The sequence below is a fragment of the Aplidium turbinatum genome, chromosome 3, assembly GCF_918807975.1.
Source record: "Aplidium turbinatum chromosome 3, kaAplTurb1.1, whole genome shotgun sequence".
In the NCBI taxonomy this organism is placed as follows: Eukaryota; Metazoa; Chordata; class Ascidiacea; order Aplousobranchia; family Polyclinidae; genus Aplidium; species Aplidium turbinatum.
Genome location: NC_137474.1, coordinates 46,296,544 through 46,366,127, shown reverse-complemented (window position 1 = coordinate 46,366,127; position 69,584 = coordinate 46,296,544). Strand labels below are relative to the sequence as shown.

Genomic DNA, 69,584 nt, shown 5'->3' with positions numbered 1-69,584 from the left:
GAAAGTTTGGGGGGGCCATGGCCCCGTTCGCCCCCCCTGGCTACGCCTATGCGTAGGTTGGATATATTCATAGCCTATAAGTAGCAAGTATAAGAGTGTTCATACTGTTAGAAAGTTGTAGGTAAATTGGTTAAATTAATATTTATTAAGTTATAGTTTTGCTTGAACTATTTATTAGCCCATATTTCATCATTCGCAGAGACTACATGGCATTGCATCGAAGGCGGTTGCCAATAGAGGCTCCTAAACTTAGTTGTGCCTCGGGCCCCCATGAGCCTTAATCAGGCCCTGATTACTATTAAATATGATAGATTTTTTTGTAATTTGGCGAAAATTTGGGGTTCAACGAAAGCTTGCAAATTTGCGTAAGGGTTCGGCAGGTTAGTAAAGGTTAAGAACCACTGGTTTAGAGAGTAATAACTATATTGGATGTAGCCTAATGACTTGACTATAGGCTATTCAGAATGTGAACTTCATTTTCATTCCAACATGGTTGAGTGAATTCACTATAGCGACTTCAAAAGCAACGGTTTCTTGAACATTCTAAGTTTTCTCTGTGGGGTCATGTGTTTCTATGGGATTCAATGAGCTCTCAAATCTGATTTGATCAATCGTTTAGTTTGCAAACACTGAGGAGGCATAGTAACAGATTGTTCACTGAAGATGTGGTAGTTAGTTTGTAAATTGAGAGATATTTAAATTCAGAGAGAAACATTGCGTTTCCAGATGTTGCAATTCGTTATGTATATGCGGTGTTTTGTCGATTTCCAATGAAATAAAAATGGAAGTGGCTATTTTTACACACTCATTGCCATAGTTAAAATCAGGTGTTGCCAGAGTTAGGATTAAAGTTACCAAGGGTTAGAGTTAGGAATAAGGTTAGAGTTTTGATCTTTGCCCAGGATTAAAACAATTTCCAAAATATTACCTATACCGTACAAGTTTTTGTTTTCAACAGCTCTAAACTTTTCTCAAATTAGGACAGAATTCCTTATCTATTTTTACACTATATAGTGTAAATATAGCCACAACCAATAAACATATTCTACAACCTGTAACGTTAATACAACTAAAATTAATGTCTGGCTATATTTCTGTAAAAGTGTTTAAGTTATGCAGTTTTTCCAGTAAGAATGAGCAATTTGCAGTACATACCGTCAACTGGGGTAACTACGACAATGGGGGTAACAATGACTGCATAACAATGACTGCAATAAAATAGGTCTAGGGCTACTACTGCTGCTGTGATTAATATTAATATTGAACATTCTGTAAATATCCTATGTTGAATTTGTACAGCACTGCGTTCTTTTAAATGGGTGCAAAATAGCATATTTGCATATTCAATACTATGATATTGCAAGGTGCTTGTTTGATTTTCTAATTTCTTGCTTTTAGATACAATTTCTTTTTTAAAAATTCGTTTTGTTGTCATTGAAGCCCCAGTGAGAGGATTTAATGATAAGCTGTTGCAAAATATTCACATCTCATAGTTACCCTAACATTAAGGTAACTATGATAATTTTTTGAAGTTTTAAAAAAATACAAAGAAATTTAAAAAAAATAAAATATTTTATTTTAGCTGAGAGGCAAGACCCTAAATGTCATATATTCAGAAGTTTATGGATTTCCAATCGCTATTTAAATTTTTACATCATAAAACATTGAAAATATTATCGTAGTTACCCCATTTGACGGTACAGATTCAAAATCAACTAACTGTTGGAAGAATTCAAATCTTCAGTAGTGGGATTCGATGTATAGCTACCGTACCTTTCACACTCAATTCAATTGTTTTGTTCGCTGATACGCAGTGCACTATAGGGTTCATGTAGGATGCAACCTAGTTCGTACCCTGAACAGTTCGGACCCTCAGTTCGTACCCTGAAAAGATCGAGAGAAAAAATTAAAAAAAGCGGAAGTCGCTGATTGCAGTTTCCGCTAACCCTAACTCTAACCATAGACTAATCTATGCTCTAACCCTAACCCACGCTGATCGCAGTTTCCGCAAACATTTATCCGTAGTTTCCGCTAACCGCAGTTTGCGCTAACCTATAAAGTAATCTATGCTTTAACTGTGGCCTAACCCTCGCTGATCGAAGTTTCCGCCAAACATTTTTCCGCAGTTTCCGCTAACCTTTACCCTAACTATAGAGCAATCTATGCTCTAACCCTCGCTGATCGCAGTTTCCGCAAACATTTTTTCGCAGTTTTTGCTAATTGCAGTTTCGGCTTACCCTAACCCTAATTCTAACCATCGAGTAATCTATGCTCTCGCTGATCGCAGTTTCTGCAAATATTTTTTCCGCGGTTTCCGCTAACCGCGTTTTCCGTTAACCCTAACCCTCGAGTTTGTTTGTGGAAACTCCGATCAGCGACTTCGGCTTTGTGCTATTAAACTGCGATCAGCGACTTCGGCTTTTTTTAATTTTTTCTCTCGATCTTTTCAGGGTACGAACTGAGGGTCCGAAGTGTTCAGGGTACGAACTAGGTTGCACCCGTTCATGTATACATTTGCAACTATCAATGTAAATATGTCCACTTCACAAACCTGTAAATTTTTTGCAATTGAAACTAATTTTCAGACAGGAATAATTTTAACAATTTATTCATCAATGATGTTATCACAACTTGTATAAGTTTTATTTTTTTACATCAACTACAAGACTTTTTTTGGAACTTCTGAAATCTGGGTTTTTTTTCGGTTATTTATCGGTCATTGACCAACTTTTTAGCAAAATGTCCAAAAAAAATATAGTCAATTCATTCAAAATGTCCGAAAAACACATTTAGTCAATTCGGTCAAAATGTTTGTCATTATTATACTGTTTTTTCGTTATGATGGTCAGAACTAAAAACAAACTAAACTGAACGACCACAAAAATACGTAGCTTAACGATTGAGTCACTTCCGGTTAGAATTGAGTTAAAAAAAAATTGGCAGTGGCTATTTGACCGGCTCCGGTCTTTGAATCTGAAACACTATTTGACCGGTCATGACGTCACTATACGTCACTATTTTTTTTTTCTCTTTCAGAGCAAAAGACGAGAAGCGCCTATATAAGTTCTAAATTTGACAAATTTGTTCAACACTTTCTGTGGCGCGTGCGATACGTTTCCTGCTCCCACTCTAGAGGGAATGAGTTCGATACTACGCGGAAGCGTTCTTTTTCTTTTTTTTTTTTTTAACTAAATTTTGACTCGAAGTGCATTTTTTTAGTCAATTTTTAATTTGAGTTGCCTACAGCCCAATTTTTTATGTCTTTTCAAATGTGAGTAATAAAGTTAGAGTTTTTTTAATTTGCTGAAATTTGAGAATTTCTCTGGGTTTTTTTCCGTTCGTCATAAGATGATGTGACCGTGTTTGCCGAACGACGCATTACATTCACATACCATTACCATTATTAACATCGATACCGATATATCGGTATCGATGTTATCGGCCGTTTTTTGAGTATCGGTATCGGCAAAATTTGGCCGATACTGTGGCCGATACTAAACACAGGCCTCGAAATTCGTTTTTGTTGACGGCGGACGAACGTGTCCGGTCTGAGCAGCTATCTCGGCGGATAAATTAAGTCTCACGGCGGACACACCAGTTTTAGCGTCGATCGTCATGCTTAATCACTTTATCTTGATAATTCTTCACCATTTGAGAACTATAGCTACGGTTTAGAAGGCTTGTTAAAATTGCAGTGAAGTCACTCTGAAAGGCTTTTATCAGACCAACGACCTGCGCTTGAAGAGCCCAAAGCGCCCTAAAGCGTTGTGTGGCTTCTTGCGTCACAATGCTCTGGGCACGAATCGGAAAACTTCTACACTAACGCTACTATTTTCTGCTGTGCAAAGTTTCACTAGGCTTTTTATTTAAGTTTATTTTTGCGTGTCATGTGAGCGAAAGTGAATTTTCCCTAGGCCTTTTCTTTCTTACTGTAATATCAAAGCTTAAAAAATTTTGTAACCAACCTTGCCTTGTCAATATTACTCTACTCGGAGATCAAAGCCCGAGATTGTGACGTAAGACGTGAACTAAGTTGCGCGTGAATAGTGTAGAAGTACCGTACTCCCATCGATTCTTAGCGAAGAATTCACCTTTGTTACGCTGATTCAATGTCATCAATCGTTGAAGCAACGTAAAAATCGAAAGTTTTCCTGATTGAATGGAAACTAAGGGTTACGATACAATATTCACATTTTCTAGATGCACGCTAGAATGCGAGGGAAATTATATTCTCGCAACAATTGTTCGTGGTATGCAATGACAATTTGTATCGCTAGCTCCTGTGTTCTTTCTCGGCGGACAAATATGACCGATCTAGATGGTATCATACTTCCCGCGGACATCACATGCTGTGACTGCGGACATGTCCGCCGTGAATTTCGAGGCCTGTAAACATGTATAAAAAAGGCTTTTGCTGCGGATTTTCTGCAGAAGCAAAGATATAGATTTTTAAAGTAGTAACTAACGTCACATTAAAGTAGAAAAATAACAACCTGAGGTTCAAATTTTTGATACCTCACTCCCATGACTTCAGGCATTGTTTGCTTACAGTGATTTTTTTACTCAAACAAAACGTTTTGTTTCAGTGTCCTTCCCTGCTGTCGGCACGGGGCTGGGCGCTCACTGGTGCGGCGGGCTGTTGCGATTCACTGGTCATAACGGTGTAGCTTCCACGCTAGCCATTTAGACCATCCGATCAACTATATATGTTTCTCGGCAGCCGTTTTGTAGCAAGAATTGACATCGACAAGTATTGAAATGGCTAGTGTGGAAGGTACACCGTCATGGTTGGCGGGTCGCGGCCACTCGCTGTGCTGGTGAGTGCTTGATATAATTCCTTGCAAATACCAAAATTGCTTCTTTTTGTAACACCAAAGTATCGGCCAAAATATCAGTATCGGTATCGGCCTAAAAACGTGGTATCGGTATCGGCCAAAATATTGGTATCGGTACATCTCTAGCTCTAACCCTCGCTGATCGCAGTTTCCGCTAACCCTAACCCTCAAGTTTGTTTCAAATTGTTTGGGGAAACTCCGATCAGCGACTTCGGCTTTTTTTAATTTTTTTTCTCGATCTTTTCAGAGTACGAACTGACTGTACGAATGGTTCAAGGTATGAACTAGGTTGCACCCAACTATATGTATATATGTTTTGTACAATGTACATTGTACAGTTGCACACATTGACATACAACCTACCAGTTATGGATTTTTTTCTCATGCTGAATTGGGGTCCATGTACTAATCCATGACCATTGACATAACGACATCTACTTAATAAACTTGCAAATATTTTGCAGTTGAAAGTATTTAGAAAAAAGGCCCAGGCTACATTTACAATACATATTGTGAATATAGCCTCAGAGGCTACATTATATGAGTGCAACCTAGTTCGTACCCTCAGTTCGTAGTCGTACCCTGAAAAGATCAAGAGAAAAATTTAAAAAAAGGCCGAAGTTGCTGATCGGAGTTTCCGCAAACAAACTCGAGGGTTAGGGCATGGTTAGGGTTAGCGAAAACTGCGAAAAAATATTTGCGGATACTGCGATCAACGCGGGTTAGGGTTAGAGCATAGATTACTCTATGGTTAGGGTAAAGGTTAGCGGAAACTGCACAACTGCGGAAAAATGTTTGCGGAAACTACAATCAGCGAGGGTTAGAGCATAGATTACTCTATGGTTAGGGTAAAGGTTAGCGGAAACTGCGGAAAAATGTTTGCGGAAACTGCGATCAGCGAGGGTTAGAGAGCATAGATTACTCGATTGTTAAGAGTTACGGCCGAGTTAGGGTTAGCGGAAACTGCGGAAAAATGTTTGCGGAAACTGCAATCAGCGACTTCCGCTTTTTTTAATTTTTTCTCTCGATCTTTTCAGGGTACGAACTAGGTTGCATCCACATTATATTCCTCTGTTTACTCAAACAAGATGATGATCTCAAATCATACACTCGAGTGTGTTGTTACGTAGGCTCCATATCTTTTTGGGCAACTATAGCGCCAAGTGCAAAATGTAAATTTGTGCATGCTTTAATATAGGTGGCAGCATTAAAAAAATGGCAAAAGTAAAAGGCAGTGGCTATTTGACCGGTCATGACGTCACTATATGTGCACTTTTTTCTTTTTCTCTTTCAAAGCAAAAGACGAGAAGAGAAGAAAAAAGTCCCTATTTAAGTTCTAAATTTGACAATCATATTCAACTCTGTCAGTGGCGCGTACGATAGTCCTCGGGCTGGTGTTCCAGAGGGAATAAGTTCGATACTACCCAGAAGCATTCTTTTTTTTTAAGGCAGTGGCTATTTGACCGGCGCCGGTCTTTGAATCTGAAACACTATTTGACCGGTCATGACGTCACTATATAGGCATTTTTTCTTTTTCTCTTTCAAAGCAAAAGACGAGAAGAGTGCGTATATAAGTTCTAAATTCAATGTTTATGTTCAACTGATTCTGTTGCGCGTAGGATACGTATCTGGCTGGTGCTCCAAAGGGAATGAGTTCGATACTGCGCGGAAGCGTTTTTTTTTTTAATTTTTAACTAAATTTTGACACGAAGTGACTCAATCGTTAGGCTTCTGCATTTTTGTAGTCAATTTTTAATTTGAGTAGCCTACAGCCCAATGTTTTATGTCTTTTCAAATATGAGTAATAAAGTTAGAGTTTTTTAATTTTCTTGCATTTAAGAATTTCTCTGGATAATTTTCCGTTCGTCATAAGAGGATGTGACCGTGTTTGCTGTACGACGGAAAAATGTAATGTGTCGTTCGGCAAACACAGTCACATTCCCCAAGAACGGAAAATTATCCAGAGAAACTCTTAAATGCAAGAAAATTAAAAAACTCTAACTTTATTACTCATATTTGAAAAGACATAAAACATTGGGCTGTAGGCTACTCAAATTAAAAATTGACCACAAGAATGCAGAAGCCTAACGTTTGAGTTACTTCGTGTCAAAATTTAGTTAAAAATTAAAAAAAAAACACTTCCGCGAAGTATCGAACTCATTCCCTCTGGAACATCAGCCCGATACGTATTCCACGCGCCACAGAATCGGTTGAACATAAGTGTTGAATTTAGAACTTATATAGGCACTCTTCTCGTCTTTTGCTTTGAAAGAGAAAAAGAAAAAATGCCTATATAGTGACGTCATGACCGGTCAAATAGTGTTTCGGATTCAAAGACCGGCGCCGGTCAAATAGCCACTGCCTTTTTTAAACTAAATTTTGACCCGAAGTGACTCAACCGTTAGGCTGCTGCATTTTTGTGGTCAAGTTTTAATTTGAGTAGCCTACAGCCTAATTTTTTATGTCTTTTCAAATATGAGTAATAAAGTTAGAGTTTTTTTAATTTGTTTGAATTCGAGAATTTCTCTGGGTAATTTTCGTTCGTTATAAGAGGATGTGACCATGTTTGCCGAACGAAACAACGCATTACATTTTGCTCTCAACAAGTTTGAAAATGAATAGCTTTATTCAACTGAATCAGCGGCGCGTACGATGTTTCTCGGGCTGATATCCCCAAGGGTATGACTTAGATACTACCCAGAAGCATATATTTTACCCAACTTCAAACCAAACTGCCTGCTAAAAAACACTGCCTAAAAGTAAACTTGACATTGATGAAATCATTTTTCTTAAAGAAGTATAATATATAACTTTTTACAGCCACCAAACTAACTTGTTGAGAGCAAAAATGTAATGCGTCGTTCGGCAAACACGGTCACATCCTCTTATGACAAACGAAAATTACCCAAATTCCAACAAATTAAAAAAACTCTAACTTTATTACTCATATTATATTTAAAAAGACATAAAAAATTGGGCTGTAGGCTACTGAAATTCAAAATTGACCACAAAAATGCAGCAGCCTAACGATTGAGTCACTTTGGGTCAAAATTTAGTTTAAAAAAAGGAAAGTTCTGGGTAGTATCGAACTCATTCCCTCTGGAACACCAGCCCGAGGACTATCGTACGCGCCACTGACCGAGATGAATATGATTGTCGAATTTAGAACTTATATAGGAAGTATTTTCTTTTCTTAACTTTTGCTTTAAAAGAGAAAAAGAAAAAAGTGCATGTATAATGACGTCATGACCGGTCAAATAGTGTTTCAGATTCAAAGACCGGAGCCGGTGAAATAGCCACTGCCAAACTAAAACTCTTAACTAACACAAGTGATTAACTATTTTTTTTTAAGTAAGTAGCCTATTGTTAATTTTTGCAGCCACCAAACTTACTCACTGACTGTACAAATAGAATGCATAAAATCAGTCATTTTCATAGATTTAGCTAAGAAATAACATGAAAAGAAATTTGACTCAGTGACCATGAGCAAACAGTTGTACAGCAAAGATGGCATGCAAGTGCGTTTGGCAAACGTGGTTAACTCTTTTTGGTGAACGAAAAGTAACCAAGAAAAAGTCTCCAATTCCACCAAAATTAAAAAACATTCTAACAAAACCTAATTATTCATATTGCCTGGTGCAGCCGGAAGCAGAAAAAAGCACTATTATTGATAAACTTTAAAAAAAACAAAAAATGCTCCTAGGTAGTATTAAATCGACGCTTTTTTAATCTTAGACCGATGCAGTTGTTGAGAGCCACTAGCGTTCACACTAAAATTTGTCGAGTTTAGAGGTTATTACTTTTCTTCTTGTTGAGAGAATAGATGGAAAGAAAAAAATTGTTATGCTTGAGTGAGCAGGTGCATGTAGCCTCTGAGGCTATGTTCACAAGATTTGGAAAGAATAGCCACTGCGTAAAAAAAAAATTGACAGTTTTTTTAATTATATATAATATGTTACTATTTGTTCTTTTTATGCCAATTGCCAACTATGTGACTTGTCTGATATGAGTTGCAACAATGATTTATGGTACCATAGCTACTTCAGCCGGTTTTGCTTTTTTTTCAGGTGAGCATAGATGCGAACTAGATGCTCAAAAATAGAGCAGTGCCTAATAATCAAAGCTTTTGCAAAAAGTTTTGACAGTGCTGAATAAAGTTTTCACAGATTGTTTCAATTTTGACGGGAGAATAGTTAGTTAAGTTTTTTATTTATGAAATTGGGTTAAGGTGTGTTTACATATTTTTGGTGCAAACAGTTAGATGCCTGCCAAATAGGTGGCTTCAGGATATTTAGGTGCGGCCCTGGTCATTTAGATGCTATTTGATGTTTCAAATTACACTCAGTCATTTATCAGAAATACTTGATTATGCTACAGTTTATTATTTGACTTAACTAGAAGTGAACTCAGTCATGTCTGATAACTTGTTGATAAAGCTTATGCCGAATCAAACATGGTCTAACACCAAATGAATGCCAAACACACTCATTTAAAAACTTATATGTTTTGCTGGTTCACTATAGCATTGTGTGAAAGCATTGCCCTACCTGCCAAGCTGATAATAATCTGTAAATCAAGCACCTAATGAAATGAACTTGATACTGGAAATAGCACTTAACCCTTTACACGCCAACGTTCCCAAAATGGGAACATGGGGTTGAAGTCGCGCACAGCTTTACACAGACCCCAATTAAAAAATTTCTGTTTTGGATATTATTGTTGAATGATTGTTGTTTCAGATGCATTTGTTGAAAAAAGAGTATTTGTAAAATTTTTCCTTTATGAAAGCGATGGATTTAGTCAAAAATCACATTTTTCATCCTTCGAAAAAAAGTGCTTCTCGAAAACAGAAATTAAACTTTTTTTTGAAATATTTGCGTTTTTTATGTGAGATTACCACTAATAACTTGTTTCCCCTACCATTTGTTTCGAAATATTTAACATTTTTCTTTACATAATTAAATTTATACGTTGTTCCCAAAATGGGAACGTTGGCAACATTTGATACACAAATAACGGAGTTTATCTTCTTTATTTCCGTAGAGCAAACAAACTTATATACAAGGAGAGACAAGAATAGGATAAACTTCAAAGTTTATGAGGTTGATATGAGAAAACTTATTGGCTTACTGTCAGTGTTGTACGAGTCAATGAAATAAATTGACGGCGTCAGCGTTAGCGCGAATTGCCTAAAAACTTCACGGCGTAATGTACTGCGTAAGCTCTCAAAAAATTGAAGGCGTCAACGTCAGCGCTAATTTCAAGCGCTATTTTAGCCAATTGCCATCAAGAAGTGCCATCTTAGATTATATCGGAGAGCTATACATGCCATTATCAAAAGAGTCATAGGTTCGCGACCTCTGGGATAGACTATCAACTACTGGCATAGACAAAGGTTCTTTATCGTTAGTGCACCATTCTTGTGTATTCGACTTGTAACGAGATTGGTTTTTGAGACTGTTTCGAACTGAGAAAGACGATTTTGTCTTTTCTCGACTCAGGTTAACCCAGGATACGATAAACAAACTTGGAACTGCATGATTGGATAGACGAACAGCCGCCACAGAAAAAGATTGTTCATTTCTTTCAGTCTGAAAGTCAAAACGTCCTACAAAATTTAACTATCATTGTGAAACGAGATTTTTCATGAAACCAGAAATGGCGCATAGCGCGTGACGCTAAATATCAGTAAAATTGCTGACGGCGCTATCACTTCCGCAAACTAAAAAATAAACTGACGGCGCTAGCCTCAGAATTAGCAAAACGTTGACGCCGTCAACATACAACACTACTTACTATGAGTGGTTACTAGGGTGTGACAGCCGCCCCGACCTTTTTAGAATTTGCCTACCTTTTTTTTGGTGGTGAGGTTTTACCTGTATAAGATTCCTGTAAAGTTTCAAAAAAATTGGTCAAGGTTTAGAGGTGGCCCGTGGCCACTAAAGTTTTTGGGGGGTGCGCATGTATTTTTAGGGGTGCTTTTGCTATATCTCGGCTCCTAGACATGATAGAAGGTCGTTCTATAGCTCAATCGATGCAGAATAAGCAAATTTGTATTAGACTTGTGAAGAAACTATTTGCCTAAAATGTTTAGTTTTTGAGTTATTTGAGAAAAACCCGTTTTTTGCACAAATTTTGTGAAAAATTGTTACATATGAATTGAATATTTTATCATTTTCACTTTTTTTTCTTCTCAGGAACACCTGGAGAAGTACAGAAGATGTAACTCTTCAAAGTTTAAACCTAAGTTACCTCATGTTTTGTTTTGTTAGAAGCATAGAAACTGAACACTAACATTGTGTTTACTGTTAAGGCAATTTTTATGGTGGTAAGTGCTAATTTATATTACATGCTATGTCACAGTTTAAAGATCATCATCATCAACCAGTTTTGATTATACAGGCCATGAATTAATCCTCATGTCGAGGGTGCGGCCTGTCTGTCGAGAACGAAGTCTTCCCCTCCACACCTCATTTACTGGGTTGACAGAGTTCATGTTCAGGGCTACAAGGTCATGTTTTACAAGTTCTTCCCAAGAAAGTTTTGGTCTACCTTGACCCCGCTGTGCTGCGATGTTAACACATCTGACCTGTGAGATCTAGCTTGAGCTGTGCTCAACGAGACCAAGCCATCTCAGTCTGCCTAATTGGAGGACTTCACTGATGTCTTTTATTTTGAGCTTTGATAGAAGTGTCCCAAACTGGATGTTGTCTTCAGGCTTGACTAGGCGAGTCCATCTTACCATCAGAGCGATGGCCAGCAGATATGAGGATCAAGAAGGGGATGATTGTGAAGATCTGCTATGAAGCCCTAGCACAGGGATTTGTGATGGATGATTATGAGGAGCTAGTCAAACTAGTGCTTTTGCATCTTGGTGAGGGAGCTGAGACCTTTGGAGGTTTTCTACATCCGGGTGCTTGTCACCACGCCAGATGGATGGCCAAGATTTTATACTGCATCAAGATCGTTCTTCTCACTAAAGTTATTACTAGAGATTTTCCTGCAGGTTTTATATGTTCAAAGCAACAGCTAAAGAAAATCCAAAAATTTGTTCAGCTTGTATATTTCTATGTGCCATGGTGGCTAACCACTTTTGTGTCAACTTCTGCTCCTTGCAACGCACCTAGAACTTATCAACGTCAACGAATATGAATAAATCGAAAGCAGTATGGCCAAAGCAGCTCTTAAAGCTCTAAAGGGGCACATGTGATATCTTAGTGAAGAACTTATCCCCCTTACCCTTTTCGATAGCAGTGTGTCTGACGGGACAAAGCAGAAAATTGTTCAAAAGCTGACAAGCTTCGAAGATCCTGGACATTCTTTGAAAAGAGAAGGAAGTGATTTTGGCAAACCCTCCTTTCCTTCCGTTGCTACAAAACCAACAGATGACTTGAGCTCCTTTGTTGGAGAAGATTCTTGGAGCTTCTTCAGAATCTTGAGGATTGACACGACCTTTTTAAGTGTTGGTGTTGTCGATTGGTGCCAGAACGGCAGCTACTGTGAAGCAAAGAAACGGGTTTCAAATCTTTGTGTTGTTAATGATGCAGCAGAAAGGGATGTCAAACTGTGCCAAGACTTTATAGACACTACTAAGACAGAAGTTTCATTTCAAAATATTCTTCAAGTAGTTGAGAACAGCAGAAATTCTATGCCCAATCAGCGTAAACAATACTTACATCCATCTCGGTTAGGGTGTTGCATTTTTTTAAAAAATTTTGATTTTAACTTTGGAAATATAAATGGGAGGTAGGAAATGGCCAAAATATGAGGTAGAAAAAAATTTAAAAAAAAATATTAAAGTTTAGGGGTCCCACGCTCATCCCAAAATTTTGGGGGGGCTCGCAACTAATAAAATCTGGATATTTTAGTTAAATACGTATTTTTTGGATTAAATAGGGTCATGCAACATATTGCTGCAATCAGAATTTTATGAGGAATAAACTGATGTAAAAATAACATTCACTTTCAAACGTTTAAAAAAAAATTTCTTTACACATGTCACAATTTTAGGTTATAAAAGCGCAACAACAATGACTTTGAAAGTCGGCTATTCAAAGTTTGTTAGATGAGCAACCAGCAGTCAAGCATTATAGTTAAAAGATCACAGTTATCAATTCCTAAAGCAGTGGTTCCCAACCTGGGGTCCGTGAGAAAGCATTTGGGGGTCCGTGATTACCCTGATGAATTTTGGAGAGAAAAAAAACAAAAAATGATCTTTTTAGTTTCATTTCTCTCATTAAATTTGCTTATATTAAAAAAGTTTCGGCATGCCACTTTGGGTCACCTTAATATTCAAATACCGGTACTGCTGACATTTCTTGAACAATTCATTCATTTTCTGATTTGATCAACTGTTTAACCTGATATTTGCCGCAGGAGTCATAGCCGCAATGCAATATGACACAGTACAGTAGTTGAGAAGCATAATTATTACAATGGTCAATAGTATGTTAATTGAGTTTCAGGCAAAATTAAGGTAGGGGTCCGCAGAATTAATAATTTGTCTATAGGGGTCCGTGACAACAAAAAGGTTGGGAACCACTGTCCTAAAGGAAAGTGAATAGCCATGGCACAGTTGAGCCTTAGAAGAATATTCTTCACACAAATTATGTTACTTATTTGCTTTTCGAAAAGCAAAGTGACGACTCCAGAAGCATTGCGACAGCATCGGTTAATACAGAAAAACTACTTTCAATCAATCGTCCACTGTCTGCATTCTTTGACATTACCAGTCAGTACTCTCCTTGCCTTTCAGTTGGTTCACCAGGCGACTGGATGTCTTTCAAAGACAATCAAATGGCAACTGAAAGGTTGATAGGAAATTTGACCAGATGCATTCAAAACAGAAAGGTCAAAGACAGCGACGATAGTATGACAGATGCTGAGATGAAAGCAACAGACAATAAAGTTAAAGCATAATGTTCTCACTATGACGTCAGAAGCAAGTCATTAATATTGTGAAGACTGGAGACACTTGATAAAACTTGTTTTTAACACCTTTCTTAGGACTCGCTTTGCATTGGATCGTGTGTTTCGTTTGTTTAATGTAAGCTACAATTTTTACAACTTTTACCATGGTTAGTTTTTACTTCGTTTCTAATTTTCTAGTGCTAAAAAGTTTGCTTATTTCCAAATGGATTGTGGCCAAAATTCTGGTTAATATGATGTGTTACTTGACCTTTTAATATGGGGCCAAGCAGTCTACCAGTCGTGGGGCCCAGTCCAACAAAAGACTTGTAATAGAACCCTAAAAAGGGTTTCCAGTGTTGAAGTGGTCAGACAATATGTCTGAAGGACATACGTGTGGTCCCTCTGGTTCATATGCATAAATTAATATTAAAAAAATGAATTGAATGCAAAGTTTTATGTTTTGCTAATCGCTCGCTAATTTTCTTCAAATTTTGAGATTAGTTTGATCTTTGCTTTGTTGGTAATATTAAAATTCAGAAGTTACGGTATTTCAGTGCATCCTCAAATTGAAAGTAAGAGTGGTTGCATGTAGGGCTTGTAGGCTAACAATCACTCAAAATTTGTTTTTTATGTCTAAATTGGCCTTTTATTTTATGTTGTTTACGAGGCAGTCCATTATAATACAACAAATCAATGCAACCACTAGGTTGCAGAATAAGATGGTTCAAATATATGTTGTAGCCCAAGTCCATCAAAAATTTACTTTTCAAAATCAGGTCAGTGGATGCCGAGTTGGAGACTTGGGCCGTCACTAGGTGGTGCACTTCATCTGCATAACTAATTTTTGATTTTAAACACTATGAACTCAAGGTAAAAAGATGGTTGAAGTGTCTATTCCACCATTTTTGAGGATGCAGAATCCAAAAATGGCATTGTTTTTGGTCTAAACCAAGTATTTTAGGAGGTATTGGACTTTGGTAAAAATTAGTTGTATTAATGGAATGCCTCTAACCTATTCTGCAAAATAAGAAAAAAATCTACTTTTAATCACTTGCCTAAAAATTTTCAAAATCTTTTAAATCTCATTTTTGTTTATTGCAGCTCATTCTACATTCAATTCTGACAAAAATGATATGTAACATGACATATCTATTATTTATAATGTAGATTTCCCAACAATTTAAAAATGTTGCTATTCGCGACCAAAAATGAACTTTTCGGGGTAAGCGTGGGACCCCTAAATATCAATATTTTTAAATAAAAATTTTTTTGGTGTGGTTTTGGAAGATTTTCCACCTTACAATCATACTTCCAACATAGGTTGTAAAATTTGCAACACCCTAATCTCGGTGTTGGTTTCTTACATTGTGATTTTTATCATCGCTGTTCCTTGCTCTCAAATGTATTTTGTGATTTTGTTTAACATTAACTAAACATGTGAATTCATCATTTCATTGATTTTCCATGTGTTTTAACCCAAGAAGAAAAGGTGCTAAGAACATTTTTCTCACAAATATGCAAAAAACAGGTTTTTCTCAAATAACTCAAAAACTAAACATTTTAGACTGAACATTTGTTCACAAGTTTGATATAAACTTGCCTATACTGCATCGATTGAGCTATAGCATGACCTTCTATCATGTCTACGAGCCGAGATATAGCAAACACGCCCCTAAAAATGCATCGCGCACCCCCAAAAACTTTAGTGGCCACGGGCCACCTCTTAACCTTGACCAATTTTTTTGAAACTTTACAGGAATCTTATACAGGTAAAACCTCACCACCAAAAAAAAGGTAGGCTCTGTGAAACCAAGTTTTAAAAATCATGGGGCGGCTGTCACACCCTAGTGGTTACCACAGTCTTCTATCAGAAAATGACTATTGGTGCACAGCAGATGGCATGGAGGCACCAAGATTTTCTAAGGCCATGAGCAGAGACCGTTTCCGCAATATCAAAACGTACTTGCACCTGGCTGACAAGCATAATCTAGCTTAGTCTAAAATGGCCAAGGTACTGCCGCTGTTAGATCTGCTAAGGTAAAATTGTCAAAAATCTGGTACATTTCACCAGTTACTAAGCATTGACAAATTGATGGTTCCTTAACGAGGACTACACAGTGCAAAACAATATATAAAAGGAAAGCCAGTAAAGTTTGGTTACAAGTTATGGATGTTGTATAGCTCCGATGCTGATCCCTACAACTTCGAAATCTACTGCAGTAAAGAGGAAAGAAGAACTAAACCTTTGGGAGCACACTTAGTGGAGACAATGCTGTCATGTGTTGCCGACAAAGACCAACATATTATTCTCTGACAATTTTTCACAAGCCATCAACTACTTACTGATCCTGCTGGAGAAAACATCAGAGCATGTGGTAGGCAATTAGAGAGAACAGGACCGGTTCCTGTCCTCTCCCCAGTAACAAAACCTTCCAGAAAAAGCCTAGAGGAGAATTTGATTACCGATCAGACGGCACTGTAATTTGTGCCAGATGGAACGATAATTGTGCGGTAACTGTTGCAAGTAATTACGACAGTGTAGTGCAGCACCAACTCAGACAGTTTAACAAAAAGTGAAACATGAGAACAAAAAATCAGTGACACAAGCATTTCTGATTGATATGTACAATCAGGGAACGGGGGAGGGGGTGTAGATGTATGTGACAGGTTGCTATCTTCTTACTGGCCACGACTTCGATCGAAAAAATGGTGGTGAAATCTTTTTTACCATATTATCGACCTTTCAATTGTAGCTTCCTTCCGTTTTTGTAATCACGTAAATCAATGTTCTGAAAACCACCTTCAGTTCAGGCGCGAGATTGCTCGGTCATTGGTGAAAATGGAGAAACCTAAGCGTCGAGTTGGGGGACCTACTGCACCTCCGTCTGCAATCGTGCGATTTGACTCGTTGAATCATTTTGTTGTATCATCATCACAAGGAAGATGTATAGTGTGCATGAAAAATACAGGGTTGCAATGCACGAAATGCGAAAAACGGATGCATAAGTTACACATTGACGCATACCACCAAAAATAAAGTTAGTGACAGGGTAGTTGTAGAAAGTAGAAAGTACAGTTACATGGTATAAAGTACATTTTGTTGTTTGGGATCTCTTAAACGTGTGTACTTTTATTTGTTGACTTTTTGAATGCTATTTATCGAATAAAGTAGGCTACCTAACTTTACGTCGTATTCAAATACAAAACACGATACGATATTTTTTGGTACTTTTACATGCCAACGTTCCCATTTTGGGAACATAATAAAAAACAAACAAAGAAATAAAAATTTTAAATTTTTTTCATAGAATATTCTTAGTTAGACTAAAAACTACAACATACAAAAAAATCACGAACAAATAACGAGAGGTTGTCTTCGCCGCCTGTAAAGGGTTAAATGACCTAACGCCACAGTGTGTGTGTACCTATTTGGCAGGCACCTAATTGTCTACACCTAAAAGACGTGCTCACCAACTTATTGTGAAGAAATGTAGAGCAGTAGATATTTACCTGATGCATGGCAAAGTGAATTGCAAGGTGTAGCACTTACAATCTTCATGATCAATGCAATCCATCTGTCACTATTCCTAAATGACACATATTTTGATTTTAAGTGTTGCAATTTTGAAATTGAGTTAAAAGTTTAGACAATGAGAATGTGTGCACTTCTGTTGAGTATTGTAAGGTGTGTAATAAACTGTAGGCGCAACGTTGAAAGATGTGTGATATAACCAATCCAACACCTGGTATGGGTAACAGTTTATTTCTGATCAAAAAATCATATTTTTTGTGGTGTGCCAGATGTAGATAAAAGTGTGTGCACACGGGTCTGCTACTATTCGGCTAGTACGATTCGGGAGTTCCCTATTCGGCGATTTTTTGAATTTTTTTTTAATTATTGGGTACCGTAGCCTAATTATCATTGCCGCTTTTATATCGTTTTAACGTTGCTCAACGTTGAAATAAGACCCTAACCCCAACGCCTAACCCCAAACCTAACCTCTAACCCAGTGGTTCCCAACCGGGGTGCCAATTGCCATGCTCAAGGGTGTCGCGAGATATTGCAATACTGCGGCCCATTCTTTATTTTAACTTTAACCCGTTGAGTGCGGAATTTATTTCTAACCGAGTTTCAGTGCGTATTAACAGTTATTCCCAGCTCCTTACTGGAGGGTCGCTTAGTGGGGAAGTCGCTGGCGGTAAGCACATAATTCGCGGTAAGCCTTTGTTTTCTCGCCCAGGAAAAACAGCGTGAAAGAGATTTTAACTCGTTGCTGTTCTTTTCATAAAAACGTTTGAAACGCATCATTATTGCCAGGTTTCATGATTTTATTTTGGGAAGAATTCGAGAAATCCAGTTTTAATGAACTCTCATATTGTTTTGAATCTTAATAAAGATTTAATTGACATTCGTAACGATGGATATTTTAAGCTTATGCACAAGCAGATGCCTATCCACGACTTCTGGAAAAAATTCAAAATGAATATCCTTGCGTTGGAAAGAAAGCTATTGTGCTTTTGCTGCAGTTTTTCACGTCATAGCCTACCTATGTGAGAGTGGATTTTCCGTAACGAACTAAACAACGAGAACAACTGCTTATAGTCGAGGAAGAAATGCGAGTGGCGTTATCGAATGTGCCCCCACATATTAAGGGACTTTGTGCAAGAAGTCAAGCCCAAATTTCACACTGACACTGACAAGCCCAAATTTCACACTCAACATTTGTTTACGCCGCTCTATACTGTACAACTCATTCTGTGTTATTTCATACAGTTATTTGAAATACAGAAACCTCATAGAATTGATCCAGTTTTGCCAGGGTGCCGCAAACTATTTATCTCTTTGATAAGGTCAAAAAGGTTGGGAACCACTGCTCTAACCCCTAACACTTACCCCTAAAACGGCAATGATAATTAGGCTATGGTACCCAATACTTAAAAAAAAAAATTAAAAAATCGCCGAATAAGGAACTCGCCGAATAGGGCACTAGCCGAATTGGATTTGCCGAAACGGGTTATTCCGGTGCACACTGTGGTACCCCATCATTTTTCTGTCTAAAACCCAAAGTAGGTTTAAAAATGATAAAGCATCTTAGCCTACCTTAAGGCCGATGAAAAATTGGTAATGTACTTTTGTATGTTTATTGTGTTTTGTTTTTAAATTATTTTATTACTTGCGGTATTTAATTGCGCATTTTTATATTTTATTTATTGCATACTAAAAATCTAACTAACTGCTTCATTTTTTGTAGGTTATTTATTGGAATTATTTTAATATTAATTAGCAAATTTAATCTTGCTGCAAGATGATGTCTTTAAATCCCGTATCGATTTACAACCGGGGCGCCGATGAAGAACGCGCAGAAATTGCTCGAATGTCATCTTTTGTTGGTGCCATCGCGATCGGGGACCTTGTCAAAAGTACATTGGGCCCGAAAGGAATGGACAAGATATTGATCAGCCCTGGAGCGAATCCTTCAAGTGAACCTGGAATCACAGTAACCAATGATGGAGCCACAATACTGAAGTCAATCGGAGTTGATAATCCCGCAGCTAAAGTCCTCGTGGATCTGGCTAAAGTGCAGGATGATGAGGTTGGAGATGGCACCACATCCGTCACTGTCCTCGCTGCTGAATTGCTGAGGGAGGCAGAAAAACTGGTCGCTCAGAAGTTCCACCCACAAACGATTGTCCGGGGATGGCGACGCGCGGTCGATGCAGCGAAAGAGGCACTCATCGCGGCTGCCATCGACAACGGAAAGGACGAAGACAAATTCAAAGTTGACCTCATGAACATTGCAAGGACGACGCTTAGCTCGAAACTGCTGACTCAGCACAAAGACTTTTTCGCCAAGATGGCGGTTGACGCGGTGCTAAGGTTGAAGGGAAGCGGCAATCTGGATGCGATTCAGATCATCAAGAAGCTCGGAGGAACAATGACCGACTCATACCTAGAAGAAGGATTCCTGCTGGATAAGAAGATTGGAATGAACCAACCAAAACGCATCGAGAACGCGAAGATCCTCATCGCCAACACATCGATGGACACCGATAAAATAAAGATCTTTGGTTCGCGCGTTCGAGTCGATGGAACCGCGAAGGTGGCGGAAATCGAACTGGCTGAAAAAGAAAAAATGAAAGGGAAATGTGAGAAAATCATAAGCCACGGAATTAATTGCTTCATCAACAGACAATTGATTTATAATTATCCCGAGCAATTGTTTGCCGACGCTGGTGTCATGGCGATCGAGCATGCCGACTTTGAGGGGGTAGAACGACTCGCTTTGGTGCTCGGTGGTGAAATTTGCTCCACTTTTGACCGTCCAGACTTAACCCAACTGGGGAAGTGTGACCTCATAGAGGAGGTTATGATCGGAGAGGACAAATTAATTAAGTTTTCTGGAGTGGCTCGTGCTGAGGCGTGTACGATCATCCTCCGTGGCGCCACCAAGCAGATCCTGGACGAGGCAGAGCGCTCGATGCATGACGCTCTTTGTGTCTTGCAGCGAACTGTCGCGGAAACGCGAACTGTTCGCGGCGGTGGATGCTCGGAGGCCCTCATGGCTTGCGCAGTCCGAGCGCTTGCTATGAAAACCCCTGGCAAAGAAGCCATCGCGATGGAATCGTTTGCAAACGCGCTCATGCAGATCCCCATCACGATTGCTGACAACGCCGGTTACGACAGCGCCGATCTTGCCGCCCAGCTTCGCGCTGCCCACGCTGAAGGGAAATCGACCCACGGACTCGACATGGAAGAAGGAGAGATCGCGTGCATGTCGGAGCTTGGCATCACTGAATCTTTTCAGGTCAAACGTCAGGTTCTCCTGAGCGCGGCAGAAGCTGCTGAAATGATCATCCGCGTCGACAACATCATCAAATCCGCTCCCAGACAACGACGACCGGATCATCCTCATTAGACACTTTTCAATTCTAGTTTTTTTCACCACACGCGACCATACGTCATCGGTAATGAAGGACATTTTCAATGGATCAACTACTGTGCTTCGGAGTTCTTCAACTCTTTGCCCATGCTTTTGATTCAATGACGTACATGTGGATGTTGTGTGTGTGCTCGATTTGATAGCGCACGACTTTCGTGTATGTGTTCCATGTATCGTTGCATGCAGATTGCTCGTGTCACTTCATTAAAATGTACCTGGCTTGCGTACAACAAAGATTTTTCTGTCGGGTTGCAGTGTCAACCGAGTTAACTATTTTATTCTTTTAAGCATCAAAAAAATTAAGTCCTTGACACCTGAGTGTGTAGCTCTAAGCTACTGTGGCTGTGCGAATGAGATGAGCTCATATTCAGTTCAAATAAATTTAACCTTCCCTGTTGACTGCAGTAACTCTTTTGTTTACTTGCTGAAATGTAATGTTATTAACAGGAAACATTTTAAGGCGTTTCGACTTCATAGCCCAAGCGAAAGCTCTAGTTCGGCACTCGAAACGCGTGGATACGCGCCCGGCTCAAGATTACGCGGCGCTGGCTCGACTCTCGGGGTGTGCGCTTGAGCAACTCATTTCAGGACTGCTCTCCATTCAGCGGAACCTAGTGAATAGAATAATTCCCCGGCAAGAACACTTCAACAATCGTAAAACTTCACTCTGTCAAACTCGGTAACCGGCCCTGCGTCAAGAGCCTCTACAAGTATGCGAAACCACCAGGAATAACCAATCAAGGCTTTGTCTGTCCGAGGATAAGGATTCAAAAACCAACCAACGCCGGTTCGACAAAGCTCAAGAGCTTGTGGCTGTGTCTTTGGCAAGACACTTAAAAACATGCCTGGAGAGTGGACAGGGACACGAACCTTGCCTTCTGTCTACTAAATCTTCAACCACCGGGCGTAAGCCTGTCGTGTCTAATTAAACAGTTTTAAATGTGACTTCACATAATTTTAAGCATTTGCTGAAGACTGCAAACCACGTGGTGTTCTCCGTGATGTTGCAGATGAGTGATAGTTCAAAATATTTTGGAGTGCTGCAAGGTTTCTGAATTAAAAAATTAACATATTTTCCTGCACCGGTGACAAATTTCCTCCAGAAGACATTTCGCTCAACAGACTGAAGATGCACAGAACGCTCGAATATTTTACAATGGTCACAATAGAAACGTAGCGTTAGAACAATATTCAAGAATAATTCAAATGAAAATATAAGAAATCAAAACCTGAGCAGATGACAAGAAATGACATGATTTTACAATATTACATTACGACAGCAACAAGCATGGCGGCTTGAAGCAATCATAAGAACAATTAGTCGATGCTCTCCTGAGGCCTAAATAAAGGATGTCCTTGAGTTGGTGTTGACTTAAAACGTGTCAATCCATGCTGATCATGATTCTACCTCCTTAAAATGTTGGAATGTACAAAGCTGTTAATAATGGTATGCAATAACCTAACGCATCCCAATTACTCGATATAAGCTTATTCATCGCATTCAGTATAAAGTCCGGCCCGTTAGCTTAGTTGGTTAATAGGCTACCCAGATTTATGCACAAAGATGCTTCAGAAACAAATAGCTGATTTGACTCTCTGGGTGTGCGCTTGAAAAGGGAATTTCAAAAGCTTCACTCAATCCAACGGCATCGAGGCAATGGAACAATTTACAGTTAACGAGCAGAAATTTCACTTCACTCTGTCAATCTCGATGACCTGCCTTGCGTCGGTGATTCCAAGTCTCTACAAGTATGAGAAGCAGTCAGGAATCAGGTCTGAAAGAGCGTTTCCAGTCCGAGAATAAAGATTCTTACTGTTAGTAGGCTAGCTAGAGCTCTTAAAGCTCAGTGGATAAAACAGTGGTTTATGAAAGAATGAAGTCACTCTTGGCTGTAACTGCAAAGCTTCATCTAATAGTTGGAAACAACGTTTCATTTGCAAGCGGGTTGTCAAGTTGGACGACCACAGCTGTGAATATTATTATTGAAATTGTTTAAACAAAAACCTTGTTGGATTCATTTTAGAAGATAAAATTAAGCTTAATTCAATTGCCACCAAGCGGATGTCTGAATGATATTTTCAAGCAACGTGTGTCGCTCATGAGCTGAATGTGAAATAAACAACATGATGTGGGAATTTCTGTACAACACGTGACGTTGTCAGTTCACGAGATTTGTTGTGGATGTCGTGGAAATGAATCTGTCGCTCTTGGGGTGGATGTCTCCTGCAAAATATAAAAGTTTCAGTTGTTATTTCTTCTGTTTATCTTTAGCCTTCTTCCGACTATGGCAAGTTTGCAGCTATGGCCGACTGAGAGCCAAACAGGGCCATAGCCAGACCGCAGAGCAAGGGGGGCCAACTGTATTTTAGGAGGGGCCGAAAAAATTGAATCATTCTAATTGTAGCTGTTGCTCGAGAATGTTGGGATTTTGCCAGGGGGGGGGGCAAAACCCCGTGGCCCCCGGCTGGCTACGGGCCTGGAGCCAAACATGCTGGTAACTTTTGAAGAGTTGGTCGTTTCTATGTCGGATTTGAACTTCTTAATTTTACAAACATGTTCAACCTAATTTCATTCAAGCCACTAACCAACCTCTTTTCATTGCTGAGTTTTTTGACAGTTCGCAATCATTTTATGCGTAGGCTGATGTTTTGTCAGGCAAAGACCAGAGTTTTAAACGGTGGTTTGTGTTTTAAAGAGTAATTCTAAACTCAATTCTAGATTTACGTTGTGATAATGTAACATGTTGTTTTCTTCCTCCCGTTGACGTAGAAACTTTGCTAGAAAAGTTCGATCACAAGTTGATGAATTTTGAAAACGAAAACAAACTGTATTGAATCTACAGTAAGCTATTGCAAAAGAAATGGTCAGAAAGCCAAACTGAATAACTGCCAAACGACTACCGTAATTTAGGTTGGTTGGTTTTATCGGGGCGAACGATGAAAACAGTTAAAACAAACAAAAAGTTATTTTTACAACGCTATAGGTAACAACTTATGTGAAAACATCCAACCTGTGCATTGCCGCTCACCTTCTGAAGTTCCCGACGTGAACACATCGTCACTGGTGGAAGTGTAGCGGACCACAGGTTTATGTGGCTGAGCCAAAAAGAATATTTACGTCATCAAATAGCATTACGTCATCAATTAACTATATTAAATTTACGTCATCAAATGATTGTCATAGTTTTATTGCTGCTGCATATTTTGTTGCGATCATTAAACCGTGACCTTAAAGAGCAGACAAACTAACCTACCAATCAAAATATCGATACGTGTAAATTATATTTGTTGAATGTTTTTTAAGAAAATTGAGCAAACTAAAGACGTGCTCACAACATAGGCAAAGACGTACTCACAACATAGGCACAAGGATTGAAAATCAACCCTCAACTAGAACAAATGATTACAGCTAAGCCTAAATTCAAAAAGCTTTTTATTGGAATAGTAGACTACTGAGAAATCACAACTTGTAACTAAACAAACAAAGTGTTTACAAACCTTGGAAATTGTTGATTGTTTCAACGTGGTCTTCTTGAACCGGCGAATGTAAATGCTATACGATAGTGACGTAATAAACAGGATCGCTCCTATCACGATGATAATGATCTGCAGCAGGAGGGCCAGGTCGTCCAATTTGTAAAGTAATCTAAATAAAAGGAAAAAATGTTGGCAATCTCAAAGAGCTTTTCCTGGAGTGGCAGGATAAGGAGACAGGATCAAGAGGCAGGATCAGGAAGTAGTTTTACGAGGTAGAATCAGGAAGTAGTTTCACGAGGTAAGATCAGGAGATAATATGAGGAGGAAAGATCAAAAGAAAGGATCAAGAGGTAAGATCAGAAGGTAACATCAGAAGGCAGGATCCGGAAGTAAAATCAGAAAGAAGTTGAACGAGTTTTCAAAGAATGATGAAAACGGAAACTGTCATGTATAGATGAGGTCAATTCATCTCTGGGTCAATTTTATTTTTTTCACATTTGTCATTTTCACAAACATATTTGTTTGCGAATAAAAATAGTAGGCTATCAAAAACTTATGTTGAGAATCTTTGTCGCCTTTCGATCACTTCGAAAGCAACGTAGTAGCCTACAGACTACAGGGCAGTCTACAGCCAATGAAGTCGTTTTTCGACCTCTTGAACAAAGCAGTGTTTGTTTTAAAGTTAGTCGACAAAACTGCATGCGCACAGCCACCATCACATAACTTCAAATTTTTATTAAAGCAATTATTTTGAGAAATTTTGATTAGCTTGTTCATCTGGTATCAAAAGATAAATGCAAATTTACTGAAAGTTTAGGAAAATTGTTTTCTTTGTTGTACAAACCGATTTCAATCAGTCCCAGCGGCTTTACCCTCCCTGGGGCGGTAAAAATGGTTTAGCCTACGATAGGTGTCAGGCCAGCAGCCATATTTCGTTGATGACGTTTTTATGACGTAAGCAATGACAACAATAAGTTATATACATGAACAAGCAACATCTGCTTCATTTCTTCAATTACTTACACGTTAACTAATTCCGCCTCTTCTTCTGGCATCACTGCAGACTCGTTCACCCAAATCATTGGGAACGCGAACGTTTCGGTGATCTGCTGCAGAACCCTGAGTTTATTGGTAAGACTTTGGTTAAAAAAACAATAACATTGAAACACCAATTAAATGTGTAGTGTAGCGAAAACCTTTTCATTCTCGAGGCTCAGTAGCTGAGTATGGGATCTATACCTTATATCTCTAAACAAGCTGTCGACCACGTCACAGGTCACAAGACAATAAACGTTCTCTTACTTGACGTCACTGTGAGGCGTCATTAACATGTTGAGTTGGATCCGGCTTGCTCCTTTCAAGACCAATCCGCTCGTCTGCACGAAAGCAGAAATAAATAGCATTGAAATTTTAATTGGCAATGTTTCTTTCATAGTTTGACTAAGCAACAGAAATTGGATTGAATCACATGTTGCTTGGTGGATACAAATAATAGGGTTTGAAGGCCCAAACGAAATTCAATCACCACAGTTTGTGGAGAAAGGTATTTCAAAATTTTGGAAACTTTTTTTTATATTTAAAAAAATGTCTTGACGATGTTGTGCTGAAGACTTGCAACACTGAGTAGTTTTCAAACCGTTTCGATTTGAACTTGAAACAAAATGATTAAAATTATTTCTCGGAATAAAATGAAACTTTTGCCTATAGTCAACAAGTTATCCGGGGTCGTTATTGCAAATGTGATCTTCCATCTCTCCCGGTCTTGGGCCAATTCAGCCGTCATACCAAAAATCGTCACGACGTTGCTCGTGCGGTTGCTATAAGTAGCGCTACCTACCGGCTCATAAACAATCATCATTTGATGTTCTTCTTTGTTTGGGTTAATCCCCTCCAACTTGCTTGAGTAGAATCCGTCTTCATAGAGGAAGTGAGGAAAGGATGCGAGAAGAGGGATATCTGGGACAAACAAATGATTGTTAACTTGTTTCTGATAAGAAGGATCATTTTCAGTGCGATTGGGAGGAGAGTATGGGTAAAAGTTGTGAAGAAACAAACCTGATAAGTTACAATTTAGGTAGAGAGAATAGTTTTAAAAATTTTTAAAAATTACTTTGAATTTGGTGCATTCTGAGAGCATTTTCAGCAAAACTGTGGGTATGAATATTCCTGTAAAATGGTGCTGTCTTTAATTGTGGCATAGCAAAAGGATAAGATCATGTTTTTTCGGCATTTTTCAAAAATAAAGCTAAGTCTCTATGTTTTCTTCTTGCTAATTCCTGGTTGAGATATTTGAATGTTTGATATTAACAAAACTCGCTTTTTTAATGCAGTTTCGTTTGAAATTAGGCAAACTTTGTTGAGACATACAGAGACTGAAAGCATTATTTTCGATAATGTGACGTCACACGCGCGCCAAAAAGGGGGGGGGGGTTGAAACCCCCAAACCCCCCCTTGGCTAAGCCCCTGGTCGTAGGGATTTTATGCAACAAGTGTACATTCAAAATAATAAATTCTGCTTTCACATCTAAGCTTTCTGGTTAAACATCGTCTCAATAATGTGACGAGACATCGCAGTATCTACATAAAGCCACTGCCTCTGCATAACTTGTACAAACAACAAGATTGTTCTCACTGTAGAGACAGGATGACAGCAAGAGAGCGCCATCATGCTGGCAGGTGACTTGATTAGGGTCCTCACAGAAACACGCGTTATCCGAATTGTTCAAGGGGGACTGAAACACGTCCGGGGGAACTGTAAACCTCCACCCCTTCAGCCCCATCACTGTCTCATCAGCTTCGTACTGGGCGAAAAATGATCTACAATAACAAACACTGAACTAATTGAAGGTGGCAATATTATCTTCGAAGTAAGGAGACGTCTGAAACATGATCGTAAAAGTTCCGCATACTCGAAGAGGTTTTGAATCTCTAATGCAAACTAGGCCATTGTAGTTGACAGGGTGAAGTTATAGAAACTACATATTAATGTAAAGTTATTCGGCTTTCGCATTAGCTTGACTTCGCTACATTGGAAAGATTCATTTTCAACTTCACATCATTTGGTTTTGAATCTTTATCCTCGGACTGACAAAGCCTTGATAGGTTATTCCTGGTAGTTTCGCATACTTGTAGAGGCTTTACACGCAGAGTCGGTAACCGAGATTGACAGAGTGAAGTTTCCAATTGTTGAAGACTTGTTGCCGGGAAATTATTATATTCATTAGCTGCCGCTGAATAGAGGGTAGTCTTTGGAATGCGAAGCTGAAGCGCACACCCCGAGAGTCGAACCAGCGCTGCTTGATCTTGAAGCTTCCTCGTTCACGAAGTCACGCGCTAACCAACTGAGCTATCGGGGCGGACAAAACAATTTGATCAAAACAAGTCTAAGAGATAACTTTTTGCTACCATTGTTCTTCATCATTTCGACGTCGCTAGATTATGCGACTTCTAAGTGAAGGTTTTGAAACATTAGCTAAGTTTTGAAACAACGTAAAAGGACAAATTTGCTAACTAGGATGCCTTTTCATCCTTCACTACATTGCCACAAACTTTGTAATCTCACCGACAGATTTCATCCACATAAAAGTAAGTGGGGTCCTCTTTCTTCATGAATAGTGGTGTCATAGTGCCATCTGTGACCGAATAAGAAACATCGGTACAAAGTCGTTATAACAAGAAGTAGAAATGTAATAAAATTATTGTTGGAAACATTGATTTTAATCAAACTTCTAAGTTTGAAACATTTGGTAGCAAAACAACAAAAAGAAATGAGACTTAGCTGTCAACCACACCAAGTTAGATGTTGCAGAACACCGCTCTTCACTGCACAGTGTCAAATATGTTGGGGGATGGTTATTAAGAAAATCAGTAAAACATTTTTTTTTAATTTTTTGTTATAATTTATAAATAATTGGGGAGTGCAGTCTCACCTGTTCCATTGATGTCATTGCAAGTTGGCCCGAACCAGTATGGGAGTTCGCTGTAACGAATTCAAGATTATAATATAATTCTACTAACCAGAATACAATAACTTTAGTATAATGAGAAAGCTTTGCAGACACTTTTGAAGACATTGTGTATCAAATGGCGACCGAAGTAAAACTTTGCGTAATGTCAAAAACAATGTAAAGACACAAACAATTACAAACAACGTCTTTCTTGCGTTTAATACCGTTGATTTGAATAGAGATTTCTCGCTCTTCACAAAGAGGTTTACCTCTTGTGTTCATACTCAGTGATGACGTTTGTTTGAGCTGCGTTGTTCTTGCCTGTGTACACCCGGTAGTCGCGCCATCCAATGGACGTATTCGTCTGGAACGAAAGCACACAAGGTGGCACTAGTCATACCACTACAATTCGTACATTATTTCTCCAGCCATCACGTTGCATTTTGAGGTTTGGTTCTCTCAGCGAATATACAACAAAGCAACAAAATGGCGACCATACCATTCTTGAGTGTTGTAGCTAAACTGGACGACCAAGATTTTATTCAGACTGATTAAGAAAACAAATTGCAATATCTTCTTTGGTTTGAGTGATAGTGATATATATTTATGCTCAGCACACGCCATGCTTGAAGCCGCCGACACAACAAATGTTTAAATCCAGTGAAACCACCTACCAAAATAATTTTTGACTCACCCAAGAGAAAAGGCCAAGTTCATCAACGGTTGAGTTGGGGAAAAACTTGTCAATGATTGCAGTGAAAAGTGGATCTTTGAAGCCGAACAAATACTCACCGACCGTCTTTGTAAAGAGCAGTTCGGATTTGGTCTGTCTGACCAAGGTATTGAAAGTTGCGTATGCGGCTGTCAGTAGTGGTCCAGGCTCTAAGATGTTCTCAAGTACGGCAGGAAAGACCTAAAAGACAAAATTAATTTTCACAGCGACTCAAAATTAAGAACAATACAAACAAACAGAGAGTTCTCAATCTCTGTGAAGTACTCAGCAGTCTTACTTTTAAACAAATATTTTATTAAATCTAAATCTAATAAAAAAAAATAATATGCAAGGAAAAAGGGGAAAAAACGGGACACTTCCAGTAAAAACGTTATTGTAGCCAAAGTGCTGATTGAATTTAATTAATTGTTCTTGGTTTCAAGGCCGTGTGGATGAGTTGTAAGCGAACCGTTTTAGTAGACTATATTTTAAATAGTATAGCTATGGTAGAGAGATACTTTTTGAAAACCATAGACAGATAATCGATAACAGCTTTATAAGATTGAATTGCGAAATTCAAAAAAAAAATTTGAATTATGCAATTCAATCTTATAAAGCTGTTATCGATTATCTGTTTTTTTTGTTTTGTTTTTTATACTACATTGTTTTCATTTTGGGAAGGTAGGACGCCATGCAGTTCTTCATTGGCCAAATACTACCCAATAATGACTTTAAAGATCCCAGAATTGTTTGAATATTGAAATTGTTACAACAGCATGAACAATTTTATGACTAATCTGACTGTAGATATAAAGTTTTTTTGCAATTAGAATCAAATGAATGCAACATTCAAATACAACAATGTAGTAACTTAGCACCAGAATAAACAAACTCAAGACTGAAAAAATGGCAAAGATAAACTCCTCAGGAAAATGCCATATGTAATCTAGAGCCTTATACCGGCCTTACTAAATTGTCCCACTTTATCCTAAGAAGTTTTCTGCTGAAACTTGTAATGTTCCAAGTAAAAATTTATTTGATTATAATAAGTTTGGTTGCAAAAATTTTCCCGCTTTGCCCCATCTTTCCTAATTCGGTCTGTGTGGGACACTCTTTTCGAAAATATCAACTTTTAAACAAACACGTTTTAAATTAACGCTTCATGGAAAGAAGATGAATTATGACGTCAAATCACCGAATAGCCTGTGAACTCACTGGGAGTAGAAAGTTCAACGTCACTACTACGTCTTCTTCGCTTCCGTTCGAGCGTTCAGGATCGAAAATGAAAGTTGCGGTTTGGGTGAAGGAAACCTCCTGGGGATGGGTTTTGTTGTATTCCAAATACTCAACGTTTTCTTTCACCAAGTATTCCCTAAAGATTTCAAAAGTCAATGTTAAATGTAGTTCTTTTAACTCATTATTCCAGTAGGCAATGTTCCATTCTGAAAGGCTTTGAACAAAAAAATAGTTTTGAAACAATAAATTGCGATTGAAAGATGCACCTTGCTTTCATGATTGCAAAACGTAATTGCAGAGAAATTGCAGTGCAGAGAAAAAAAAAACGGACAAGACCACACAACCCGAGATTCATAACACAATGACCTCAATAAAAATACCGGTCTAGCCCACTATGGGATTCAGAGAATGTGATTTTCTTCGAACATTAAGAATGCACACTGCGCAGTGCACATATATATCGAGAATCAATTTTGTTATAATATTTTGAACATTTGGCACGAGAAGTCCGAGGGGCCATTATCATCATCTTTCCTCATCATTCTTCATCATCATTCTTCATCATCTTTCCCGCGCTTTTATAAAGTAAACAGCTAAGATTTTGCTCTCCAGGTCTAAATATATAAATTGGACTCAAGAAAAACTAAGGCCTGGAGAATAACTAAATTCGGACAAATTAAGAAAGGAATTTAATTGTGATCATTTCAGTAGCAAAACTTTCGAAATTGAAAAAGAACTCGTAGAAAGAGGACACCATAAAGAAACCTTGATTTAGGCTAGCTAGATTGTTGCAATTCGGTGGTGGTATCCACGTTTTTCCTCGTTATTTCAGGAAAACTTTCGCAAGTGCTGTAGCCTATTATAGCACACAATCACTAATTATTGGTGGTTGGTCAATTCTTGGTCGTTGGTTTGAATCTTCATCCTCGGCTTACTCAGTCTGAGAATGCAGATTCAAACCAACAGTAGTTGTTTTTCAATCTCAGTGGCGAACCCTTTTTATTCAATGAAGTAGTGTGCCTGCCTCTGCACACTAGTGTGTATGAATGTGTAGTTAGATTTACTGTGATGGGCAGGGTTGTCAGATTAGTTGCAGCCTTCCCTTCCAGATTGTATGTCAGTTTGATTCTAATTATTCTAAAATTTATTCTAGACATTTCATTTTAAGTCTAGAACAAAATACCATTAAATACGCAGTGTACGTTGTAAATATACAAGTAGTGGCAAGAATCTTCCTGTTGAAATGAAAATATCTCTGCGATAAGATGGTGCCAGCACATTTTTTTTATGAAGTTTGTCGCCTTTGTTCGCCCCATTTTTATATCTGTGCCTGCGTACTTGTTGAAAAAGTTTGTCAAATGATTAGCAGTGTTAAACGATGTATCCTAACAAATGAACACAGTAAGTTAAAGAGCAACTGTTTTTTCTTTGTATCATTAGAATTCTTGAAAAATGTACGTAGGGTTGCCTCCTGCTGAGAAACCTTGCCCAGTTTTTGCCCGTTCGTGTAAGAGCTACCTGTAAGTTAATAACTGTTTATCTGCTAATAAATTTCATACGAATATTACCCTAAAAGTGTTTCCAGAAAGCACAATAATCCATTATTTGAGTGTAACTTTGCAAAAATTTTCCGGGGGGCATGACCTCGGACCCCCCTAGAATACGCGTACCTTCGGCAGGTTATTACCCTCCACGAGTTTTATTGTTTCCCTTCAATGCCTTGCTCAACCCACCAGGATACGCCACTGCGTAGAGCCATATTCTTCCTACAATAAACTTCATGTAGGCTACTCTTGGATTTTTGAACTTCTTATCTAACTTCTTCGATGCAACAAAATATGAAAGTCAATAAATACCGTACTCATGGCCACCTGGAGATGCGGCCTGATTTGTCACATTTTGCAGATTTTGATTACAGCTACTGCTAGTGCTTGACTGACATTTTTTGAGATGTTTTTACTTTTTGCGGTTTCCTAATGACATAAAACTTTTTTGTTGCCTTGGGGAAGCAATAGCAAATGAGAAAAAGTAAATTGAAAAACGCAAAATCAGACTGTTATTGAAAATTAACAGTCTGACTAAAATCTTCGAAATCAAATTTTTTTTGTTTTTCAACATGTGAGGATGTTAAAACATATTGTGTCATCTGGGGAAAAGAATAAAGAAAGCGTAAAAATCTAATTTTTAGAAAAATTTATTTAAACTTTCGCCCAAAGTTAGAAAAACCTGGAAATTTCTGCAAAATGTGACAAATCAGGCCGTATCTTTAGGTGGCCATGCCGTACTTAACAATAACTACGGTGTAACAACCTCAAAACATAACAGATTAAAACTAGTAAACTTAACATACATGGAAATATAACCCAGTGTTAGTGTGCGGAAAGTCCTGTCAGCTATCTGGGTTGCGTCACATTTCTCACAGACAAGCGTTCGCACCAGAGAACGTGCAATTTAGCAACAAAGGTTCAAACAAAGAGACGGAACTAGTGCAGAAAGTTACCCGCACGCGTTGCAGCCAGTGGCTCCGAGAGGGGGGGGAAGTCGGGCCAGTTTCCCCCCTAGCAAAACATTGTAAAAGAAAAACGAGTAGTTTTTTGTTTTTGCACTTTTGAGGGGGGCCCATTTTTAGTACTAAAGTAAAAATGTACGTACCAACTAAATAATCAATAAATTCTTAAATGAAGTGCGTAGTTCCAAGTATTTCTCACTCATTGTAAATGTCACTCTCGATGCTTCTCATCAAGAACCATGGGCTCTATCCAAGGGGGGGTGAGGGGGGTGATCACCCCCCCACTAATTGGAGTGGGGGGTGATCAATGCAAAATCACCCCCCCACTCATTTGGCTTTGAAAAGGTTTTGTGATATTTTATTGATCAAATTTTGAAAAATATATTTTTGCTGTTGGCACATTTTGAATTTTTTATCAATATTAATATATATTTCATTTCAATATGATTTTTTGGTTTGGCAACCCCGAGCCAGGAGTTTACAGTTACACTGTGTTTTAACTTAGCTTGCTTGGTAGCCACTTTAATAAGAAAAAATTCTGCCACTGCAAATGACTAGAATGACACCGCCAACCAATCAGAACATGTTATAAGAGGCTACCGTCCAATTGTGACTTTCTCGCACTTAGCCAGAGAGTTAATCTTTGCTTTGAACTTTATTTGGTAATTACAGAAGAAAAAAGAGCAATAGCAGTTGTGAGAATCGAACCCACGTCAATGAAATGACTACTTTCTAACCCTGACCCCTAAAAAGCCAACCAGCTGCCAACTTAGTCGGCAGCAGTGGCCGAGTGGTTAGCGCGTTGGGCTCGCAGTCAAGAGCCTGCATGTTCGACTCCACCCCCCGCACTTGCTGTTGTTTCTCTGGGGAAGAAACTTCACTATGAGTATAATTGCCTCTACTCAGTGATTGATTTCGAGTAATGGGTAGTACCAAATTTAAGTCATAAGTAGAGTAGACAACCGGAAACAGACATTGCCGTCGGCTGCAGCGTGGGTCAGGTGTACGTTAGAAGGCGTACATCGATGCATAGCGCTCAAGTCCGCTTTCCCGCAATGCAGGGTAAAAATATGAAAAACAAATAAACAAACAAACAAACAGCTGATAGAAAATCCAGCACTTGATTTGCTTTGTATTATCTTCTTTTTGCCCTTTTTCACGTCACGAAAAACGTAGTTTATGATTGGTTCGAGTTTTCATTTGCAGTGCCAGAAATATTTCTTGTTAAGTGACTACCAGTTTGCTTACCCAAAAATGCCCTTTCCGAAACATACTTTGTGAAACGACTTGGAAACCCTATGCTTCGATCAGAAAGAAGCTGATGCTGCAATGGGGGGTCTGGGGGGCGCAGCCCCCCAGAAGTTGAAATGACTATGACGATTTTAGCCCACTGTCCAAAAATCACCCCCCCGAATTCTAAAAGTGGATAGAGACCCTGTCAAGAACAAATCATTTTCGTGTTATGGTAGGCGATGTTGAACACTAACAGCTTCAAGACGTAAAATCTGAAGCTGAAATGATTTCTGTATCACTGAACGGTTTCGATTGTATTGATAGTTTCAACTTGAAAACTGGTGCTGTTTTAGCTAAGCGGGAACTATTTTTGCTTGACACCTGAACCTTAACTTCAAAATCTGCGTTGGCCAGGCATAGGATGTTGTATCCAACATAAGTTATCTGGGAAAGTTAAAGGTATCAGTCCAAGCACGATTAAAGAAAGTAAATCCTGTATATTTTTTGTTTATGGATCATCATCAGTCGTCATCTCTGCCTGCAGCAGATTGCGCATCATCATGAGTTATTTGCTTCCAAGAGTGGCGATTTTGAGCCAGCTCTCCCATTGTCGCCAAGTTGAGTCCGGTCCACGATTGGATGTTGTCTTGCCATCGTTTTGGTTGTCTGCCGCGTTTTCTTTTTTCTTCTACTTTTCCTTCTGTGCAAACTTTGCTGATTCCGAATTGTGATCTTTTTGTGTGGCCGAACAGTTTTAAAACTTTTGATTTTATTGTTGCTGCAATTGGATGTAATTTTGTCATAGTTAAAAGATCTTCTGTTTTCGTGTGGTCAAGTAGCCTTTTGGTGGTCGTGGTCATGCTTTACATGATGTGATTTTGGAAGATATAATGAGTTTTTTCTTTATTTGAGTTTTTTGTTTATGGATGTTATTGTTTGGCTAAATCTAATTGGAATTCATAATGTTGCCTACAGACAGCGTTGTTCAAATGTCTTATCATTTTTGGACTGATTGATTATCTGTAAGATTGTGGCATCTTTAAAGTTATAGCCCAGTCAGAGAAAAAATTCTGAAAAATCTAAAGAAAGCTGTCCTATCATCTTGCAAAGAAAATTGACTTCGAGAGGGTAATCAAGACGTGGTGCAGTCAAACCCAATGCTTTACATTACCCTTTTGCAATTGAAGCTCTAAAGACATTTCTTAAATGCATCAAGTTGGAACCAACAAGAGCTTGATCGGAAGCTGAGTCAATGCTAAAGTAGCCTACAACTAGTAGTTTTAAATTTGTGACTGCTTTGCATTATGTGGATTACGGTCCTAAACAAGATTCACTGATGAATTTAATGACATTAAAGGAAGATGTAATCTATATAAGAGAAAGCTGAGAAGAGTAGGCTACTACTCGCAAGCTAAAGTTGCCTTGGCAATTATAAATTTAAAAGAAAATGATTTTCTTTTCCTGAGGACAGAACGCTTTTATAACTCCACTTAACTAGCTGAATCATTCGAAGGAAATGTATTCTACCGTACATTGTAAAGGATTCGATAGTTGTTGGAATTGACAAATGTATCAACAAACTCAAACATATCGTCGATGAGTTTGAAATTCCATGAAAATTTCATCGTATGTCTGTTGTGCAGTTGCGGACATGTGGGACAAATTTAAACCATTTGTAGGCTACAACAATGACATTTTTCAAGACATTTTGGATGAGTTGGTACTTTTGACAGAAAGCCACACAGCAAACTTCAGCTGCAAACCAGAACGAACCACCCCATAATCTCTACACAAGGAAGTATTGATTGCAAATTTCGAAAGGTTTTTCCAAATAGTTTTGTTATGATTTTTTTTGTGTTCCAATAGCTACCTCCAACGGTTGCGCTTTGAGAACGTGGTTTTAGCAATTACTGAAATTTGTAAAGAATAGTTTGCGCTCCAGTAGGCCTATGACTCGAAACGGATTGAAAAGCCTAACTATACATGTTGTGCATCAATTCAAACGTCGCAAAATTTTATTATTTGATGCTGTGATCCGTAACTTTGCATTGCAAAAAGTCCAAAAAGGGTTGAATTAAATCAGGGATGTCCAGCCCACGGGCCAACTCCGTGTGGGAAAAAGTTTGGACACTCCTGAATTAAAAGCTTGGTTGAACTATTTTCGTTGCCTGTATTGTGGTTTACAAAGCTTTCTAGACAAAATAGTTTGCCTCAATGGCATTTTTGCTGCAAGTGTAATCCAGTGATTATTGTTGATTTTTACATTGAAGGAAGTTCTTTTCATGCTGAGGAAAGTAGGCTAGGCTAATTTCAGCTTAACACGAACATGCAACGCAAGATACAAATTAGTTGTATATTTGCTAAAAAATATTATGGGGCCCATTTTTCCTATTGTTTCCCGACCAGTGCTGATTTCTCTCGGAGGCCCTGGTTGCAGCTACTAAATGCAATGAAAAAAAAGACAATTACCGAAACAATCTAGACTTGTCTAAACAATCCCAATTTGCTTCTAAAAATTATTCCAGATTCCAGACATTTTTTTTCCCTACTAGACAGTGCGTTTTGATTCCAGATCTGGAATCAATTATTCCAAACTGGCAACCCTGGTGATGGGGTGGTGGCTGACTAGATGACTGCTTATGGTCTTTCGCTACCATCCTGATTGCGCCATAATCTAACCAACAGTTGTACAATGCATTGTTTTGACAATTACATTTTACTCTGATTATTTGTTAATATATGGCGCTGTTAAAACAAAATAAATTGACTTGACTAGAAGCTATCAGTGAATTTGGCAGCCATTCTGTTAGTTGCATTTTCTGAGGTGGATTGCTCAGAGATAATTGAACTTTGAAGAAAAGTAACAAGAAATCTTTTTGGACGTCTTTATATTTTACCTAACCGTTGTCAACCTTCATTCTCACCCAGAACAAGAGAAAACCCTGTCCAGGCTTGGTGTAACCATTGACTCAGAAAAAGGTTGTATATGACTACCAAATCAAATTTCTAAAGGATTGAATCTTGACTGTTCATTGTAGGCCTACTGTATGTTACAACTCTGTTTTTTCTTTAATTTTCTTTTGTTGGCCAATCGTTTGTAGTTCACCACTAACTTTTTATTGTAAATTTCTACTTAAAAAAAATTAACTTGGTACGTACGGTAGAAGGCCAATGTTTTAACTTCCTTGTTAAACTTTTTTATTATGACGTATTAATAGTGATTTTGTTTCTAAGTTTTGCTCACACTACTTCGACTTGATTTGCTGTACGTTCTATTTAGTCTTAATTAATTACAAGTTCTTGCGTTAAATTGTCTCTTTTGTCACCCATAGCCTAAGTAATTTCTCAGTTCTGTTATATTGATTATAAGATATAAATGCACGTGTTGGTGGTTTATTCACTTGTTTGTTTTGTTGTACAATCATTCCGTAATCTTTTGTATCCTATACCATTGGTAGTTTATTTGTTTATTGGAAATATTTTCTTTCTTGCGATGTCTGCTGACTACGTAAATTCTTACTCAAAAAACTCCCTCTCTAGTAACAAAACATATTCTCATGACCAGAACACATTTACTACGCCTGCAAATTTTGCCACTGAAAACACGTCAAAGAAAACCATCGTCACCACCTCTGAGTATGCAGACGTTGCTGAAATTCGTACAAAACTAAAGCATGGATCAAAAAAAAATGTCTCCATATTTCTCTTCAACATGGTTAGCTTAATAAAAAACAAATTTAAATTAGAAGAATTAATGACTCAGTTAGATTTTAAACCTAATCTAATGTGCATAACGGAAACAAAATTAAAAATGGAAAATCCATCAGTTAATATTGCTGAATACAACTTCATACAAGCTGATTCTCCAACCAATGCTGGTGGCGTTGGAATGTACCTTCATAACTCAATCATTTACTCTGAAAGGCAAGATCTACAATTTATAATCGAAGACTGTGAAAACATGTGGATAGAGCTGTCTCATACCAATTCTAAAAAAATTATTATAGGCGTTGTATACAGACATCCATCTTACAGAAATTATGAAGTTTTCTTGGATAAATTCAGTGATACTTTACATATGATTCAAAAAGAACGTTGTGACTTCTTCGTTTTAGGTGATTTCAACATTGATTTAGCCAAATCTAATAAAGAATCCAGAACTTCTTCTTATTTACAAGCTGTAACTGCTTTGGGATGCTCAAACTTAATTAATGTGCCTACTAGAATTACCGAAATCTCGTCAACATTACTTGATCACATTTACACTAATAACAGTGAAAGTGCACAAACTAATGTATTGACTTATGATATATCTGATCACTTACCAACATTTTTATTAATCAAAACTGTACCACGCAAAATGAAAAAACGTCCGTATTTAACAAGAAAAATTGAAGAAAATAAAATTGATGCTTTTTTGAGTGAACTTTCAGATCAACTTGAAAACCTAAAATTAACAACAAGCTATAAAAATATTAACGACAACACTAATAAATTGATACTTATAGTGCAAACACTAATCAACTCTCATTTCCCATTAAAAAAACTCAGTAGGAAAAAGTTTGGATTGTACAACAAGCCATGGATCACAAAAGGAATTCTGGTTTCAATCAAACACCAAAATAAATTATTATTCAAACTTTGCTACAAAAAAAATTGTCCTGAAAAAGTATCTTTTTACAAAAAATATAGAAACAAATTAACTCACATTAAACAAATGTCAAAACAAAACTACTTCAAACATCGCTTCAATGAATCGAGACACGACTCATCAAAAACATGGAAATCTATCAATGAACTTCTTCAAAAAAAGAAAGCTAAAACGAATACTCTTCCCAATGAACTAATTGCAGAAAACATTTCATACAAAACACATGAACAAATATGCAACCAGCTTAACTACCACTTTACACATATTGGCGAAAAATTAACTTCACACTTAAAGCAAAAGCCAAACTTTGATTCATTCATGGGGCCTGCTTTAAAACAAACATATGCGGTATATGAAACTGATGAAAATAAAGTCGAATGCCTAATAAACAAACTAGATGTTAAAAAATCGGATGGACCAGATGACATCTCTTCTCGAATGTTAAAGTTATCAAAAAGTATTATTGCACCTCATTTAACTAAACTTTTTAATGCATGCTTGAAACAAGGAATATTTCCTGACGCTCTAAAAATTGCAAAAGTTATTCCTATTTTCAAGAAAAACGCAAAAGCAGATCCAACTAATTACCGTCCTATTTCCTTGCTTTCAAATATCAGCAAACTTTTAGAAAAAATTATTTACAAACGCTTGATGAGCTTTCTTGACAAATTCAACGTGATTAATGATCAACAATTTGGATTTAGGAAAGGTCATTCTACTACGTTAGCAATAAGTAATCTTCATGAAAGACTAATTGAACTCAAAGAAAAAAATCATTACGTTTACCTGTTATTTCTTGATTTAGCAAAAGCGTTTGACACCGTTAACCACCAAATACTTCTAAAAAAGCTGGAGTTTTATGGCCTGAGAGGTTTAATGGGAGGCCTTATAAAATCTTACTTACACAAGCGCAAACAATATGTTTCTGCTGATGGCTTCAAATCAAAGCATGAAAATATCACATGTGGTGTTCCTCAAGGATCTGTACTTGGACCATTGCTTTTTCTGCTTTACATAAATGATTTGCCTCTTATAACAACTTTCGATTCTCAGCTATTTGCTGATGACACTGTTTTTTTTACTTCAGCAACATCTATTTTGCAATTGCAGCAAAGCACTGAAATTGAGATGCAGCGTATCACTGATTGGTTCAATGCAAACAAATTATGTATCAACTACTCCAAGACATTTTACATGTTACTTGAACGAAAAGGAGGGTCAACTTCAAAACTAAATGTAGTCTTAAACAACACAAAAATTCAAAAAACAAACAACATCAAATATGTTTCTCGGCAGCCGATTTGTAGCAATTATGGTTGGCGAATCGCAGCTGCTCGCTGTACTAGTGAGTGCTCAGCCTTGTGCTGATAGCCGGGAAGAACGCCCCTTTCTTCACAACATCAAATATCTTGGCATATTTCTTGATGACAAACTAAGTTGGAATTATCACATTGAAGATCTATCTGGGAGATTGGCAAAAATATCTGGAATATTTTATAAAATTAGAAACTACACAAACAAACAAAGCATGTTAACACTGTACTATGCTCTTGCACGATCAATAATACAATATGGCATTTTATGTTGGGGTTCAAGCACACAAAAACTGCTCAAGAAAATTTCGACAATGCAAAATCGAATCATTCGCACAATAACCTTTAGCAACAGAAGAGCAAAACTTTCACTACTGTACCAAGATCTCGACATACTTCCCATCACTAACTTGTATCAATTAGAAATTTCTAAATTTGTCTTTAAATTTAAAAATATGCTATTGCCAAGCTACTTTGAACCTTACTTTAAGGAAATTACTGAAGTCCATTGCCATGGCACGAGAGCTTCTCAAAAAAATAACTTTCACTTACGTAGTGTCAGCTCAAGAAAAGGCCAAAGCAGTTTGAAATTCTTAGGCCCAAAAATATGGAATGATTTACCTTCAGAAGTAGTAGGGGCTACGACGAGTATAAAAACTTTCACAAAAAAACTTAAAATTTATTATATGAAAAAACTTTGTCTGTGACTGTTTTTTATTGCCACAACATTGACGAGTGTTATCGCAAACTTTTCGGATTGAACATTGTTGATACTACGTAGACCTAGGCCTACTACTCACGAACTGGTGCTAAGTACTATTTATTAACGGCTGTCATCTTATTAACTGTATTCAAGTCGGCCTATAAACTGACTGATTTTGTTAAGGTTTAAAGTTATATACTATGATTAGGCCTACTTTTAGTGTTCATGCTTCGTCTTTTATGCTAGCAGTTAGAAGTTGTTGTTTATGCATAGTTTGTTTGTTTGTTTTTTTTTTCTCATAATTTACTACTTTTGTAGGGCATGATTTTTTTTTGATATTTGAATAAAACCACAGGAATTCACTTGACTGTCGCAGCAGTAAACAACTTTTTGTTTTCATTTTTTACGGAACTTAAGCTTATCCTGTTTTAAAGCATATCTTGGTTTCAACGTAATGCCGATGTTTGACATTTATCACATTAAAAACACGGGAAGCAGCTGACTCGATGACTAATATAGTCTTTCGCTGCTTCCTGTCTGTTGTAGATTCTAGTTATGGTGCTATTTTATTTGCATTGTCTATATTTTGTACCGTATACTTTTCTCGCAACAGACAAAATAAAAGGTTTCTCTCTCTCTCTCATTATTGGTTGCATTTCATTTTGAACTGTCACATTTTTGGCGGTATTGTTACTTGTGATATCCCACACGGCCAGACTCTAATGAATCTTTGAGATATAAGTAACAGCAGATATAACATGATATCTCTAAGATTTGACAAAGATTAAACTGAACGAGTTAAATATCTGTCAAGTAACTGTATGCCCTAAAGCAGTGCTTCCCAAATGGTGGGTAGCGACCCATTGGTGGGTCGCGAAGCTATTTCAGGTGGGTCGCGAAGCATTTCTAAATGTTACTGAATGTTAAAATGTTCTAAAAAATACAGACGTTCTTATGGATCTTACGAGCCGCAGTTTGGTCTTGAACAGTAGGCTACATCGCCATCACTAATCTTCACTTCATTTGTTGACTTTTCATGAATTGTGCATCCTGTTTTCTATTAAATCGGGAAATTATTGCGTTATCATTACGTAACAATTATGCAACAATGTAACAAAACGTAACAATTAAATGTGTTGTGTCGCATTAATCATTTCAGTACGTACGCCGGTAGTAAAGATGTTATATCTCATTGTGGGTCGCACAAAAAAACTTGCATTTAAAGTGGGTCGCGAACTGAAAAAGGTCGGGAAGCACTGCCCTAAAGTGTATCAACAATTTTTCTGTATACACTATACACTGTAGGTCTTTATGTGTACCTGTAGGTGTATGGACCGAGTTGTTGTAATACAGGCTTCACATATTTTCCAGGCGTTTGAGCTAAAAACTCTTCCTTGTTAGTGACATTGAAAACATAAAAGCTTCTATAGACGGGAATAGTGACATTCTTCCAGTTGAGGTCGTACATCAATGTACCTGGCACCACTGACGTTTGCTGGAAGCAAATGGTGTGGGTTACTCTCTGGTCTCTTCTGTCACATCTGGGCACCAAACACAAGTGGAATAGGTCGTTGAAACCATATCCAGCAAAATAGTTGTGTTTAGTCATTTAGTTTGTAGTCAAACAATTATATCGACTTGCACTCAGTCGTGTAACCGACTTGATATCATAAAAGTTTGCTTGATTTTCTTCTATTGCCGAACGTTTAAAAAATGTTACTCAATTAAAATTTAGTTTTAAGAACAAACAAGAACACTTGATATTCCTGTTTTATGCATAAGATCAATTTGAACGGTAGGGTGACCTTTTTGTTCACTTTTTAGAAAACTTCAAGTAGGGAGATGAGGGACCAGTGAGACAAAATAATTTTTTTTGATAACTCAAATAATTTAGGAACAATGTATACCAAGCCACATTTTTTAGAAAGTTCCACCTTTTGTTCACATCTTCAAAACAGTTCAACAAAATTTTTTGATGTTTGTTTTGAAGTTTTGAATGCCGCACTACTGTAAACTGCCCCACTGGTGGCTAACCTAAGGGAGCAGTGGGACACTTTGAAAATGCATTTAGTGCAACAAAAAACGAGTTGCAAATAAAAAATAAAGATTTTACATGGTTTTTCTGCAGTGCTGTATTCGAGGGTACGGCGGTATTTGCAGTATACTCTCTGCTTTTTCGAGCAACTATTGTATACCCTCTGGTTTTCCAAAGAGAGTGCTTATGTTATCCTTACTGATTCTTGACAACTACTAACTAACTACTTAACCATTTGAGGACCAATGGTACAAGGGTGTACCATTAACTTAATTCCATACCGAGGTACAAAAACAATTTTGTATCTCTCGCTCGTCCAATTTTGATGTTGATAATTCATGTTATGGTAGAATAAAGATTAGTATTTTGCAAGTTGTGTATTATTTATCATTTTGGTAAATCTGACAGTATAGGCTACCCTGTGCTTTTTTACGAATACAGCATTTATTTCGTGCATGCATTTATGCATTAGGCTACAAGGCATTGCTTTGATACTTTACATCAAAGAAACGTTGAAATAAATAGTTTGAATGGATTGACTCAACAAGCTCCCAAACTTACAAAACAATCACTACTGAAAACGAAACAGAATACATAATGGAGATGTATAAATGTTCCATGACTTTTTTGAAAAAAATGATTTGTTACCACCATCATATTTGTTATACTGTATTAGGTTGCATGCGTTTACACTGTCCCACAGGTCCTTGAAAAAAATGTCCCACTGATGCCTGAAATCCATTTTGAAATATTTTTGCCTCTTAGTCCAAAACTTGACAAAAAATCGTCTCTTGTTTTTGCCTATAATGGAAGTAGGCTACAAGTTATAAGGATTAACTCAATCTGAAACTATTTCCTAAAGAGTACATTACTGTATTACGGTTCCACATCTCCCCTATATAGCGGTACTCAGTGGCGTAGCAGCCACCTGGCGGTTCTGGCTCTGCGCCAGTGGTGGCAGGCTGCAAAGGGGCGGCAAAATGAGGTTGCACAGTGCACACAGCACGAGAAATGAAGTAATACAAAAATAAATAAAAAGAAAAACAAGAAAATGATTTACAAAAAGACAGTTAGCACACTTTAAAAAATTTAAGGATAGAACAACAGCTAAAAAGCTCAAGTTGCTTCTTGCGTGATGTTGGATAGCTGTATCCTGTACTCCGTCTGTTGTCCAATTCTTAGTAACATTTATTACGTCATAAATCTGTTGTTATAATCACGATTCATCTTCTCTATCTTCAAACAGCGTTTGATGTTTTACAGCGGTTAGCTAAATCACACCTATACTTGATTCGACACCACATTTATGCTTGTGTCCAGTGGCGCGGGAACTACTTTTCTCTAGGGGGGGGGGGGGGCTGAAGCTGCCGTAGTATTGTGAGCATCTGGGGGGCTTCGCCCCCCAGACCTCCATTATTTGGGGGTAAGCTACGTTTAAAACTGGTAGTAACTTTAATAGGTCCCCCCCCTGTGTACAAAATGACACCAAAACACATATATTGTAGAAGTTGTAAGAAACGAAGAACGGCAACAACAAAGCAGCTGTTCAGGAAATTAAAATGAAAACGAATTAGAAAGTGATATGAAAACGACAGTTTGTGGAAATGAGTTTTCACACGCTTCCGAAGATTGCTTACGCTCAGGTTTTTCCCTATGAACTGTGCCATGAGTTTTTTGACATCGACAGTGTTCAAAATGCTTTGGTGGACATGCATCAACCCAAAATGATTAGCCTAAGTCTTTATTGTGTCATTGAGCTTCTCAACCACGTTTTCAGGAGTCTTAGAGCAGAAAAAGAAAGTTCTGATGATGCAGCTGAAACCAGGAGGTAAAGGCAGAGCTCCACGAATTTTCACGTTTCTATGAAAAGATCTAGTTTTGGAGGATTTAGTTGCGATAGTATCTCAGCAACCTTTTGAATGGAGTTTGCGGTTTTTCCACTTACAACATCGCTGAGCAATGTAAGTTCTGTTTTTGGCGATCTTTTCTGATGGCATCGGGTAAGCGCTGATCTCAGTATCAGATCCTTCCTCACCGTTTGCACAGCCCAAAAGGGCCTTCTCTCTGTTGGCTGCTGTAAACAGATCCACCTGGTCGAATCTTTGATCAAGCTCAGCTTGAACCAAATCAAGGGCTTCGATGTATTGCGGTTTCCACGCTCCTTCTCCCGCAGACGACAAAGCATCCGATTCCTCTGTGTTTCGAAATCTTGCTGGAGTTTTGCTCACTCGGGGATCCTTTGGCGTCTTTAGGTCATTGGCAGACGCAAAAACGTTCGCTGCTTCCATAAACTTGGAAACGGATTCATCTTTTCTGAGATTTTTGAACCGTTCGCGGAGAATGGTGATGGATACCAAAGCTAAAGAAGCAGAGATCTTTTTGTTTTGGAGCTGTCTTGCTGCGGCTTCTGCAGGCTGAAAAACTTCACTTCTGCAGGTAATCGCAAAATACAGTCCCATCGTGCGTGCTTATTTTATCAAGCTGAATATCTTTGCACGTGCGTCTCCTTTTATTGCACTATCTTCTGTCATGTCGGTCAGACATTGCAACAGGGTAGGGTAGCACTTAACAACACGAGCGAGGGCAGAAGCACGAACGCACCAACGAGTAGGGCACAAACCAGCAAATTGCAGACAACTTCATCGGAACCAAAAAGCGACATAAATAAAGATTTACGTTTAGACGATTCACGAATTACAACTGCAACACCTTGAACGAAGTTTAAGGCATCGGCGATAAGCCTCACCTCTTTTACAACGTCTTGCAAAATCATATCGAGAGCATGATTACTGCAGTGAATGTAGCCTACAACGATCCAGGGCATAATGCTTTAAGTTTGACCCGCACTCCGTTGTAACAACCAGATCTTTTGCTGTTCTATGCTGTATGTGTAAAGTGAATATTGCAGAATGACGTCCAATAAACGATGGATCGCCGGGTTAGTATTAGTAAGGAGGGTGGCTGGAACTGCTACTGCGAGGTAGCCTATAGCACCCTGTGATCAACGACTCTTTATTCCAAATGATGAGCAAGATCACACGTAATGGGAACTCGATTCATCGTAGCAATTATTGCTCGAATAATTTTCTGAACACATGTTATGTACCTTAAATTGTCAGAATTTTCTAGGGGGAGCTGAAGCAATTATCGAAAATTCTAGGGGGGGCTGAATTAGCTCTAGGGGGAGCTGAAGCCTCTTGAGCACCCCTACTTCCCGCGCCCCTGCTTGTGTCTGAAACTTTATCTTACCATTGGTGTTTCAATTGCGAGCTGTGAGAGGAGTTTCTCAAAGCTCAAAATGATAAAGTCGTATTTACGTTCTACCATGAATGATGATCGGCTATCAGCTCTATCGATTCTTTCTATAGAAAGAGACTACGTTCAAAAACTTGATTTTGAAGATATTATCGCTGATTTTGCTTCGGCGAAAGCTCGAAAAGTTCAATTTTGAGGCGGCTATTGATCTTTTATTTGCCTAATACATTCGTTGTCCATTTTTTGTCTTTTATTTTTGGCCTTAACTCTGAGACAGTGAGGCTCCTTTCTCAAGCAATATAGAACTTCTGAGACGCAGCACATTATTTGTAATTATTTTTATTGAAAAGATTGCTTGAACATGAAACTATTTCAAAATTTGCTGCAGTCTACTTAGGGCGGCATTTTCAACGAAAGCCAGGGACGGAAGCATATGTTCCTACGCCACTGGCGGTAGTCCACTTGTATTTAAAATAAATTGAAGCTGGCTTGGTTGAACCGCACTCAGGGCTTTTTCAAGTACCGTAGCTTACAAATAGACTAAAGTTTGTTGGAAACTTAAATAACAAAAAATTGGTCACACTGAGGCTCTGGTTGGCTTGTAGCCTAACCAGCCAGGTGACGGTTTGTAGCCTTTCACCTCCATCCTGATTGTGTCATGAATTACTATTATGTAACGTAGCCTACTTGCTTGACCACAAAGTATGAATCATGTCCTTTTCCCATTGTGTTTGACGATGGTGTCGTCGCATTTGTGAGCACACAATCCAACAAACGAACTTGTTTATTATTAAACAATAACGATAATCGACCTAAGTGATTTGAAGCCTATGCAAGATGCATTGTGTACAAACAGTTGCATTCCATCATGCAGGACAACTGAAGATTGTGCTGCACCGCAAATTCACTTAAATGCAATAACTAATCATTGAATAATTGATTGAATTTTGATGCTAAGAACTTAGTTTTGACCCACAACACACGAAAAGAGCTCCAGTTTCACGCTCAGTTATCCACGAATGCATTAAGTTTCACATTTGGTTTCCGCAAAAGCGTTTTGTTCGGAACAAAACGAATTGTTCCTTAGTTCTTGTGACTACTCTATAAGTTGAGCATATAAACTGATTCTTTACATGAATAATATCATATCTACATCATGCACAAGGTAGTCCAGGGCTGCCCCAACTGAGACATATTACCACTTCGAATCATTTTATTGATAACTTCAAGGGCCACACTCGACCAAAGTTTGCCACCCGGATCATAGCCTACTGTGTAAAGCAAATACACTTACTTTCTTGAGCACACTTTCGTATAGATCATTAAAGATCACCATGAAAACTCCTCCAAAGATTATGAGGATCGCTCCGATGATTCCTCCTGATATGAGACGACATTTCAGAGAGCAGCAGCACTTGCTGGTCATTATTGAAAATTACAACACCAACGATTTGCTTTGGCCTGATGCTGTGGGTCTAACACTGGAAAACTGAGAACTTTGGTCGGTTTTATTTGTGAGTTTTTGACTAAAAACTGTGCATGCAACAACACAGGATCGTCACCTCTGGTCTAGACTAACCGCGTTTCAATTGATTTCATACTCAAAGCTTTCAAAGACATTGAAGCCATTGCGCAGAAATACAATTTTGAATTGGCGACACTTTCATCACCAAAGGAACCTGTCACTTTCGAAATAGTTTTCTTAGTTTTTTTCACCTGTGACTTTGTAGGCTACTGCATTACCGTTCACACAACTTCCAAACATAAGTATCACTATCTAATGTCTTTACCGAGCACAGAACCACAGTCGCTCGGTTCAAGCTCTTGGCTTTGGTTTTTAAAGGATCTGACTTTCTCCTGAAGTTGTCCCCATGCTTTTGATTGTTGCATTCTTTGTCCGCACAACGAGAACAAGCCAGGATAAAAATTTGTAAGAAAAAAAAATTTAGTTAAACTTTTACGAGGCCAACGATGGCGCTTGCACGCGTAAAACAACAAACTTGTCGTGCTGCAATTATTGCTCAACACATAATGACATCTAATTAATATCAGAACATTTATGTTAGGACATAAATCCTTCAACTCACAGCAAACAAACGTTTGATTGGATGCCTTTAGCATAAGATTGTGCTTCATTGATTCTTTTGCAGCAGTTTTACGAAACATCGCTTTTCTCAACAGTGTTGATTATAATCCCTTGATTATAACAATTCCTTGAATTTATTGAAGTCTCACCAAATCACCAGGTTGTTCTCTCAATATTTACCTCTAAAGTTTATTGACATTGCGAAAGTATGCGCAGCCCTGAGCTTATGTCATGGCGTTTACTGCAAACATTGGCATAGCCTGTCATCCAAAGCCATGTCAGCCGTGTAGGATTTACCATTAGATTAGTTAAGCTGAACCCTAGGGTCTCAACACTTAGGGACCTCAAAACTTAAGACGTGCCATGTATATCTAAAAACGTTTAAATATGGCTTATATATTTGGAGAAACTTTCACTTGGTAATGAGGTAAAATTTTCAGGCAACCAGTTCTAACAAAGCACGTATTCATAAATAAACAATAAAATAACATGTAAAGTAAATTTCTGGCGTTTTCTTATGGAAAGGAAATATGACACAGGTTGAAGTTACATTTTAACTGTTACTTTGAAAATGGCTTGATTGTTAAGTCATTGAGAAAATGGTCAGCTAATTTTTAGCAAACGACGTTTGCCCATTGCCGTATTATTTTTGACATTGTTTATTTGTTTTATTATCTTTATCCTGCATTGCGGGAAAGCGGACTTGAGCGCTATGCATCGGTGTACGCCTTCCGACGTACACCTGACCCACGCTGCAGCCGACTGCAATGTCTGTTTCCGGTTGTCTACTCTACTTATGACTTAAATTTAGTACTACCCATTACTCGAAATCGATCACTGGGTAAAGGCAATTATCGCAAACTTTCTTGCCCAGAGAAACAACAGCAAGTGCGGGTGGCTGGAGTCGAACATGCAGGCTCTCGACTGCGAGCCCAACGCGCTAACCACTCGGCCACTGCTATTTTCTGAAACCGCCCCTTCACATCAGTGACCCTGACTCGAAAGTTTTACTGTTTGCTTTTGCTCTTGTAGCTCGCAACGGGATTGGATGACAATGTCTCAGCTGGACCCCCCGACGCATCAATGGCAAGTACGTGACCTTGGTACAAAACAAGATGTTAAGAAAGTCGAGTTCCCATAATTTGTTTTATTGCGTTCACAAGTAGAGTTACCGTAAAGGTGAGAATGCAGACACAACACCACTCGAGCTGTGCGCGCTCGGACAACAAGACCATGATTGGTAGGAACCGTTGCAATGTGACGTCATAATGGTAACGATGGACCGGCAGCACGACTGCGTTGATGACATGGAAGTCGAAGGGACACAAATCCGACCACTCAGGCGAGAACGAATGACGTACAAGGCTTGATGAACCTCTACATGTCACCATCGAAAAGTTGCGCGTTACAAAATCGAGGCAACAGAACAGGATGATGGATAGTGAGCACTTCTTGATGTCATCGCACTGATGGACTGGAAAACTTGCCTGTATAGATGGAGTTCCATCGATGACGCGCATTGTCCATCAGCGGCGAAAGTATTGCAACCAGACACAACAAAGTCTCCCATACACCGGTGCCCTCTTCATCTTGAACAGCGCTATACGACAACGTGCGTTCACACGTTACGCATTGACGTAAACTTATCTACGTCACTGAGACTGATTGTCACATCAACTCAAGTGACAGTCGATTACGCAGGGCATCAACAATGGAGCGCCTGCCATGTTGCAGTTGGAAGCCTCTTTCTTTCCTCGAATGACGTCACGACGACATAAATCGTTACGCCAAAAGTTCAAAACCCCAACAAATCGGTTTCTATTTTCTGAGTTCTTTCTTTCTCGATTTTTCTTTTCTTGGATTGCTTTTCGTATTTCTCCTGCTCGATCTCCTGCTGGAGCTGACAATATTCGAACGTGGTCGGGTCTTGTACCTACAACGTAATCACACATTGAACTTACGCAGTGCAGTGCTTGTTGCCTTTTTTTGGAATGGTACACCCCAGTCCTCGCACATGTAAAGGAAATGTTTATACTTACACAAACACAATGCTTCATCAACCTTTCATGCGCTCGTTGCTGTGGCATTCTACTTAATACTCATAAGAAAATCAAAATCCTTAATCGAGTTTCTTCTTTTGAATTTGATTTCAACAAGAGCAGCAATTCCGTACTCGCAAAGGTATGACGTCGGCAACTGGGCATGCGAACAAAGATGGAAATAGCATTTCGGCTTAGATTTCGATATTCAGGAATGTTGAGAAGCGATCCCCAAAACCCAGTTTGGTTTTTAAACGTTTTAAACTCTGCCATTTGCACCAAATCTGGGGAGCACGTCTTTTAGGCGCAGACACTAGACAGTTAGGCGCCGGTTAAATAGGCGCGCACACTGTTCCGTCTAGATATTTAGGTGCGGAGCACTGTGGCGTCTAGATGTTTAGGTGCGGAGCACTGTGGCGCCCGTTTATGTAGGTGCTATTCCTAGTAAAGTCCGCAGAATGTATTAGCTTGGCAGGTAGGGCAATGCTTTTCACACAAAATGTTATGTTGAACAGAAAAATATATTGTATTTTAATGCGCGTGTTCGGCATTTATTTGTTGTTAGTCCATGTTTGCGTCGGCGAAAGCTTCATCAATAAATTAATTATTCAAGTTTCCGAGCATGACTGAGTTCACTTTTAGTGAGTCAAATAATAACTACACTAAACATCAGTAAACATATACTGTAGCCTATATTCAAGCAGGTGGTAGGCTTGAGTGAAGGGTAACTTAGTTTTCCGACAAAACCCCGACTAGGTTTAATAACGAGCTAAGTCGCACCATTATACATGCAACTTGTAACCAGGGTTCATATGCCCTATAGAAATGTATTCATGTAGTAGAGCGTTGTCTCACACAAACTCGCCACACGACCAATCCATCCCGAGTAGAAGTGATTGCGAAAGATAACAGACTAAGTAAGGTTCCATTTGGCTGCAACCTGTGTTCAGGATGAATAGCAAATGTCCTGTGGAGATGTGCTAATATCAAGAGTAGTAGAGCGTTGTCTCGCACCTCATCTCCACACGCGCATAAACAAAACAACATATTTTTCTGTTCAATATAACATTTTGTGTGAAATTCATTGCCCTACCTGTCAAGCTGATACAATCTACCAGAAATAGCACCTAAATGAACGTGCGCCACAGTGCTCAGCACCTAACTATCTAGACGCCAGTGTGCGCGCCTATCTGACCGGCGCCTAACTGTCTGCGCCTAAAAGACGTGGACCCCAAATCTGATCGTAGTTCAATAAGTTCCCTGACTGAGTAGCCCGTCGAACTCTTCATATGTAAACGGCTACACGACCCACAATTGCGAATTAAGATTCAAATAATCGTACAGTAGACTCCATCAAAGTGGTACACCCTGGGGTGTACGATATACCCGGTTGAAAAGCACTGTGCACAAGACAGCTGCAACATGTTTGGAGAGTGTTTTGGTCGTATTGCAGGTCGGTTGCTGAAGATTTGAACTAAGTGACAGGAACGTATGAAAATAACCTTTGTGGCCACCTCCAAGTACGCCATTAATTATCTCTGTAAAGAAACGGGTGGCTGATTTCAAGGGGGTTCGACTGGGTGTCCTTTTGAGCGTCGTACCAGGCCGCTCACAACTCGGGTGTGCAGCCGCAGTGGAAATGCAGCGATCTCATTATTGTGTCACGCCCAGTCACGATGATTGTTCCACAACAATGTACGACTACCAGGGTATCACGGCTCTCACCTGTTTATCAATACCGAACTACAACCACGTTCCATTGTGCACCAACCATGGCTGCTCTCTGCCACGTCAGCAATGATGATGGTGCGTGGTGGTAGATAGACTTAGGGTGGATGTGACGATATGATGTCGTCACTGTTACGTCTATAGACCTTTGGCAACAACCGTACAATGAACTTATGGTGATCACTGCAAACGCAAATTAGTTAAATGATAACGTTGAAAACACGTTACTTTGTTGTAACAGTTCTCCAGCTTCGCCAAGATGGCGTCGATTTGAGCCTGGTCAAAAGTTTTTGAGTCTGCACCTTTGACAATTGCCCGAATCTTCTTGATCCTTTGGATCGTCTCTTTGAGGACCTCTTGTGGCTGGCCCTTCAGTATGACGTCAGTGACGTATCTGTGGAGCAAAGACGCTATAACGTAACATCTCCATCAGCTCGCCTAATGACCATAACAAAGAGATGTTGAAAACAAGTGACTTTCATCACGTGCGCCAATGAGCATCCTCCTCAAATGTCTCTCAACATCACGACTGAAACATCCCATTCTTCTCGTCGACCTAAACAGATGTAAACGAGATTATCAGGAAGCCTCTCACCTGTCGATATTGAGGTTGCGCCTAGATGCCGATGAGAGAAGAGCAGAAAGAGCAATCTGGGATGGCGAGAAGAGCAGAATCGCGTCAGTGCTCAGTGACCTCACAATGAAGTCTTTGGCCTATTAACAACAATTGATCAAAAGGAAGCATGCGCAAAATGATTATAAAAATAATGTATAATTGTATATACATTTTATGCTGCGAGGGATCTTTCGCAGTCGTGTGTTGCTCTCAGCGCTTTACAAAACAGACTAAAAGAAAAAAACAAAGTGTTCATTATAAACAGAAAATAATGAAGGGAAACTAATAAACTAACAATATAAATAATAATAAGTTGGACTTTGTTAAAATGCCATGTAACTTTGTTTCACTTAATCAAAGTTGAAGATCTAGTCATGCTTACGTAGCCACGCAACGGCTCGGGATTGTTCAGTGATGGATGCCTCGTCTTGACGTCAATGAAGAAGCCCTCTAGTGGTCGGAAACCGTTGTGAATTGTTAGATGAAAGTTTAGTTCCTGATGAAATTACAAAACAATAATTATGATGAATGAGATAATCAACCGCTCATGGGATTAACAAACAGGAAACTATTTCAAGATAAACACATCTGCAGATAGTAAATTGAAATAGTGCTGCTTCAATCAAGAATTCAATGAAGAACATCCACATACACTGTTCACAAATGAAATGTTGACATGAGAACTCGCGTACAGTTTTTTGTTGCTTTATCTCGCCTATTTCTGATTGGTTGTAAATACAGACAGGCTCCTTGCCAGTTTGTTGTTGTGGTATCCATGCTCACGCCCGGTGGTTGAAGATTTAAATTAAGTGGACTGGTAGGCAAGGAAACCAATCTTCGTGACAACCTTCTCAGACTTGGCTTTATGTGTCCTGCCAAAGACACAGCCGTATGTTCTCGAGCGGTAAACTGGCGCCCTTTCGAGTGCCGTTCCAGGGCTCTCACACTCGGCTATGTAGTCAACAGCTGCCAGTTTTAACACTTGTTTGTAGTGGCGCTGAGGTTAAATCACGTGGGTATCAGGGCTGCCATTTTGTGGCAGTTCAAGGTGAAATGTTGCTAAATCTTAATGAGGGTATTTTTTTGAAAAAATATGTCCCGTTTTAAAATGGCCGCGTAATTTTCCAGACCTTAATCCCATAGAAAACGTATGGAACTTCATAAAAGATAGGGTCCAACTCCGAGTAGCTTAACCATCAAACATCAAGGAACTTAAAGAAGTACTGAAAAAGTTGTGGGCTACTATGAACATCAATTGGTTTAAAAAGTTGGCCTATTTGATGCTTCAAATTGAATGAAAAATGTCATTCAAGCCAAAAGCGATATAACATCAAAACTTGGAGTGTTTTGAAACCAATTTTGGTCTTAATTACATTGTTTGAGTATTTTTCGTTTCAAATAAAAACACAATGCTGTTCAAAAATCAATTTGCGGGCACTGTTTTATAGGGTCTGCTACTATTCGGCGAGTCTGATTCGGCGAGTCCGATTCGGCTAATCCGATTCGGCGAGTTCCCTATTCGGCGAGAGACTTTTTCGGCAAGTGCCCTATTCGGCAAGTTTTTGAAATTTTATTTTTGAAAGGGAATTATCGGGTACCGTAGCCTAATTATAATTGCCGTTTTTACATCGTTAAACGTTGAAATCGTGCAGAAAGGAATAAAAATAAAATGTTTGAACTATTAAATTAAAATTCGTTATGTCAGTTCAGTTGAGTTGTTTTTATTTCTGACCATCATATGAAAAACAATACACGTCAACATAGCAAAGGTAAAACGTGCTTGTGACCGAAGTAAGTTATTGAGTTAAAAGAAATTTGGCACGGTCGCAACACCTTCAGAAAAATTTAAGAAATGAAGGGAAAAAAAATGTTACAAAAAAAAAATCATGTATAATGTCTATAAGTTAGTACTTTTGAATAGTTAAAATGATTAGTTTGGATCAACAAATGTGTGGCCTACAGCTTGGATTTACAGCTGTGGCCAACAGCTGTGTGGCCTACACTGAAGAATTGTTGGATATGCTAGAGATGAGAGAGACCATAGACCAACTGGCAAGGGCAAATGGAGTAAGATGGTATGGATATGTGATAAGGAGGGAGGAAGGAAGTTTTCTTAGAAAAGCACTAGATCTAAAGGTGGATGGGAAGAGGAAACGCGGTTGTCCAAGAAGAACGTGGAAACAACAAGTGACGGATGAGTTTAAAAAAGTCGGACTGAAGGAGGAAGATGCAAGGGACAGGGTGAAATGGAGAAAAGGGATTAAGACAATTGCTGCGCGGAAACAATCGGCCACCCCCACTAGTGGGGAACAAACCGACGATGGATTATGATGATGATTCAACGTCTGAATACATTATCTTAAAAATGCATAATCTTAAAAATGCAACGTATCGAAGGGCTTCTGTGGATGTTTCTCAGTTTCAACGCAGGCCTTAAAACTCGTGTTTTTTTTTCCGGCAGCCATCGTGGCCTACCGAGAGCTCCTTCTCGGCGGCCAAATCTGCGTGCTTGGAGGCCAAAATACAATAACGATAGCACAAGTAAATAGCATTAAACTTGCAACAATGTTAAAATGATCACTTAGCGTTGTTGAAGTCTGGGCCACGTTCTGCAATAGAATCGTTGTACCACGCATTAAATGCTTTATCGGGATTGTAATCTGGTATTGCGGGACCATCTAACGACCCTAAATTGTTTTAACTGCTCGCAGCTCAGTAAATTGTTTCAACTGCATACGCCTTTCATAAAACCTGACCATCTATTCCGTTATGATGTCACCATTGAGGGTGTGAAGTCACTAACCCACAACGTTCTCAACTATGAAGACACGTGTTTTACCCACGGATGCCAACTTAACCTAGTTCTCCTTTTTAACAACGATTCAATATCCGACAACATTGAATTGATATAAAAACGACAATATTGCCAGCAGATGTAAATTAGCACTTCGGATTAACACTTCGTTAAAATAAACATCGGGAATTGCAAACAAGACTTACAGCGCTAGTGATCGCAGCTGGATATATTCAATACAACAGTTAGTGACTATGATGCGCTGATCTAATTCTGGGTCACTCTTTGATACTACATATTTTCGACATTTAATCCACAATCATTCTACTGCGAAATTAAATAATTGGCTAGAAGAAACCGGCGGCCAAACTTGGCCGACGGAGGAGGTAGCACAGGCGGTCATTCAAGCACTACTTAGAGTCGATAGCCTCTGGCTGCTTTAAGGCTTGCAACGTATCCTAGTCATCAAAGTTCTCTTTTCTACGCGATTTCAACGTTTAGCGACGTTAAAACGATAGGCCACACATTTGGTTAGCCTTTTCATTCTGTTACTACAATGTAAAAATGAATTGTTAGGCTAACTGGGTTCTTGGAACAAATTTTTGCTGGTAGGGATAACTAGGCTACGGTACCCGATAATTTCCTTTCAATCCAAGCTGTAGGCCACACATTTGTTGATCCAAACAGACCAAACTAATCATTTTAACTATTCAAAAGTACTAACTTATAAATAGATATAAACATGATCTTTTTGTTTGTAACATTTCATTTTCCCTTCACATCTTAAATTTATCTGAAGGTGTTGCGACCGTTCCAAATTTCTTTCAACTCAATAACTTACATCAGTCACAAGCACGTTTTAACGTTTGCGTTTTGTCGCTTCTACCTTAAAAACAACTGAACGGACATGATGAATTCAAGCACGTTTTAGCGTTCGCGTTATGTCGCTTCTACCTTTGCTATGTTGATGTGTATTTTTATTCCTTTCTGCACGTTCAGCGACGTTAAAACGATGTGAAAACAGTTAGGCTACGGTACCCGATAATTCCCTTTCAAAAATAAAATTTCAAAAACTTGCCGAATAGGGCACTTGCCGAAAAAGTCTCTCGCCGAATAGGGAACTCGTCGAATCGGATTAGCCGAATCAGACTCGCCGAAACGGGCCATTCCAGTTTTATAACCAGCGACATTCACCGACCTGTATCAATACGAGTTCCATGGTGAGGACAGCCTCACCAATGTCGCTGTTGTTAGTGAAGTTCTTGTTGGCCCAGTGGACGTTCTGCTGGAACTGATCCATCGAAACATTAAACTCATCAGTCTGCAGCAAGTCATAGAGTGGTCATTGAGACAAACTGATTGGTTGGAAACTTAAAAAAACAAGTTATAATCTAATGCTCCACTAAGAACAGACGTTCAACCCCACAGGTTAAAACAAAGTAGACCTCATGTTTAAATTTATTCATGTCACTTGCTGATATTTACTAGAAACATGCATGCCACACATTATGAAATAGTGCATCATCTACAAAATTGATGATTTTGTGCAGGAGAAAATTAATGTCTGGTTTTGACTGTGACAGATAGCAATGTTGATAAGTGGTTGTTATTGGGAAGGTTGCACTATCAATTGGTTTTGTAAGCAATTACTCTTTGCCACTTCAATGCAAAACACACCACAATAAACTTGCTTCGAAAGGCCACTGAAGTTGTAAACAAGAAGAGACAGTGCAAATGAGAGACAATGCAAATGTTACACACATAATTAAGAATGGATGGAATGAAAGTCTGGTGGCTACAATTTTTGTACTGTATGTAGTAAAAAAGGTAACATAAAGAGAGACAAAGGTATTGCTTTGTTAGTTTAAAGACCTCACCTTGCAAGCCAGCCAAGCGCATACAAGAAACATCAATCGTGGATGATATTCCATGACCGATTTTCTCAAGTACAGCCGCTTCATGTAATGACATGCTGTGCTGACGGTGTTCAGAGGCATTGGGGGATTAAACTTCCAACAAAATTCTCGCAATTGCTTCTCATAATACTCGACTAGAAGACAGTGCTCGACAGTGGTCACATAAAATATGTCATCGTCTGAAACATAATTCAAACATAATTTTCCACAAAAATAAGCAATCAAAATGTTCATGTATTCAGTGCATTTTTGCTTAAAATGAATACACCTACAAGGTGGATAACTACAATCCTGAGTTGAAAATGATGTTACTTACCCACATTATGATTGAGTTAGTGGTTCAAAAGAAGGCCAAAGGAGAAACCAGGAAAATAACTAGAGATGTACCGATACCAATATTTTGGCCGATACCGATCCCGATATCACTTTTTTAGGCCGATACCGATACTGATACCGATATTTTGGCCGATACTTTGGTGTTACAAAAAGAAGCAATTTTGGTATTTGCAAGGAATCATATCAAATGCTAAGTTTTACCTTATTTGCATAAAACTATTGAAAAAAGCTTTCAATTGGCATAATTTATTAAAGATTCAAGAATCCAATCTCAACCGCCTTGTTGTGTCATAATAGTAGGTTTTAGTAATGAAAGGCCACCATAATTGAGGACTGGGGTATAAGGGAAGAAACATTACATCATAATTGGGGTTTCTGAAAAATTAATAAAGTGTTAGCGCAAACTCTCCAAATAGGCTATCATAATTGATAATAAGATGTAAAATGTAAACCAAGTGATTTGTGTAGTCGTACAAAAACTATTCGACAAGTAATGTGCAACCTAATGGCGCTTGTCGTTCCGGTTGAAAAGCTTTTACCAGGCCAAGACTACCCAGGTAGCAAAAATGTATACTTTTGCATCGTTTTTACGTTGCTAAACGTTTAAAAAACCCGTGTAACTTGGTTGTTTTTAGTAAGCTGGTTCTATCAGTTTCTGATTAAATTTCCACCTTTCGTTGTAATAAACTCACCAAGCTTAAACAATGTCATGGCAGAATAAGTATGCTCAAAATGAAAGCAATGGAACTACGAATCCTCACTAAACTAATCAAAATGGTCTTGTTGCGCCTAAAATGACCAAGGCCTATGAGAGGGGGTACGGAGGGTACGGCGTACCCTTGACGGCCCAAGCCTGTGTTTGTTGGGAGGGCCCGAAATTTTGGTTTTATAGTTTACGCGCAAAAATGTTTGGCTAAAACCATCCTAAACGACTGATTTCAAGCATTAAAGTTGTTATTCTTTAGTCCTGGGGGGCCCATAATTTAGCAAAAGGGCCCAGAAAGGTAAGCGAGTGCTTTGCAAGCAAATTATGGGCCCAAAGTGGTAATTTAATGCTTTACGTGCAAAAATGTTCTGTTTAAAGCACCCTAAATTAAATCATAACACTTAGTTATTCTGCTGTCCGGGCGTACACTAGCCATTTCAATTCTTGTCGATGTCAATTCTTGCTACAAAACGGCTGCCGAGAAACATATAGTTGATTTAATGGTCTAAATGGCTAGCGTGGAAGCTACACCGTTATGGTTAGCGAATCGCAACAGCTCGCTGTACTAGTGAGTGCTCAGCCTTGTGCTGATAGCCGGGAAGAACGCTCCTTTTTTCACAATGAGGTTGTCATCTTAGGCGCAACAAGACCATTTATTGATTAGTTTAGTGAGGATTCATAATCCCATTGCTATCATTTTAAGCCTACTTACTCTGCCATGACATTGTTTAAGCTTGGTGAGTTTATTACAACGAAATGTGGATATTAAATCACAAACTGATAAAACCAGCTTACTAAAAACAACCAAGTTACATGGTTTTTTAAACGTTTAGCAACGTAAAAACGATGCAAAAGTATACATTTTTGCTACCTGGGTAGTCTTGGCCTGGTTTTATCCTCTGCTGAGAAAAAAAAAAGAAACACAAAGAAAAGCATGATAAATATTGGAGAAATTGAGTCTCCTTCACAACTTAAGAATCGAACAACGCAAAACTGCTGAAACAAAACGTTTTGTTTGAGTGAAAGAATCACTGTAAGCAAACAATGCCAAAAGGTACGCACATGAAGTCATGGGAGTGTGAGGTATCAAAAATTTGAACAGGTTGTTATTTTTCTATATCAATGTGGTGTTAGTTAATACTTTAAAAAATCTATGTAATATCTTTGCTTCTGCAAAAATCCGCAGCAAACGCCTTTTTTTACATGTTTAGTATCGGCCACAGTATCGGCCAAATTTTGCCGATACCGATACTCAAAAAATGGCCGATATCACCAATACCGATATATCGGTACATCTCTAAAAATAACAAAAGATGCAGCCTTCATTCAAACCTATAGGGTAAAATAGTATGTACTTATGGTATAAGAAATGATAGAAGAGAAAAAAAATAGAAAGATATTCCACAGTAGTTACAAGCAAACTAAAAAATGGAGCAGAATGAAAAAAAAACATAATCATGAAAGGTCTGTCTAGCTAGTGCAATAATTCAAATAATTATTTATCAGTTTTGAGAGTAACATAGATAAAACAGTTTCATCATTGTTCAAACTACTAAGCATGAAATAAACTACTAAAATCATTACTTGCAATAGTGGCAATAGTTTGAAGGTACAGTAGCCTATCGCACATCAAAATAATTTTAATGTTAGCTGTAACTACAAAAGTTAGTTTCTCGCTCAACATGTTTTTTCAGAACAAATGTTATAACTTTTTACTGTTTTATAATAGTTCTTTTGATCAATATAGCTTTTGTATTTATTATTAGTTTGGTTACTGTACCGTACATGTAGCCTATATAATTTAAAGATGAATATTGAATAAGCACTCTTCTTTGTAACATCTCATGTTTTTGTTTTTTTTATACTTTACTGGCCGTACTTTGCGCTTGTTACAAGTTGATGCTAGTTGTGATACAAAGGTACCAATGTTGCAAGAAGTCATCACTTACCAGCATGTTCACTTTTGTGAGTGGTTGATAGTTTTTGTCTGCAACTTTTATTTGCTGTATCTCTAACTTTCAACAGTTCGTTCTCGTGAGAAAATGTCCAAAACTTACGCTGCGTACTACTGTGGAACATTTTGAAGTGAAACTGCTTCGCTTTATTTCAACATCAACAAGCAAAAACTGTCAGCACCAACCAAGTTTTTACAATTGCAGCCAAGATTTTTCAAAATTGCAACATTTGACAATTAGATTTGAATTTAACATAATAGAGTTGCCAGATACAAATTATAAACGTTTCACCAAACAAAAAGAAATAACTTCTCGAGTCCATGTAGCTCTACACTTCACACATAGTGAAAATTACATCACTTCACAACATTTTTTTATACAAAATAAAATGCCAGATATTTTCAGGTGAGCTGTAGGCTACTATCTTTTTCTCACAAATTTTGGCAAACAGTCCCCAAAATCATTTTTAGTTTGGCAAAACGCTATTTTTCATCACTACATTAAAAATGATTGGTTCCATAGCAGGGGTTTTTAACTTTTTTTCAACGAGACCTCCTCAGAGCAATCAACGTAGTCTGGCGATCCCCCCATAAAATTATTCAATAAAAGCATATTTAATGCAAAATTCATCTAAATTTGATTCATGCCGACATCCAGCTATTTACAGACCTTGCTTCTTATATCTTATATCTTGCTTCTTATATATCTTCTTATATATATCTTATATATTGCTTCTTATATCACTAATTCAAAACAACTTGCTTGTCAACCATTGTGATTTCTAATATCTTCTATAATTTTTTTTTTATTCTATAGCTAAACTTTACTTTGGGCTCTTAAAATTAGTATAGGCTATTGCCGCCATTGCATACACAGTTGAGCTAGAATCTTTTCCTTTCACGTATGCAACCTGGAGGTAGGCTACATATCTCGTGTCCAAAACCAATATTACGGAAAATGAGTCGCTGGAAGGCAAGATATCGCGCTGCCCTTTCGACTCCCGTGTCCCATCGGTCCTGCACTTCCCCTGTCAATTCAGCAAAGAGTAAATTCCTCTTAAAATTTTCTAGAAAAAATCAGTAAATATGCAGATAACTCAATAGCGGATCTGGAAAAAAATTTGGGGAAGTACCAGAGTTTCAACAAAGCAAAATTTTTATGATAAATAGACATTGACAATGCAAAACCAAATCTCCAAAAATGTAAATTGGAAAAGGTAGGGACAGTAGATACCGGGATGCGTAACTACATCCGCTTTTTCGTTCATCCGCAACATTAGAAGGGTACTTTTTTTTTATTTACAAAATAATGTATTTTTTATGGGTTAGGCCTATATAAAAAGAGTGAAGTTGGTTTTGAAGTAATTTAAACTATTTACTTGAAAGCAAGCCAGCAGTAAAGCGTGAAAAAAATGTAAAATTGGCAATTTACCCTTCTAATGTTGGCGGAACAACGGAGTTGCGCGTCCCGGTATCTACTGCCCCTAGGAAAAGGTTGTGTGGGAAGCTTATCCGCCGGAAAATTTTGACAAATATGATATTGTTTTGATCATTTTCAGAGCGTCGGTCTTAGGGTATTTCGGGCCCTGTGCGGAATATGCTTTGCGGGCCCCAATGACAATGATCCAATTCAGTAGCCTAAATTTGACGGCATGTTCACCGAAGGCGACACCTAGCGGCGGGGGGGTCTGGGGGCCTCTCGCAGAAAATTTTGAAAAGTTACTTTGAATTTGGTGCATTCTAAGAGCATGTTCAACCGGTAGGCTACTTGCTTGTGAATCGAATTGAATTTTTTCCATCGGAAATGACAAAAATTACTTGATTTTCTGAGTAAATTGCGGATCCCCTAATTTGCGTGCCCTGTGCGATCGCACGGTTTGCACACTTCAAATTTTGGCACTGATCTAATGACATTGTTTTGTATGTATCCAGGGACGTCGTTTTGTATGTAGGCTACCCAAATGCATAAAATTAAAATTGAATTTGGGTAGAAGGTTTGGTTTAAAATTTAAGTTAGCCTACCATTTAAAACAACTTCATTCTCGACCACATAAGGATTTTTATAATTTATTTCTTGAAAATTTGTATTGCCTAGTAGCCTATGGTGTAACCTTTCAACAGGTTAAAACTTTGAACATATAGGCTACAGTATCTGAGGTGTCCTGACTTTTGCTTTACCGATAGCATATTTGTCGCTCATTCCAGTTTATAGCCTAAATCCGTTAACACTGAAATTTATCAATTTAATTATTAATTAATCCATTTCTGTAGCTATGCATGCCCATTGCCCAACATCGCTGATTAGGTGAATAAAATATGGTTAAGCTACCACAAAAATTTTGCAAAAGTAGAAAAAAATTCCATATTAGCCTAAATGTTACCGTACATGTGAAATTACAAGCCGAAAAATGCTGCAAGAACTAAATATGCGTGAGCCCCCAGCCAGGGATTTGAGCAGTAAATTCGGCCTTGCGTGATTTAAGCTATTGGTTATCAAGTTCATGTAGCAGCTTTTTTCTATTGTAAATAGTCAAAAAACATTATACAGACAAAAATATGTGGGCCCTAAACAGCTGTGGGCCCCTCCCGGCGGGGGCACGAGGAGAGGTTGACACGGCCCTGAGTCTACCTACTGCATGCAGTCCTACACCAGACGCAATGCAAAGAGTTGCCAGAATCCGCGCAAAACCAATATTGCCATTAGCCTATTGACGGTATTCTTGTTAGAACAGAGCCAGAGCCTTATTAACTTTTATGTTGTTGCAGTATTTTACTAGACTATTGTTAACAAGGAGGTCCAGGGGGTACTTTTGGAGATAATTTTAAAGACCCGGAATCTTGCCAAGGGGTCCGAAAGTTGAGAAGTCACCGCGTATTTTTGGATATAATGCGTTTCTTGGCAGCGTCTTGATTTGTGGCCCGCGGATCTCATTGGTACCAGGCCCAAAATATCCTCTCAACGGCCCTGCTTAAGTATACACCAGCCTGATTGATCTCTCGTGTCATGCAATAAGTCAGTATAGCCTAAGTCACTTAGCCTATAATCTACCGTACAATCGGTTAGGCTCTAGAGCAGGGTTACTCAAGTAATCTTAACAAAAGTCCAGTTTGACAAGTTGAATATTTTTAGCGGTCCAGTGAATAAGTTATTTCACACGCAACCACGAAAGTTAAACTATCTGTACCAAACCACCTTTTAGGTAAAGTGTAACTCGACTTGGATTTTTGAGAAAGCGTTAGGGAGTCTGGGGGACGAAGCGCCGAAGCCCCCCAACCACTAGGATAATCACAGTAAAAATTGCTTTCTCCCAGTCAGGGCCTGATTAAGGCTCCACGGGCCCGAGGCACAGCTAGGTTTAAGGGTCCCTGTTGGCAATCGCTTTCAATGCAATACTATGTAGTATCTGCGAATGATGAAATATGGGCTAACAGATAGTTCAAGCAAAACTATAACTTCATAAATAAATCAAATATAGTTATTATTTGATTTAATTCGCTCTGCTTTGCCTTTTTGCTTGGCATTGAGCACTTTTTGTAGTATTATTATTATTTATTTGCAATCAGACTCAAAGTCCATAGAATTCAAATTTTTAACAGTCATCACACAAAATATCAGACTAACACAACATCAAGCAGGCTACATCAAACAACGTACAAAATACTGTTGTAGTGAATATAAAATGTAGAATTAAAGTAGTAATCAGAAGACATAACGTTGCGCAAAAGTGGATTAATTGATCTTTTGCAACGTTCTACAAATGCATAGCAATTTTTTCTTAATAGAGCATCAAATGTTAACACGTCGTTCTGTACCTGATACACTCTAGCACTGTCGCATCTTGACAAACTGTGGATAATTCTGTACGAGTCGTATTAATAGTTTTCATTGTTTTAACTTCATAAATATTAATTTAGCCAACTTACCTTCAACTTTCTAGCTGTATGAACAGTGAACACTCTTATACTTGTTCCAAAAATTATTGGATGAAAACTCATTTCAATTTCATACTGGAAACACTAGCAAAATATATGCTACACTTGAATTTGAACTAGCAGAGTTTATTAATTGATCCTTGAAACCAGTGCTGTGTTAAACCCTTTGTGGGCCCCGGGGCCAGAATAATTTTGGGCCCTCTATCGTCAAGCAGACCTATAATATTGTGTATATTTTCACTGCACCGACATGGAAATGTGGTTCATTTCAATAGACTTTCTCACCAGTTTAGAAAACAGCACAAGTGTAAGTAACCGCAAACACAGGTCTATCATTTCTTAGCTACACCTTTGCTCGGAATGAAAGCCAAAAGTGTTAACAATTTCTAATAAAAAAATTGTAAACAAAAGCAGTGTAAAGCGTTTTGAGGTCAGGTGTTCAATTATTTTTATTCAACATTATTTCATTCCAAGGCAAAGCTTTCATAATTTTATGTAGGCATTCAAGTTAATTAAAGTGTTTAGGGCAGGGGTGGGGAACCTGCGGCCCGCGGGCCAAATGCGGCCCGCGTGACTGTTCCATGTGGCCCGCGTCAAAATTGGGCTCCTTGTTTGCACAAGTGAAATCATTTGAAGCTAAACTACATCTGTAGAAAGTACAACTTGAAAACAATAATACCGCACATTTCCCTACCTTGCAAGAGCAAAAGCCTTTTACAACAACCAAATATGCCCATGTGTGTGTCAATCTTATGGAGACATTTAATGCAAGATTTTTGGACATAAAGAGTAAAGAAATGGAGTTAGATATTTTTGCCTCTTCTTTCAATGTGATTGCAACTGATGTTCCTAGTAACTTCCAACATGAAATAGTAGAGCTCCAGAATGACTGTACGTTGAAAGCGATGTACCAAAACGTTCCACTGCTCAACTTTTATCAACGCTACATAAATGCTGATGATTTTCCAGTCATGCGGAAACATGCTTTGAAATATGTGTCTCTGTTTGGAAGCACCTACCGTTGCGAGCAGTTTTTTTCCAAATTGAATCTAACAAAAGTCGGCTTCGCTCCAGACTGACTGATAAAAACCTGGAGATGCAGTTAAGAGTTGCAACATCTTCCGTGTCAGCAGACATCACACGACTCACCAAAAATAAAAGCTTTCAGCCCTTCCACTAGCTGTGAAAGTGAAATAAATCATTGTCTACTTCGCTACATTTTTTATCTGTAAATAAAATTTCGAATTTTTTAGTGGCCCGCCAATGTTATTTCTCATTTTATGTGGCCCGCAATACTAAAAAGGTTCCCCACCCCTGGTTTAGGGTATGGTAGCCTAATAGGTTAGTGGCAAGAATAAACAGGTCCTTGTGTTAAGAATGATTTTTGTTTTGTACCGTACAACATGTGATATGCCAGGCCTATAAGGTATTTGAAGATAAGAGCAATTTCATGTGCATATATTCAGAAAAAGTAAATACAGAAGAACGTTTCTATTAAAAGCACAGGACAGGTTTTTCCTGCTCGCAACATCGCTAGTCAAGGATATTTATAATTATGGTAGGCTATTGTAAATGTTAAAAATGAAATGATAATTAAACTATCTAAATACTATTTTGCTTACACCTAACCGTGAATTCACAAAGAGCCTAACCCCATTTTTTTATTTTACTTTTTGTGCTTTCCGATTTCTTTCAATGAAAAGAAATTGAATATGTGAATTCAAAAAGGGCCTTCCAGTTTTTTTTATTTTTTTATTTCACTATTTGTGCTAATCCGATTTTTTTCAATGTCTTCTAAACTAAATGATACTTAAAAAAAACAGCCAAATTTTTTAAACACATCGGTAAACGCATAAAAAATACCCTATCAATTTTTACATTGATTTTGAAATGGGCCCAACTACAGCAATTGCACTTCAACTTCTTTATAGTTTCTCCACAGAATCCTCACTGAGTGAACTTTTAGGTATGATGCTTCTTACCAGTATGTTTAAGCATATAATCATTATCGAAGTTTCACCACAAATGTAAATGACCAAAATAATCAAAACAGTTGTGCCAAAAACACTTTGTGGCAATTGGGCCCTTTTTGAATTCACATATTCAATTGCATCAAACCTGTTACATGTTAAATACTTTTCTGCAGATCATGTTACTAACGTTATCGCATTTTAACTTTGTTTTTAAAGATGTTTCGTTGTAGTTAGGGCCCAAATTTGTATAATAGGGCCCAAATTTGAGATGTTTTAGTATAATAAGAGCCTAAATCATCTTCTTAATGGACAAGTACATGCAGTGAACTTTAGCAACTCAAAAAACACTTTACTGAAACGCAAAAATCTATTATTTGTGGGCCCCTGAGATGGTGGGCCCGAGGTCCGGGCTCACTTTACACAGCACTGCTTGAAACCTATAAAAGTATTGACGCCTACAATACTAAGGTAAAAAAATTGGGGCCCCCAAAGCCGGGGGGCCTAAGGCCTGTGCTTCGTGTGCCTCATGGTTAATCGGGCCCTGCTCCCAGTAGAAATCTGTTAGTCCTGAAACGTGGCAATGAGGTTATTCTTTCGAAAGCTCAAGGTCCACCATCAACAGCCAGAGGGTCCGGATTCGGACCGCGGTCGGCCAGTTTAGTAGCCCTGCTCGAGAGTAGGCTAGACAACTGCTTTTTCAAAAGTGAGCTTTTGTGCAGGGTTATTGAGAAAACAATTTATCCCGGTGCCAGTGGCATACGCAAGGGGAGAGTTTTGGGGATGAAACCTCTCCAAATTAAGCATTTTTTTCACCTTCTCCGATAAAAATTTTCTGCGTACGCCACTGCCTAGATATGACAAAATTCAATTTCATTACACCACTATTTGGTTGCAGGTTGGATTGAGATACGGTTCTTGTTTGTTAGTTCTTGCTAGTTTGTCGGCAGCGTAGCCCAGTGATGAAAACTTCTGCGCGGCGTTCGAAAGGACGTGGGTTCAACACCGCGCCAGAGCACTCGACTGTGTCTCCGCAAAAGACACTAAATGGCGTGCCACACTAAGGGGAGCAGCTGACTCGAAGACTATATGTCACTTCACTGCTTCCTGTTGTCTGTTGTATCGCGTCTGTGATCGCAGTGTACCGCATGTTATCTCAATGGGCGCAAATAAAAACATGATTAGGCCCATTATATATTATTATTATCTTCGAAACAAATTTAATTACAAGAATCAGACTTATACTTTCATGAAGATGAAACCATTTTTGCTTTCATATCAATAGAATGCGCTTTATTATTGCCCGGACTTGTTCTCACAGTCGTCGATGAAAATATACACCATCTATAGTATTGTTGAGTTTTGGTCGAACTTGGAATAGTTTATAACTTAACAAATGCGTTATTAGTGTATTTCTTGTGATATTTCACCAGGTTTCGCCCACCACTCCAACTTACCCTTTTTCGTTTACGGACGAAAGAACACAATTGGCCTACAGCCTACCATGAATTATGTTATCTGGTTTCGGACCCGGTCTTTCTGTAAGCCATGTGGACGACACCAACCGCTTATTCACCCAACCAAGGCCCTGGGGCTATCTATGCACAGTAGGCTGGCGCAAAATCTCCAAAAAAAATTTTTTTTCTTTTAAATTTTTCGTCAGTTTGGAATATTGTTCCTTTTGGTAAATGTATCTCCTACACCAAATTTTACAAAAAAATATTAATGTTTGACCCTGGTTCACCTGGTTTGAATTTTTTCAAAATATCGAATTTTCGCTTATCCCTGAAACTGCTTACTCGCTATCTTCTAATGCACTCTAGCATCTTAATGGACACAATAAGAGGCAGTAACACAAACTTGTAGCAAGCAAAGTAGTTTAATTAGGTATTCCATGAACACTGACACATGTATTACTCTCAAAATGTCGAATTCTACAACATTTCAGACATGATTTTCTTTGTGCACTCTTCACGTAGTAAATATCTACTGCTTTCAGTTTCTTGAATCATTTGACGATGTTTATCGATTTTCACAGGCCAACAAAACTTTTTTTTATATAAAGACATGTGAGAGTCATTTTAAGGTATTTCGAGGCCCCTGATTCTAAAAATGCACTAAGTTTTCTCGACTTGGCTTTAGTTTTTGAGTTACAGCAAAAACATTTTTTTCGCAATTTTGAGCCCCTATAGATTTAACGTCGTGTCGTTTACTACATAGACAAAACTGGAAGTAATCCCAGGCACATTTCTGAGTTGTATAAACGCTATTTGGAACCAATCACGTTGATTACAACCCAAACAAACAGCTATTTAACGTTTACTGGCCTAGTAACAATCAAAATATGATGTGAAGTAAGCCTGAGGATACAAGATGTAGAATATATAACTTGCGTTTTGCATTAATATATTTGTTGATTTCAACAGTCTCAGACTTACTAAGTAAGCTACTAAGTACAAACAAAATGCATACATTGTTTTGCTTAGCAAACTAGACAAATAAACAAAACAAAGCTATTGATGAACAAACGCAACTCTTTATTATGATTGGCCTACTGAGCAACACCCATCAAGGTACGAAGGCCATTTATATAATTACAGAATACAAAGTTATGTTCTTCAGTAAAGTAGCTGCATTTATCCTTGCTGCGGAAGAACGTAATCTTGGACTTGGAGTCAAGAATGCCATGTTGATCGAGATGAGGAGCCAAGATTGCAGCTACCACTTTTGATAACTAAATCTTTAACTACTACAGTAGGTGGTAGAAATGGTTTTGAGAAAAAAACTTGACCTTGCTCCAAAACATTACTGAAGGTATTGAGGTTACTCTCAGTTATGCCCGTTTTCCTATTGTTTCAAGCAAATCACCACTTGAAACTATAGAGAGGGCAAACAAAAAACAGAAATAGCAACGTCCATGCAATGACTGCCTTGCACATTCCATGTAAACATGATGTTCCAACTTCCTTCGAACATCCTCACCGTGCAGAAGTATCAATTTTCATGGTGATTCCACGGCTCTCTTTATGTCATGGCACTCTGAACTTCTTGGCCTTGAGCCCAGAAACGGGTTTGAGTGCAATGTTTGCATACTTTGGGAGGAACCCAGGTCTTATCTTGATCACCCAGCTTCATGTCAAAGTAATAATAATAATGCTTGTTTTTATATAGCGCTGTATCTATCGCAAAATGTGTTGGTCCTCTGCGTTGCTTCATGCAGCAAAATATATCTGGGTTGTTTGTACAGCATCCTACTTGTCAAAGGCATATTTTATTAGCCTATATGCCATTTATTTAGCCTATAGACCAGAAAAAAACTTCTTGCAGCAAAGACTTGGCCTTAGCAAAAACTTGGAATAAAACTTCATTTGTACAGTATCCATTTCAGTAGGCCTACCTTTTCAATATAAAGCTGCATTCATAAACACATGACTTTCGGGATATGTTTCTTGTGATGTAGGCCTACTGATTCACAACTGTTTTCATTGAGTATTTATGTCTCCCTTACGTTAAACACAGTTCATTTCAACCTTTGCTTGCGTTTTGAACTTTCGTGCAATATGAACCAATTGAACTAGACAAGTGCAATTATGACATCATAATGGTAAACAGGGCTGAAAATAAGTAATTTGCTAATTGAATGCTTTTGAGAAACGATTTCAAAAATATTTTCATTGTCGAATATCTCGAAAACTAGAGGCAATTCGAAAAAACTAAGTGCATTTTCGGAATCAGGGGCCCTGAAATAC

The 69,584-nt window shown here is 38.4% G+C and overlaps 3 protein-coding genes across 6 annotated transcripts; 1 reads left to right on the top strand and 2 right to left on the bottom strand.

Annotated features, from left to right (window-relative positions):
* Nucleotides 1-19,001: 19,001 nt before the first annotated feature.
* LOC145766463 (T-complex protein 1 subunit beta-like) lies at nt 19,002-21,085 on the top strand. Its single transcript, XM_082578179.1, has one exon. It carries the CDS (start codon nt 19,052-19,054, stop codon nt 20,660-20,662), a length of 1,611 nt encoding a protein of 536 aa, XP_082434305.1. The 5' UTR covers nt 19,002-19,051; the 3' UTR covers nt 20,663-21,085.
* A 731-nt stretch (nt 21,086-21,816) lies between these two features.
* LOC145766428 (platelet glycoprotein 4-like) lies at nt 21,817-47,531 on the bottom strand. 3 transcript variants are annotated; one of them, XM_082578136.1, is made up of 14 exons: nt 47,052-47,531; nt 41,787-41,962; nt 30,038-30,194; nt 28,805-29,023; nt 28,380-28,474; nt 28,093-28,142; nt 27,726-27,795; nt 26,796-26,980; nt 26,001-26,119; nt 25,466-25,539; nt 25,187-25,282; nt 24,185-24,332; nt 23,698-23,782; nt 21,817-22,910 (listed from the first exon to the last, which is right to left on the bottom strand). In XM_082578136.1, exons 1-14 carry the CDS (start codon nt 47,181-47,183, stop codon nt 22,846-22,848), a joined length of 1,671 nt encoding a protein of 556 aa, XP_082434262.1. In that variant the 5' UTR covers nt 47,184-47,531; the 3' UTR covers nt 21,817-22,845. The 3 variants fall into 3 exon arrangements, with proteins under 3 accessions (XP_082434262.1, XP_082434263.1, XP_082434264.1); XM_082578137.1 differs by having other exon boundaries at nt 23,716-23,782; nt 47,052-47,530; XM_082578138.1 differs by lacking the exon at nt 41,787-41,962 and having other exon boundaries at nt 47,052-47,190.
* A 1,452-nt stretch (nt 47,532-48,983) lies between these two features.
* LOC145766987 (cyclin-H-like) lies at nt 48,984-60,147 on the bottom strand. 2 transcript variants are annotated; one of them, XM_082578711.1, is made up of 7 exons: nt 59,928-60,147; nt 56,898-57,115; nt 56,219-56,341; nt 52,609-52,722; nt 52,206-52,324; nt 51,839-52,004; nt 48,984-49,776 (listed from the first exon to the last, which is right to left on the bottom strand). In XM_082578711.1, exons 1-7 carry the CDS (start codon nt 60,055-60,057, stop codon nt 49,639-49,641), a joined length of 1,008 nt encoding a protein of 335 aa, XP_082434837.1. In that variant the 5' UTR covers nt 60,058-60,147; the 3' UTR covers nt 48,984-49,638. The 2 variants fall into 2 exon arrangements, with proteins under 2 accessions (XP_082434837.1, XP_082434836.1); XM_082578710.1 differs by having other exon boundaries at nt 51,913-52,004.
* Between the last annotated feature and the right edge of the window lie 9,437 nt (nt 60,148-69,584).

Bases quoted from the DNA above. Each gene is read 5' to 3' on its own strand.
- LOC145766428 (XM_082578136.1), bottom strand. From the start codon at position 47,183: ATGACCAGCAAGTGCTGCTGCTCTCTGAAATGTCGTCTCATATCAGGA. The intron at 41,963-47,051 runs GTAAGTGTATTT...ATTTGCTTCCAG, and splicing joins ACGAAAGTGTGCTCAAGAAA to CAAACGTCAGTGGTGCCAGG. The intron at 23,783-24,184 runs GTTTGTAAACAC...TTTTTGGCTCAG, and splicing joins AACAATCAACAATTTCCAAG to CCACATAAACCTGTGGTCCG.
- LOC145766987 (XM_082578710.1), bottom strand. From the start codon at position 60,057: ATGTTCCACAGTAGTACGCAGCGTAAGTTTTGGACATTTTCTCACGAG. The intron at 56,342-56,897 runs GTGAGGTCTTTA...GACTTGCTGCAG, and splicing joins GCGCTTGGCTGGCTTGCAAG to ACTGATGAGTTTAATGTTTC. The intron at 52,325-52,608 runs GTAAGCATGACT...TGTTGTTAATAG, and splicing joins CCGAGCCGTTGCGTGGCTAC to GCCAAAGACTTCATTGTGAG.
- LOC145766463 (XM_082578179.1), top strand. From the start codon at position 19,052: ATGATGTCTTTAAATCCCGTATCGATTTACAACCGGGGCGCCGATGAA.